Here is a 72089-nt window from a genome sequence, read left to right on the forward strand (position 1 = left end):
CAACATCAATGCTGCTTTTGGGTTTACAAAAACACATCTTAATCTCAGCAGCAGCAGCAGTAGTGTGTGTGGGTCACATGATGCGTTTGGTATAGGGCAGTGTGGCCCGCTTTATATTGATTTAGATCACATAATGCTCTGGGGCAGGGCCGTGTGGGCCCACTCAGTCAGAATAACTTTTTTTTTTTTTTTTTTTTTTTTTTTTTTTTTTAAATTAAGTATGTAAAGAAAAGTCAACATAATATAGAAGGAAGTTGAGGTGGTCAACATTTCCATTGTTGTGCGCAAATAAATGGCAAAACAAACTTCCTGAGGCATGAAGTTTTTTATGCTGTTAATCATTTCGGTGTTTTTCTTTAATTTATTTTTTCAGAAGAGAGAGGGAGTACAAAGTGGTGATTAGATTCGTGGCACATGTAAATTTGCACCATTTAGGCGAATTTCTAGCTGGTAAACGAGCAGATGGTTCACAAGAAGCCCTCCAAATTCTAGACATAGTGTTGAGAGAGCTTTCCACGAAAAGGTAAGAACAGGTTTGTTTTGACTTTTGCTTTTGAAGGTGATCTATTTTTGGGGTAAATGCCAGGAATAGCAATTTATATATATATATATGGAGTATCATTTTTTTTATAAGATTAATTATACTTTGAAAAATCTACCCAATTGTTGCAATGTAATCCGGAGCAATTTTTAAAGTACAATGCCTTAAATTAATCCGACAAAAAGTGTAATTGAAGGAAATGAAAATAAGTTACGTTTACAATGACTGAATAGGTATTGTCCAGTGGGAAGGTCCTTTTTTTCTCCTAATATTCGGAAAGCGCAGCAGCTGGGAGAAGGCCTGGAGTCATGGTGTGGATTCTACCAAAGTATTCGACCTACTCAAATGGGATTGTCACTAAATATTGGTATGACAAAAAAAAAGTGTTGGACTATGACTTAAATTAATGTCCCCAAAAAGGGTGGGATCAATTTCTTGTCCGTAATTATAATTGGAAAATGGAAAGTTTGTTGTAATTTTTTGATTGTATAGATATGGCTTCAGCGGCTTTTATTGAGGCTCTCCCGGTAATAGATTTCGTAGCCCAGCTTCTTGGCAAAGATGTGCTATCGAGACCGCTCTCTGATTCTCACCATGTCAAGGTATTCCTTTTCTCTTTAATCTTGATTGTAGTAAACAAATTATGACTCACTTTTCTTGCATTTAATATACTATATATAAAAAAACAAACGTGTTGTAGATTAAAAAGGCTCTTAGAGGAGTGAAAGTTGAAGTGACTCATAGAGGGAGTGTACGAAGAAAATATCGAGTTTTTGGATTAACGTCGCAGCCCACAAGAGAATTAGTGTAAGAATTTTTTTTTTCTCGTTATGTTCCATATGGATAAAGTGTTGAAATCGATAAATGATGTGTGAATGGAGCACGTGTTGTATCGACAAATACTTTCTTTTTTTGGACTGAATGAACTGTCTGAACGAGACTAGATGGGTCAAGAAGTGATACTAAATATAAAATGACTGAGGGTAAATGACCGTTTTACCTTTTTGTCTAGAAGTGATGCTGGATGTATATCTATTGAAGAAATTTACTTAACTTTTTTTTATTTTTTATTTTTTTATTTTAACAGATTCCCAGTTGATGACAATGCAAACATGAAGTCTGTTGTTGAATACTTTCAAGAAATATATGGATTCACTATTCGGCTAACTCATCTCCCTTGCCTTCAAGTAGGAAACCAAAAGAAGGCCAACTATTTACCAATGGAGGTCAAGATCTGATTAGTTCATGCATGCAAGTTTTGACTATTTCTGTTGGTATACTTTACTTGACTTGACTACAGTATAAATTTACCTTTGAATTCTTTATTGGTCAGGCATGCAAAATTGTTGAAGGGCAACGATATACAAAAAGGTTAAATGAGAAACAAATTACAGCTTTATTGAAAGTTACCTGCCAGAGACCCAAGGATCGTGAAAATGATATATTGCAGGTTTATTTATTTATTTTTTATTTTTTATTCGTTAACTTTTCCAACTATTATTTTTGGCTTTTGGTTTCAAGAAAACTGTCTATGCAAAAGGAAGAAAAAACTTCATCTTGCAAAATAAGGGCCAAGTTTGAATATTTTTTAAGTTTACATGTCTATGATCTATCCGAAGTCGCTATAGTGGTTTAGTTTTTGAACTTTTACAAGAACATTGCTTTTTTTTTTTCTTTTAAGTTTGGGGGATGAGAAATGAGTCATTATATTTCATGATCATATTTGGTTGGCATGTAAGAATGTTTTATAGTATATGTAAATAAAGTGTATAGTCTTAAATCTACAGTCTACTACTCTATAAAATATTTAGTTATGATTAGCCAATTGCTTATTTATAAAATTTAAAATCTAAACATATTGTAACTTCATTAAAATGATATAAGATTGTCATAAAAAAATGGACTTTATGGTTATTTAAAAAAAATAAAATTGTAATTTATTTTTTTTAATTTATGAATTGTCATTAATAATTACATAAATAAAAAATGGTTATATTACAAATTGTCATTACTTTCTATGATTGAATGAAAAAAAAAACAACCTTGTGTAAGGAATGGAAATTAATGAAATGAGAGGAATCAACCATTCCTTCAAGAAAAAGATGTGTGTCATTAATAATACTGTACAGTTTTTCAATTCATTCCTTGTCATCAAACGAAGCAAACAACGTTGTTGGAATAAATTATTCTAGAATACCTAATTTTATTCTTAGCATTTTTCTATTCTTTGGTAGCGTTTTCTGTATATGCATTATATGGTAAACGATTGTAAACAAGATTTAGAAAATGTGATAATATTCTTTTTTATTGAATTCAGACAGTTCACCAAAATTCATACAACCAAGATCCTTATGCTAAGGAATTTGGTATCCGAATCAGCGAAAAGTTAGCATGTGTAGAGGCAAGAGTGCTACCTGCACCTTGGGTATGAATTTTGATTTTTATTTGTTTAATTAATTCATGTTTTTTATTTGGATAAATTGTTTCTTATTCTTCCAGCTTTTGTCCCAACAAATGCTTATATGCAGCTAAAATATCATGATGCTGGGAAAGAAAAGGATTGCTTGCCTCAAGTTGGTCAGTGGAATATGATGAACAAGGTATGTATTAAATTCGTTTTTGTAAATACATTCTATCAGTTGGGCCTGTTTATATATATATATATATATATATATATATATATATATATATATATATATATATATATATATATATATATATATATATATATATATATGTCCTCCATCATTTTCTCATATCCACAACTTTTGCAGAAAGTGATTAACGGGATGACTGTTAGCCGGTGGGCATGCATAAACTTCTCTCCAAGTGTCAAAGAAAGTGTTGCTCGTGGATTCTGTAATGAATTGGCTCAAATGTGTCAAGAATCTGGCATGGTATATTTCAGTCTCTTTACATTTTAAATTATTAAATATCAAAATAAACTAAACATCTATGGATTGTAGCTTATTCCGGGGAAGGAAAAGTACAGATTTTATCAATTTACCCACATAACTTTTCCTATACTTGATTATAAACCATTCTACCTTTTTGACAATTTATAAAATTCATTTTTTACTCAAAATACAAAGACCCACCACGTATTTTTGACAATTTTAGCCATTGAACGCTCAACTATTATCACAATAATCATTAAAATAATAGTTCTGTGGCGAGATAGATATAACGGTGAAAGTAGGTGATGTGTGTTGAGAGATTGAGATGATTTTTTTTTTCAAAACCCGGTAATCAAGAAAACTTGTTTTTTCTTTTTTTTTTTTCGTTTGTCTAAAAAGTATAATGATTTAATCACTAAGTGGCTAAATCGATAAAATGGTGAGGGTACTTTTCTGTATTTTTTCCTTTTATATTTTATGTGGTCAAACTTGTATTATTAACTTTTCTTCACTTACACTCATAAATAAGTAGAGGATTATTTTACCCTAATTGTTCTACAGGAATTCAATCCAGACCCGGTGATACCAATTTATACAGCCAAACCTGAGCATGTTGAGAAAGCACTAAGGCATGTCTATCATGTCTCAATGAACAGGCTAAAAGGAAATGAATTGGAGCTTCTATTAGTCATCTTACCTGATAATAATGGATCCTTATATGGTATGCATTTATTCATTCTACTTATTGGTGAACCAATACTATAATTTATTTTTTTGTATTTAAGGTGATATAAAGCGGATATGTGAAACGGATCTCGGTTTGATATCTCAATGTTGTCTTACGAAATACGTGTTCAAGATTAGCAAGCAATACTTGGCGAATGTATCTTTGAAGATCAATGTTAAGGTACAAATCATATGATCCTATAGCCCTGTTTCTTTTCTTTGAAGATCAGTGTTCTTTAAGTTTTTACCCCTAATATTTACCTGTAATAACAACGTATTTACATATCTTTAGCAATGTGTAACTTGAAACTTGTAAAAGTACTTTATATTTTACTCAAAATAGCTATATTTTTACCCATAACATAATAGCAACATAACCCGAGACCCGTGAGCAATTTACAACTTTCAAATTGCATATTGCTATTATTAGTTAAGAAAACACTCATATACAGCAATGTACTTATATATCTTTACCCATAATAGCAGTTTCAAGTTACATAACTACTTTTTCTATTATGTAAGCAATGGGACATAGCACAATTACCCTAATCTTGTAACTTCAATTCTTCTTCACATCTTAAGTTTTGTGTTTGTGGTTCGAAACCCTAACAAGAAAATGTAAGTACAATGTTATTATGGGTAAAAAAATAAATTACATTCCCTATATTGATATTGATAGCAAGACTAAACTACGTTGCTATGTCATGCAATATACCCCGTGGTATAAAAGTTAAAACAACTCATCTTTCAATCTATCTATCGCGTTTTCTCATGGGATTAGTTTGCATTGGAAAACCAAGTATGATGGTTCAAAGATCCAGTTACTCAATCATTGGATAAGTCTTTTGTTTGATGATCGAAAAATATTTCAAAGAATATGACAGTACACCAAAATAATGAAACGAAATGAAAAAAAATAAATAAATGATGGGCATTAAGTCAAAAGAAACACTCATATTATATATAGATATATATTGCTTACCCGATTAGGTTATATGTCACCATTAAGTAGTACATAAGAAAGATCACCTTAATGTGTATTCAGTAAGGATTATTGCAGACATATCTAACTAGTAGTAAATTGTGATGCAGATGGGTGGTAGAAACACAGTTCTTTTGGATGCTATTAGTTGCAGAATACCATTAGTGAGTGACATACCGACAATTATATTTGGAGCAGATGTCACTCACCCAGAAAATGGAGAAGACTCTAGCCCCTCAATAGCTGCTGTGAGTCTTGACCACCACACACACACACACACACACACATATATATATATATATATATATATATATATATATATATATATATATATATTACCCCTGTGTCTAGAAGTGATGCTGAATAGAAAAAGAGTGTAAACTGTAGGTAGTAGCTTCCCAGGATTGGCCTGAAGTGACAAAATATGCGGGATTGGTTTGTGCTCAAGCTCATAGACAGGAACTTATTCAAGATTTGTACAAAACATGGCAAGATCCTGTTCGTGGAACTGTCAGTGGTGGCATGATCAGGTAAATGTCACTATTCACTATTCACCAACCTAAATTAATATATCTTTACTATCTTATAAAACAAATCCCATTATTTCTAAAAATAGATTGAATAAAATAATAATATTTTTTTAAGATGTCCAAATCATTAAGCTAATTGTACAACTAATCACTAATAAAATAATATTAAAATTTAAACAAACTCCTATAAATCTTCTCTTCCAAGGTTTTGACCAGATCTTTTTTCATCCAAATAAATACTCAACACCCTATAATTTGGTCATTTCATGAATTTTCTTTATTTTTAATATGACATGTTTCCTAAAACAAACTAATGATTGAATTGAAAATAATCATTCTCCATTGAAAAGAAATTAATTGTCGAAACAAACTATTTGTCGTCCGCCGCTTTGCGCGGGTAAACGGCTAGTGTATATATATATATATATATATATATATATATATATATATATATATATATATATATATATATATATATATATGTTATGTTTATATGTTGATTGTTCATGCAGGGATCTTCTAGTTTCTTTCCGCAAGGCAACAGGACAGAAACCGCTACGGATCTTATTTTACAGGTAACCAAAACTTTTCTTCCATCACAAAAAAATTTCTTTGCAATGCTGTTTGGATAAATCATTGATACTTGAGAAAAAAACAATAAATGAGGGAAAATTTTGTATGATATAATGGGTAAAGCCTCTTTTTTCCATTGAGTCATTTTTTTATCAAGTCATAGAATATAGGTCATTTTGTCAAGTATTTTTCATACATTGTTTATGAAAAAAATGAAACAGCAATCACATTCTTTGTGATGTTTTGAAATTTGAACAGGGACGGAGTGAGCGAAGGGCAATTTTATCAAGTGTTACTGTATGAATTGGATGCTATTCGTAAGGTCGGTGTATACATATTTTCTCTTTAAACCAATAATAGCAATGTACTTTACTGCACACATAATATCAATATTGTAACTAACTTAGGGTTAATTTATGACTACAGGCTTGTGCATCTTTAGAACCAAATTACCAACCACCAGTGACTTTTATTGTTGTGCAAAAACGTCACCATACACGATTATTTGCAAACAATCATAGGGACCGTAGCACCACAGACAAGAGTGGAAATATTTTACCCGGTAAATTGCCTGTTTAAGTAAATTTTTTTTTAGAATATTTGAATAATCTTTATTATTTACTCCTTTTCATTCTACTTATTCTTCAGGTACTGTTGTTGATACCAAAATTTGTCATCCAACAGAGTTTGATTTTTATCTCTGCAGCCATGCCGGTATTCAGGTCAACTACTTTCTTCTGTTTCGAGTAATTAACATTTGGATACATTCCTCTACTTTTTGCTCGTTATGAAAAGGGCGAAATATATGTAATTTCACCAACTTATCCTCAAATTTTTTTTTCTCTGGTGATTAAAACACTATACTTATTTTAACCATGAAACAAAGTATTTCTCCCGGTCATCTGATTTTGTTATCTGGGTAAAATACAGAAAAAAAAATTATGTATGCTCATCATTTTATCAGTTTAGCCACGGAACTATTATTATTATAGCATTCATACAAAAACAATAACCTTGGCTAGCTGTCTCATTCCCTTTCTGAAAACTGGTAATCGGGAAAAATAGTCTTTATAAAATGCTGAAAGTAGCAGTTTTTTCTTGATAAATGCCAAGCGACAATTCAAGTCGCTAACTGTGTTTTTTTTTCTTCAATAATGTGTCAGGGGACAAGTCGACCTGCTCATTACCATGTTCTGTGGGATGAGAACAATTTCACTGCAGACGGGATTCAGTCGTTGACAAACAATCTTTGTTATACATATGCAAGATGCACACGCTCTGTATCTATAGGTACGTTTTAGAGTAATGGTTTGCAAATTTCATCCCATTCACATTAATTACCCTTGTTTCCGTTCCAATCCAATCACTATCAGTATAATAAAGCCCTGTGTTAGAAACAGAGACATGGCCTTTAAGATTGAGAGGGCTAATAGCAATATACTTTACTCTCACTTGTCACTGGTCACTAGTCACTACCAATATATTATCAGTAGTGGACCATAATAGCAATGTACCTAGATATAAAATGTAAGTATGTCGCTGTAACAAAATGCTAATAGGTTTCTATTGTTGGGAAAAAAAAACAAAGTTACTAATATGGACAAAGAGATACAAGTACATTGCTATTATGGGTAAAAAAAAAAAAAAGTATATGGCCAACATTTGGGAGGTAAATGATCACAAAGGCAACATATTTGGCTAGATTGGCAAAAAGAGTAAAGTGTGTTTGGTTTGGTCATTGGTGATGCAGTTCCGCCAGCATACTATGCACATTTAGCTGCCTTTCGGGCAAGGTTCTATGTTGAACCAGAAATGCAGGAAAATGGGACAAAGGGAACTGGTGTCAGACCCTTGCCTGCCCTCAAGGACAATGTGAAAAGAGTAATGTTTTATTGTTAGCAAGGATTCTTCATATAGGGCTCTGCTGTGCTGTTTTCTTTGTATGTAGTATAATAGATAGCTTGGTCTAAGAAAAAAGGCATCATCGCTTGCTTGCTTGTATTATATTTTTTTTTATATGGATGGTTGATGCAATTTGAGAACGTCATGTTTAGTCTACCAAGATTCTGGTTAACTGTCACGAGAGTCTCAGTGTTAACTATGTGTATGTCCGTGATGGCGTGATCCTTCTCCTAAAAATTGTAGGAATTGCCAAGGGTTTGAATCTCAGGATCCAATGTGGTTGAGCTTCTTGTGGCGTTCATTTTTATATCACAAAATAACTATCATTGCAGAAAATATATGAAAATGACCAATGTCTTTAAAGAGGATACACGTATTTGCAAATTGAAGTCCAATGCTCCCCACATATATAAACTTAATTTTATTGTTTTTGACCAATTTAGCCAATTATATTATTAGAATAATTGGAATTATATTGTTAGAATAATTGGAACGGATACATTCTAATTTGAGAACGTCATGATCATAAAAAAGATTAAGAACACAAAGATGTAAATAAGATAACGATTTTATTACAGAGTAAAAGAACACTTTGGTACGAGTAGGGAACTATTCACGCAAAAGATACTCTTTCTACTAACTAACTTTCGTATATATAGGCCTGAGGGGAGAGTGAGGGGAGAGTCAGATTGCAATACGTTAAGTCAACAGCTAAGCTGCGAACCTAAACATAAACAAATATGTGAAATACAAAACATCTCATCTCACATACAAAAGTGAAGACTGACAATACAAAGTAAAGTGCGGACACAGTCGCATATAAAACTTGACACAACATAAAATCTAAAATCTAACAATCTCCCCCTTTGTGTCATGTTGCGAATGTTGCCTTCGTTTCTTCTCATCAAACACCATGGGAATCGTCTTCAGTAAAACCGTATAAACCATCACCAACCATCTTATCATATCCGAAACACATTTCACATCACCCCATTATCTGATGTTTTGTAAAACACTCCCCATGGCTCTTTCTGAATAAATCCAACCTTAAGACTTCCCAGTCCTTCAGGTGGTAGGAATGGTTTCAAAATTGGTTTCAACACCTTTGAGATCTCTATATCCATCTTTAAAATTTCCTGAGTGTAGCCTCTTATCACTCTTCACAAAATTTGAAAGATATGCTCATGCTTCACAGGATCTCTAGCAACAATATTGAGAAGTACTATCCAATCATATGGATTCACCATCGGAAGATCAACTAGAGTAAAAATAAAAACCTCACGATTCACGCCTCTGCACCCTTTAAAAGTGATGTTCACAAAACCTTTTGCTTAAAAAGGTTTTCCAACTTTTAGACCTGAAATTCTTTTTAGGCTCCAAATCTCAAACTGTGTTCTTCACCGCTTGGCATAAAATTGAATAATTTTTTATTCACTGTTGCGTTTCCTAAAGGAAAATCTACAACTTTATCTAAGCTCTAAAACACAAAAGGCTTTTGTAGTCATTGGGAAATCCAATTGACAATCAGGATTATTCTTTACCGAGAAGGAAGTGATTGGTTCCAACCAAAAATGTTCACTTTCTTAATAACTTCTTTCTCCATGCGCTCAACAGTCCATCCAAGAAATAAAGCTCTTTTTGATGCTTCAATCTCTACATCAGATTGCTTTTCAGCATCTTGTTGATCAAGAGTTTCCTTGAGAGCTTCTAACTTATCAAGCTCGTTGTCTCTCGCAATTTAATCTTTTCTTTCTTCCTATGTGAGAACAGGATTATCATCTTCTTCCAAAATCACATTTACTTTTCCTTTTCCTGAACTAGAAGCTACATTTACCTTCTGTCGCATACTCGCTTTTTCTCTGAAATACTTCATTTATCTTTCCATTGTTCGCTTTTCAAGAACAATCTTTGGAGCATCAGATTTCTCTATATTTCTAGTCTGATGGGGATTTGTAATGTTGACATTCTGAGTTGGAATTTCGGTGTTGACAGGCTCAGTTCCTTCTTTAGTATTCGCATTTTTAACTCCTTCTCCCCTTGTTATGAAGTAGCACCGTTACTCGTAACATTAGAGAGCTGGTCGAGCTTGGTAAGAATGGGATTGAATTTCACACCCATAAGCCGATTAACCTTGGGAAGAATAGGATTAAGTTTTGCATCCAAGAGCTGCGAAATATAATCAACATACCGACCATCCTTTTCTTCTATAATCTTCACCAAACTCTAATTAATCTCAAAATTTTTGCTTTTATCTATAAGCTTGTTTTCACCTTCCAAATTCATTTAAAACAAGATGATCGAATTTGAAACAGAAGTATGATGATCATCGTTGTCTTTCTGAATCCCAAAGTGAAGTGCTGGAAGAGATTCCTTTTCAACATTAAGAAATTCACGAAACTCCTTGATTTCATTCACCACATCACTAAATCAAAAAAAATCAAAACACACAAAATCACAACATCATCAGTTCTTTTTATTAAGAACCAAAAGGTTTTCATCAAAACTTACATATAAAACCTCACTACAAAATTCACTCTTCTCTCTACAAAGAACCTCACTACAAGACTCTTACCTAATCTACACTCAATTACACAAGATTAGGAAGAAATGATAAACTCTAAGAACAAAACCCTAGAGAGAAAAGAGACGAAGAAGATGAAAGAATAAAACTGATTTGTATGTTGTAAATGTTACACATTCTTCATTTCTCACAAATAAAACAAATATATAACCCGCGTGTTTTACATCTTAACCATATCACAACTTCAATCCAATATTCCTGCACAATATACACAACATACCCTTCCATACAAAAACATAACAATATAACAAAAATAACCAAAATACAAATATTAAAAGGATACATAAAAGGATATAAATGAATTATAAGTTTGTATTGCAATATCTTAATAATTCAACACCTTTCCTCAAACTTATAATTCAACTCAATCAACACTTACCCTGAAAAGGATCAACAAGACCTAAACCTTTGCAATTCCATTCATGTTGTCCAACTCCCAAAGGTTTAGTCAAAATGTTTGCTAGATTCAACTCTGAACTTACTTTATGAACTTCAACAATCCCTTTCGAAACTCTATCTCTTATAAAATGAGTATCAACATCAAAATGTTTCGTTTTCTCATGAAATACCAGATTATGAACCGGTTTTATAGCTGACTCATTATCACAGAAAATAGACACAGGTGTTAAATCTTTCAAACCAACATCAAACAAAACTTTTAAGATCCACATTATTTAACAGGAAATAACACCAAGTGCCCTGTATTCTGACTCTGTAGAGGATCGAGAAACTGTATCCTGTTTCTTACTTTTCCAGGACACAATAGTATTACCAAGAAAAATAACATATCCGGTTACTGATCTTCTAGACATCAAACACTTAGCCCAATCAGCATCAACAAAGCTTTTTTAAAAACAGATTACCTTTTGTAATAGAAAACCCCTTCCAAGATTTAACTTCAAATATCTAAGTAATCTAACAGCAATTTTAAAATGAGATTTTCTTGGAGAATGCATAAATTGACTAAATACTTGAACAACATATGAAATATCTGGTCGAGTAATGGTCAAATAAATGAATTTTCCAACTAATTTTTGATAAAGAACAACATTATGAATAAGTGAATCATTAACACCAATACCTTCTTTCCTAATTACCACATTACAGTCAAGAGGAGTCTTAACTGGTTTACAACCTAACATTCCAAATTCATGTAACAGTTCCATACAATATTTCCTCTAACACAAACAAACACCCTCATTTATATCTATAACTTCAATACCCAAAAAAACTTTAATTTTCCTAAATCTTTGATTAAAAATTTTGATTTCAAAAAATCTTTAACTTTGTTAATTTCATCATCACAATTCCCACTCAAAATTATGTCATCAACATATACAAGTAATATAACAATATTACCACTAGAACTCTTAACAAACAGTGAAAAATCGTTCACACTTTGAATAAATCCAAAATCAAGTAAAAAACCACACAATTTTTCATTCCATTTCCTAGGAGCCTGCTTCAGCCCATATAAAGATTTCAATAGCTTACAAACTTTATTATTATTTTTATCATTATATCCAAGTGGTAAAGTCATATAAACAACTTCATCCAACTTACCATAAAGAAAAGCATTATTAATATCCAATTGAAACAAATTCCAATTAAAATTAACTGCAAGTGAAATAATCAATTTGATAGAAACCATTTTTGCAACAGGTGAAAAAGTTTCATCAAAATCTATACATTCTCTCTGGTTATATCCCTTAGCTACAAGCCTTGCCTTAAATCTTTCTATTTCACCATTAGATTTATACTTTATTTTATACACCCATTTACAACCAATGGGTTTCCTGTCAGGAGGTAAATCACAAATCTTCCAAGTATTATTTCTATATAAAGCTTCAATTTCTTCATTCATAGCATTTACCCAATTAGGATCCATAGATGTTTGATAATAAGTTTGTGGTTCAACCGATTTATTTAAATTTGTTACAAAACATTTATTGTTAAGACTAAGAAAAGAATAATTAACAGACCTTTCAATTCCATATTTATATTTGCCTTCTACAACAAAATCATTAAACTTTTGAGGAAATTTAGACTCACGATTAGATTTTCTAACACCAAGTTGTTGAGAATCATAATGACTAAGTCTTTCCTCAGAACTATTAGTGGAGTCTAATGCAACAACCTCAGGTTGCGAAACAGAAGTATCACTACCATGTGTACCTTCCTGATTAGATATTGTTGCATCTAAATGAGAACTACCATCAATACCAAAATTAGTTGCACCAGATGGTTGATTTACAACTGAGTCACCATCCTGATTATTACACCCAGACTCCCTACTATTTTGATTATCATTAATATTTTCAGAGACCAAAAGTTCATCATAGGAAAATGGATCCCAAGAATCCTTAGCATGTGAAAAGGTTGACTCAAGAGACTCAGAAAATTCATTAGATTTAGAAGCCAACTTAAAGGGAAACACAGATTCATAAAATTTCACATCCCTTGAAAAGAAACAATAACCATTGTCAAGACTAAATAACTTGTAACCTTTTTTAACACTAGAATATCCAATAAGAACACACTTCTCAGATCGTTCAGAAAATTTATCAGTATTGTTTAACTTTGTAGCAAAAGCTAAGCATCCAAAAACACGAATATTATCATATGTTGGAACACGATTATAAACCAATTCAAAAGGTGTTTTACCATTTAAAACAGAGGATGGTGTTCTATTTATCAAAAAAAAAAAACTGCAGTCAAAATAGAATCTCCCCAGAACTTTTTAGGCAAACCAGCTTGAAACAACAAAGACCTAGCAACATTCAATAAATGTCCATGTTTTCGTTCTACCACTCCATTTTGTTGTGGAGTGTGAACACAAGATGTCTGATGTATAACTCCTTTAGTTTCAAGAAAACTTGTCATTTTTATTTTAACAAATTCTATTCCATTATCTGATCTAATAATCTTTAGATTGACATTAAACTGGTTTTCTAATAACATAACAAATTCATGAAAACAACTAAACACTTCATCTTTAGACTTCATCAAATAAACCCATGTTGCTCTAGTATAATCACCTACAATAGTAAGAAAAAATCTAAAACCACCAAGAGATGTAACTCTGTAGGGACCCCAAACATCTAAATGAACAAGTTCCCCAAGACTAAATGACTTGTGTTCACTCAAAGGAAAAGGCTCCCTAGTTTGTTTAGCCTTATGACAAACATCACATGGCATAACTAGATCATTTTCAAAATTCAAAAAAGGTTTTAAACAATTAAGTGCTTTATCAGCTGGATGTCCCATTCTATTATGCCAGGTCAATTTTGAAACAAAACATTTATGATTATTAAACACTGAGTTAGACCTACCTAACAATTGATTTTCCAAATAATAAAGACCTCCAAATTCTTTACCAATCTTCACAGTCTCCATTGACAGGGAATCCTGAATAAAATAATTATTTTCATCAAAAATGACTTTGCACTTATTTTCTTTACAAATCTTATGAACAGACAAAAGACTAACATGAAATTCCGGAATAACAAAAACATCAGATAAACAAATAGAATCAGAAAGATTAATATTTCCAATCTTATCTATTTTAGCAGTTGAACCATTAGGATGATCAACTCTTAGATTAAGTTTGGAAACAACAACCAAATCAGAAAGATGTGATTCAGAAGCAGTCATATGTTGACTAGCTCCTGAATCAATAATCCACTTCTCTTTATTAAAGAAAACGTTATTACAAGACATACCTGCCATATTAGCATTAACAGGTACCACCTTCAGATAATTCTTTCTCACGAAGAAGAGACATTAACTTTGTATATTGATCATTTGTTAGAAAATGATGATCAGAATTATCAGAAGAAACAACAGAAACATTAGCATTATCACTAATATGAGGAGACACAGTAGATACAATAGATGATTTATTAAACTCTGATTTGGGTTTAAAATCCTTAGGATACCCAATAAGCTTGTAACATTTTTCAATAGTATGTCCTTTAATCCCACAATTCTTACAGATTAAATTCTGATTCCTTCCTTTAAATTTTTTATTATCAGAAAATTTACCAGCAAAAGCAGGAGAATGTTGATTTTTATTAGACAAAACAGAAACATTTCTATGCTTCTGATTAGACTCTTCTCTGGAAATAATAGAATATGACTTTTAACCTGGTTATATGAGTCATCAAGACCACTAAGAAACAGAAACATTTCTATACATCAGACAATGGTTCCATTATTAGAATATGACTTTTAACCTGGTTATATGAGTCATCAAGACCACTAAGAAACTGCATAAGTTTCATAAGTTTAGAATGGTTTTTAGTATGAGTAGCTGCTTCACAAGTGCAATCAGGACACTTTGTTAAGCCATCAAATTCTTTCCATAGACCAACCAAATTATTAAAATAATCAGATACTGACAAACTACCTTGTGTGAGACTATTAATTTGTTGGTGAACATTAAAAACAACTGACCATCAGCCTTATAATAGGTTTCACAAAGTTCATTCCAAACATCCAAAGCAAATTCAGAACAGGCATGTCCAATATAAATGGATTCAGAAAGAGAGTTAAGAATCCATGAACATACTGTAACGACCGAAAAATTCCAACCAATTTAAACTTTTCAAAAACACCCTGATTTCATTAAATTATTACAAAAAGGTTTTCGATACAGTTAAATTAAAGTATTCCCAGAATCTCATCACGACATAAACATGAGGAGCGGTACGATCACGCCTTTGCCTTGCCACGGTCTCCTGAAGAACCTGAAAAACATAAAACCACAACTATAAGCCCGAAAGCTTAGTGAGATATCCCCAAAATACCAACCATATATACCATACACGCATAACATGCCATATCATATCCGATCACAGAACAGCCATGCATTTCGGGTCTACTGTGTGACTGGTCCACCGCACCGGCCAACAGTCCACCTGGTCCACCCTCCGAGTCTAGCCATATACATCGAGTCTGCAGTGTGATTGGTCCGCCCGCACCGGGCCTTCAGTCGGCCTAGTCCACTCTCCGAGCCTCGGCACGTCTGGTTCGCCCTCTTGGGGCCTACAGCCTATCCGGACCGCTCGCTGGGCCTTCGGGACAACCGGTCCGCCCTAGGTATCCTGGCCTACAGCACAAAGCAGGACCCGCCTCAACCCAACTCCAGTCCAACTAACCATGTGCACATAAACATACACTCATATAACAATTTACAGTCAACAAATCGGTCAAACAGATCACATAACATATAATCATCCTAACCAGGATACCGACCTAACCGGTCACTAACATAGCATCACCCTACATCTCAGGATACCGACCTCAACCAAGTCTCTAACATATACCATCCTAGCTACCAGGATGCAACATATCAAAGCAATATCATAACAACAAATACCCGGATCTCAATCCGATAAAGGGCCGGCCTTGGTGCCTTAGACCCTGTTGATATAGTGAGGATAACTCACCTCGAAACTGCCGGCTGAAAAGATAAGATCCCGCTGCTCCAAACTCCGACACGAACTCCTCCACTGAACAACACCAAAGCACTAAACTCAATAATTACCAAAATACCCCTGGAAGACAACTGGTCAACCCTTGGTCAAAGTCAAAGTCAACCCTTGACTGACTCTACTCGCCGAGTCAACCCGATGACTCGTCAAGTCCCCATGCTTAGCATTTCCTTCAATCCGCGACCCAACTCGCCGAGTTCAACAACTCTGAGTCCACTCCCACACAACTCACCGAGTCACCCCTTGACTTGCCGATTCACGGCTCAACCAGAAAAGATTGGGACTCTTCGACAAGACTCGCCGAGTCCAAGAACAGACTCGCCGAGTCTAAGGCTATCTTCAACCTACTCGCCGAGTTGTTCTTACAACTCGCCGAGTTCCAGGCCATCTTCATCCTACTCGCCGAGTTGTTCTTCCAACTCGCCGAGTTCCAGCTTATCTTCAAGCAACTCGCCGAGTCCACCCATGTGACTCGCCGAGTACCACCGGGTCTGAATCCATACCGAGGCTTTCCAAGCCATGCAGATGATCCAAACCATAGATCTACCCTTCCTAAGGCCATCCATCACGTAAAGTGGCAAACTTTACGTGAATCCAAGGAGATCTAGGCATTTTCACTCTAGGGTTTGGGTTTGGGACAAGATAGCTCCATCAATCACTCAAAAACAGGGACTTTTATGCATTCTAACCCTTCTCCATTCCAGATCTGAGGTAGCAACCTCAGATCTAACCTCTAAACTCCAATACACCAGAGGATATGATCTCTAACACCTCCAAAAATGATGAATCTAGATAATAGCAGCTCAAACAATGAAATAATACCTCAAAAGGAAGCCCCAAGAGAAGGTTAATCCGAATCCTTGCAAAGCCCTTTGACCCAAGACTCTTTTCCTTCAAGATTTCTTCAACAATCACTTCTCCAAGCTCCAAATGCACTCTAATCCCTCAAAATCGCGCCTCAGGGCTTTCTGGACTTCTACAGGGGGTAAAGAGGCTGGGGGAGAGGGTATAATGTTCTTTATATAGGGCTCATCCTCCGGGTTTAGGGTTTTCTCCACTCAGCGCCTACTCGCCGAGTCCATCCGCTGACTCGCCGAGTCGGCCACTTAACACGCGACCAAAGTCGCGACCCTACTCGACGAGTCCACCCATGGACTCGCCGAGTTCCCCTTCCCAATTTACTCTTTTAGCCCTTCAACTTTACTCTTGATATTCCGGGATGTTACACATACTATAACATTAACCCTGTCCCACTAAAGAGATTTAACAGTATCTGTTTTATCTTTTAACTCAGTTCCTTCAATAAAACCTTGTTTATTTCTGGCTTTAAGAGCCCTAGTCATTGAACTTTTCCAAACACGAAAAATTTCAGTACCAAGTAGTTTGAAGCTTATAATAGTTGTTATAGAATGATCAGAAGGATGCAGATAAAGAGGATCATCAAAATTTATAGCATCTATTTTTGTAGATGATTCAGGTGGTGTATCAGTCATCATTATAAAACCAAATAACCAATCAAGAGATTAGACAAATAAGAACAAGAACCAAGAATCAAGAAAATATAAGAGCGTGCGAAACTTACAAAGATCCTCAATAATGTGCTCAGCAAGCAGCAATGTAGTTCCGATGAATCTCAATCACAGATTCACCGCTGAAAACCAAGTCAGGCATTCAAATGCCAGAACCAATCTAATTTTAGAACCTTGTTTGCACGATCTTAATGTTGACCATCGAGATAGTGTTGACCGTTAGTATTAACCCTAAACGTTTACTACTATCATGAACGTTTACTCTTAAGACGTGACAAGAGAACAACCAGATTGATGATCACCTCATGACCTCAACTGATTGTAAAAGCTCTAGATCTGATAACAGATCACAAGACCCCAGGAGCAGAAGAAGAAAAAAGAAAATCTGGACCAGATCCAGACACAAGACCTGAAACCCTAACTCAAACTAAACCCTAATCGAATCTAGTTAAAACCAGAACAAAAAAACAGTCGCAACTTGGCTATGATACCATAAAAAAAAATCAAAACACACAAAATCACAACATCATCAGTTCTTTTTATTAAGAACCAGAAGGTTTTCATCAAAACTTACGTATAAAACCTCACTACAAAATTCATTATTCTCTCTACAAAGAACCTCACTACAAGACTCTCACTTAATCTACACTCAATTACACAAGATTAGGAAGAAATGATAAACTCTAAGAACAAAACCCTAGAGAGAAAAGAGACGAAGAAGATGAAAGAATAAAACTGATTTGTATGTTGTAAATGTTACACATTCTTCATTTCTCACAAATAAAACAAATATATACCCATGACTAGTCAACCGGGTCACTGATCTAAGATAAGGATCGGATAGAACCCGCGTGTTTTACATCTTAACCATATCACAACTTCAATCCAATATTCCTGCACAATATACACAACATACCCTTCCATACAAAAACATAACAATATAACAAAAATAACCAAAATACATATATTAAAAGGATACATAAAAGGATATAAATGAATTATAAGTTTGTATTGCAATATCTTAATAATTCAACACTAAACTTGGTGTCTAATTTTTCTTGAAAATCTTTCAAAACAGTGTTAACTTTCTCAGAAAGATCTTTCACAACAATAATGACTGAATCAATATTGGTATTAGTTGCCTCAATTGATTCTTTTTGAGCTGCAAAGGTTCTTGCATTCTCCGAAGTCAATGTCTCCATGACTGCTTTAAGAGAAGACACAACATTCTCAAAATTTGTGGTTGATAAGGTATTGATATGCCTAAGCAAATAATTCAACTTCTTATTTAAAATGCGATACTCCCATGAGTCATTAGAGTATTAGGATCAACATCGTCCTCACTTTCGTCATCAAACAAGAAAGAAGCAGCTGGTAGTGGCATAAGATCTTCAAATGAAATAGTAATCTCATTAGTTGAATAATCAAAATCCACAAAAATCAACATCTGAATCAGAAGGAGTTGTTGTATGTCCCTGATAACGTGCCCTAGCCAGCACAGAAGGGCTGCGCCCAGCTCAGAAGGCTGGCGCGCCCAGCAAACCAGACCAAGCGGGCTCAGCTTCCGCCAGTGCCCCTAAGGGCAGGGTACACTAGCGGAAGGGCATGCGCCCGCCAAGGGCACCTTCAGCTGCAAGACAAATGATACGATCAGGCGACAAAGCAAGGGATCAGAGCATTACCGGCATGACCAATGGCAACGCTATAATAGATAGAGGAGCACAACCCTCCAATCAGCGCCCTGGATCCTGTCGGCACAGGCGATCCTGTCTCGTACGGACGAGCATGATCGCTGAGTATAAAAGGGGAACGCTCACGACACTGGAAGGTAAGTCGTCTTCCCTAAGAAACACCCAAATACACTCACTCAACTCTATTAACTTGGCCGTCAGAGCGTCTTTCCGGGAGCCTCCTCCCGGGAAATGGCTGACGACCTTCTTTCTCTATGATCTTGCAGGAGCAACCCAAGAGCTGTTACCAGAATCAAGTAAGAACCAAGGCAAGGTCGCATCATTTGGCGCCATCCGTTTGTGTGACAAAGAACGAAAGTAAAAGCACACAATCCAATGACAAAAATGGCGTCCGACGGCACCGACGGGACACCAGCTAGTCCAATCCGATCAATGACGACATTAAATGAAACACCGCCACCCACAACGGCAAGCGGAGAAGCCCAGAACGATGGTGGTTCAGCAGTAACAGTTGAACCACCAGGTGGACGACAACAGCCAAATCCCGAAGAACAATTTCTACAAACAACCGCCTCAATGACACACCCATCTTAGCCGTCTCTTGTGTCATCGGGGGCCAACGTTTACACCACAACATCGACACTGCCTCAGAAACAGGCGACAATCCAGACGACGATATCACCAGACACAGCGTCCAAATACAGTTATTAAGCCAACTAACATCGGCACAACCTGCAATATCCCAAATGCCACCATTTTTCAGCCCGATGGTGCAGGGACAACCGCCATTCCCTTAGATGATGCCGCCATCAAGTCAAGTCATCGGTGCTCAGGCGTTACTCCAAGCACCAATAGGCATGCAACCAACACTCTCCCTGCCACCGTTGGCTCAAGTCATGGCAAGCCAACCACCTGTTTTCTTCCCTTCGTCGTGTATGACAGGCGCCCCCGTGGCCACCACAAACGCCCACTTCCAACAAACTACTACGAACAATTTTCAAACCCAAAACCAACCCATATCCTCCAGCCATCCGCTTCAACTTCCCTTCCAGCAACAAGCGTTCTACAACCCTCATCCAGGTTATCACACATCCTACAGCAGCCCAGGAGCACCACCGTACAACACGTTTCATCCGTACAACATGCACGAACCACTACCCACTGATGGGTTATGAGCATTCTAACACCCCTAAGTGTACATGCAACCCTAGAAAAAAACCTTGGATCTATGTTTGTCTAAAATACATGCAAAATATGATTTCCAAGGTTCATAAACCTATCTAGCATACATGGGGAAGTTTTAACATAAAAGATGGCTAGAATTACATACCTTGTAGTTGATTTGATTCCTTGAAAACCTTGAGAGCCTAGCACCCCAAGTGTAATGCCTCAAATGTTTCACACAACACCAAATGATCTTGAAATAAACTTTGAGAGAATGTAGAACACTTGCAAAATCGGCTTGCCCTCTCTATCTTGCTTCTAGTGCCGATTTTGGTGAGCTTCATATCCTTTATATAGTGTGTTACAATTAGGGTTACACCATGTAAACCCTAATGTAACATGGCTTTTCATTTCCATGACCCATGGGTTTGTAACTCCCATGGAGCATCCTATGGACCTTAGCCCAACTTGATAATCCATAGAGCATCTAGCCCACTATACAAGTTATGGATGATTTACATAATCAACCCATATATTTATTTAGTCTTCTTTTGATCACTTAATTAATTCCAAATTAATTCTTGATCAATACTAATTAAATAATACTATTAATATATTAGAACTTATAATATATTAATAAACCACAAGTGTTATTTCTCGCATTTTAGTTTATCCAAATGCATGATGCCATGCAACCCAAATGAACCATGTCGGGTCGGGTCAAGTACATACCAACACTTCTAAAGCTTAGAAAAGGTAGAAATGAACCCTAACTAGAGATCTAAAAGATAGATGGTCAAGGGTTCAACTTTATACCTCAAATGAGTTGGAAATGTGCCAAAACCTCTGGATCTTCTTGCTTCCTCTTGATCTCTCAAGCTTCCTTCTTCTTCTCTAACTTCAAGTACACACAAAAGGCACCAAAAAGCTCAAGAACACTCAATAATTGATTAGGGTTTTGAGTTAGGGGTTCTCTGGACTAGGAGGGGCGATGGAGGCTGGGTTGGGACAAGATAAGGAAACAAATAGGGTGTAAACCCTAAATATTAGGGTTTCATCCAGACAGTCCTACTCATCGAGTCGGGCTCTCCGACTCGTCGAGTAGGTTACTTAAAACCCGCGTCCAAGAGTCTAGTCTACTCGATGAGTTGGGCCTCCAACTCGCCGAGTCCCAGTGTAAAAACATACAATTAATTAAATTTAAATACGTACTGGGAACCGAGTGTTACAGTTCACACCTATACATAAGTTACAACCTTCGTGATACTACTTGCAATGAAAAGTAGGTGTTACACTATGATTTCAAAAAATAATACATTGTCCGTCCTTTTGTCTAACACCAAATAGAAATTCACCAATAAACACATGTAAAATGACAATATTACCCTTATTTATATCCTTTTACTATTTTATATTTTTTGTCATTTATGTTTGTTATTTTTAATATATAGTAAGTCTTACCACATCCTTCCAACCTCCCTACCCTATAGTCATCAATGTGTCCACTCCCTTCGTCCATCTATCCTCCAACAAGGATTTGGAGCCATTTATAATTGCAGATCACATACCATATATAGTAAATCTACATGTACTCAAAATTGTACAGGATACCAACGAAATGCAAACATGCCTGCTAAGCCAAATTTTATTTACTTCTTGCTTTAGCCTTCCTCTTCACAACCAAATTAATTTGAGTTTGTTGATTACTTCATTATTACATAAATTCTATACCACATTAAAATCCATACTCCTTTTCAACGCATTTTCATTTAGTCTTTCTACATATCGGAAATGTACTTTCAAGCATCCTGAAAAATTATCATTTGTTTATGCTATTTTCCCCATTTCATGTGAACCTAATTGATACAGAACATTGTAATCGATTTTGACTCTTTAGTCAAAAAGAAAATCTAAGTACCCATTCATCATTTAGTTACAGATGATCAAAAACTAATTCGGAAGAAAAAAATATATAAACTATTATTGAAAACGAATGAGAGATCAGTGAACCACAAATCCAATTGATGGGTTTTATAAACCAAATCAAAATGAATTAAAAATCAATACATTTGTCTATTTGCATATTTTTGAGTAACTTTGAGCCCTAATAAGTTTTGGGGTTTTAGAGATTAAACAAGTTATTATTTGTGAATCGGAGCTTTAGTTTCTTTGGGTGATGGTGGTGGTTAAAGCTATCAGATGAGAAAGGGCTGGGAAGAAGGGTGTAGGTGGAATGGTGGTAGGGGTTCATATTGGGGTGAGAGCTAGGGGATACAATAATGATGTATGTGGATAAAAGGGAGAATATGTTGGAGCTACCGAGAAGAGGTAGATGGTGGTGTAGACAAATATGGTACTAGAGGTAGAAAATGAAAATTACAAGGTGTAAGGACCGAAGAGTGAACGATGAGGGATATTTGGCTTAGAGTTTCTCATTTTATCATGATTGTAGTTTTATTTTTAGACCATGTAATTTATAAAATTAAACAAAAAACTTAGGGTGCGTTTAGTTGTGGAAAAATGAGCCATTTTTCGGAAAAATTTTCCAAGAAAAATGAGAATTTTGAAAACGCGTTTATTTCGTCTATTTTTCTAATTTTTTCACGGAAAATGAAAATTTTCTGTTTTCTAAAATTACAAAGAGGTTGGAAATTTTTGGAAAACTGATAAGCATTGTTTTCCACATTTTTCTAATTCCAATTTTTTTCTAAAATATAAACACACACCCACTCCCACCCCATCCACTTCTACCTACCCCCACCTTAACACCCCCCGCCCCCACACACATACATACCCACCCCCACACACACCCACCCGCACATACACACACACACACACCAACCCACAAACACACACACACACAAACACACACACATACATACCCACTCACAAACACACACACATACATACCCACCCACAAACACACACACATACATACCCACCCACCCATACACACACCCACCCACAAACACACACACATACATACCCACCAATGCACCCCCACACACACAAACACACTCACACACATACCCACCCACGCCCCCACAAACACACATCCACACACACACACAAACCCACACCTACCCCACCCTTACAGACACACACACACACCCACACATACACAAATCCACACCTACCCCCACCCTTACAGACACACACACACACACACCCACACATACACAAACCCACACCTACCCCCACCCCCACCCTCACAGACACACACACCCACACACACACAAACCCACACCTATCCCCACAAACACACACAAACAAACACTCGCACCCCCACCCACCCAACACCACCACCACAATCACCGACCTACCATTACCATCACCACCACCACCAACCCGTCACTAGCACCACCACCACCGCCATCACCACCACTGACACAATTTCCGCCGCCACCACCATCGCCTGTCGTCACCACCACCGCCGCCGACGCGCTACCGTCACCGTCCCCACCCACACCCTACCACCGCTACCGTTTTCTAAAAATGAAAACCGATAGAAAAATACACATCTAAACACGTTTTCTAATTTTCTAAAACTGAAAATGAAAAATGAATAAGTTTAACTAAACGCGTTTTCTAAATTTTTCAATGAAAAATGAAAACGGAAAGCGAAAATTGAAAAGGGAAAACAAAAAACAGAAAATGAAAATTGTTTTTCTATAACTAAACGCAACCTTAACATCTGATTCGAACGCGTTATCATGTACAGACCATTGCTTTAATTTCTCCGGACAAAATGGATTATCCCTGTCAACGTCTTAAACGCTTAGACTAAAGTTACAAATTTGAAAAAACCACAAGGACCATTGCTGTAATTTACTCTATTTATAGTAGTATTTTTTTTTTATCGTGAAACCGACAAAGGGGTCAATAGTTCCACGGATACATCATACAATATAGAATATGGGTATTAATGTATCTTGCTACATGTGTCACTTGGTGAATGGTGTATGCGTGCACAAATAAAATCTCACTGCCCGTTTTCATTGTGCGTAAGCTGGTCCTGGTATCAATATCATCTCCTACGTGCTGACATTGGCATTTGGCAATGACCTCGTATCCACGCCTGCTCGTTCAAGATCCGTCAGATCTGTATGCCAGAATGGCTATTGGATTCAAGGTTTGTCTATTCCCATAGTTTTCAGCTATGAAATCTCGCGTATCTGATTTTCTCAACATTTGCTTGAATTTCATTCTGTTTGTTATTTATACTACCTGTTAGAATTTCTATGTAGTTTGAATATTGTTAATTTTGTTCCATATCTAGTTTGAAGCAAGAAGATTAACCTGTTTTACATCTATGGTCAAAGCGCTGTTCCTTTTAATGGAACTGAGAGAATCCAGAGTTTCTATCAAATGAATGTTGTCATATTACGGTATTACCCCCTCCATTCATAAGTAGATGAGTTGGTATTTTGCTTCAGCTTAAAAGTTGATAAAGTATTGCCCTAAAACATGTCACTATGCTATAACTCAATGGTGCTAAGTGTTTTGGAGAAACAGAGAGAAATCAAAAGGATAATTGTTGTCGAGTTTCTTTGACTTCTGAGAGAAGAAAAAGGGAAACTGGATGGGTACATGAAAATGAGCAAAATAAGGGTTTTATACTTCTTTTTAGTGACCAAACTACACTTAACCTAATCTATTTATATGCATCTATTATTGAAAAAAAGTTGGGTGTAATTGATAAACAAATGTGATTGATTATGACAGTATCTCCATTATTGCCAAAATCGTCTATTGCTTTGCTGCAATTCATTGGTTTATACATAAGTTGGATATGGTAAGTTTTAGAAAAAAGCTTATCTGAAGAGGAGCTATATTAAATGGCAAGTATCTTTTGAGTTTTGTTACAAGACATGTAATAGCATTCATCATATATTTATATGCAGATTATGAAATTGTAAGAGAATTTACATGAACAAGAATGGCATTAGGAAAATACTCTAAAGTTGATGGCAGAAAATCATCAAGCAATTACTGTTCTACAGTGACATTGGTGGCATTTGTGGCCCTGTGCTCAGTAGGGGTATGGATGATGGCTTCTTCATTCATTGTTCCTTTTCAAAATGTAGATACTAGTCATGGAAACAAGAATCATATCTCAATAATAGATGATGAAAGCAAGGTGATCAATGATAAAAGTAATGAAAACAGTGCAACAAGTGAGGACACCACAACTACCAAAAACAGCGATGCTAAACAGTTTGAAGATAATCCTGCTGATCTTCAGGATGAAGCCACAAAAAAGAAAGAAGATGAAGAATCTAAGGCTGATGATATAGATTTGGAAGGTGGGGAGACGCGAAGTGATAGTGAAGGCAGGAAGCCTGGAGAAGAAGAAATAAATTATCAAGAGGGTAAGGGAACTACAAATGGAGATAACTCAGATGTAAAAAAGAAATTTGAGGAGAACGATAATAAGGAGGAAAAAACTGGTTCTTCTTCAAACGAGATACTACCTTCCGAAGCTAAGGTAATGTTTGGTATGATGGAATCAAGAAATGAATGGAATGGTTCATTCCATTCCGTAGGAATATAAACAACCTGTTTGTTTGGACCAATGGAATGGAATGGACCGTTCTTGAAAGAATGTGATTCTTTCCATTTTTGTTAATTTTAATATGAGATTTGGAATGGATGATTTTGAACACAGGGAACAGAAGAAGATAAGTTTGATTGGAAAGTGTGCAATGTGAGTGCTGGGTCTGATTTCATTCCATGTCTTGATAACTTGGAAGCTATTAAGGGTCTTCCAACCACTAAGCATTATGAACATAGGGAAAGGCATTGTCCTCAGGACCCTCCAACTTGCCTTGTTCCTTTGCCTCAAGGATACCAACACCCAATACACTGGCCTGAAAGCAGGGAAAAGGTATACTTACTTGTTTTGTTTCTTCAAAGTATGCTATGCTCACTGATGCTGTTTGTTTTAAAGATTTGGGTATTTAAGTTTCTTGTGTATCTATAATCTATCATGTTTGTATACATGTATACAAAATAAGAAGCTTCCAAGTCAAATTTTGAAACACCTATGTTTCATTTGAAACATCATAAACACTGTTTTGGATAGGATTGATGAGAATTCTAATCTTTTATGTAAGCAAATCAGATAATTTTTTTTTGGCAGATATGGTACCATAACGTCCCTCACACTAAGCTAGCAGAATTTAAGGGACGCCAAAACTGGGTGAAAGTTAGTGGGGAGTATCTTACTTTCCCTGGTGGTGGAACACAATTTAAGCATGGTGCCCTCCATTACATTGATTTTATACAAGAGGTAATGATTCAATTTACAACAAAATCTTCCAACCAAGTATTTCAATTCCTTTAACAAATTCCATTATCAAATAATGGTGCAGATTGTGGGAGATATTGGTTGGGGAAATCACTCACGTGTAGTATTAGATGTTGGATGTGGGGTTGCTAGTTTTGGAGGATTTCTGTTTGACAAAGATGTGTTGACAATGTCTTTAGCTCCAAAAGATGAACATGAAGCTCAAGTTCAGTTTGCACTTGAGAGAGGAATACCTGCTCTTTCAGCTGTCATGGGCACTCAGAGACTTCCTTTTCCTGCAAGAGTCTTTGATGTCGTTCATTGTGCACGCTGCAGAGTGCCATGGCACATTGAAGGTTCTTTGTCTTTATTTTTATTTTTATTAATATATATATATTTCCTTAATAAATTAGCGTATCATTTTTTTTATCTCTATGTATCACATTTAGATGGTAAACTACTGTTGGAGGTGAATCGTCTATTACGACCTGGTGGCTTCTTTATATGGTCAGCTACTCCTATCTACAAGAAAAAGCCTGAAGACTCTCAGATTTGGGAAGGTATGTAAATATCTGTTAAGTGTTGGCATGCATTGGGCTAATAAGAGACTGGGACTCATGTGTTTTCAATCTTTTATCCAACCAAAAATGGTGGGACAGAGACGCACTCTGGATTTTTCATTTGTGAAATATATACTTGAATACCCTCCTCATCGAAAATAGCCTACAAAGGGCATTCACGTAAACAATTTTTGTCCTTTTGACATCAGACCTAGTCCAATGCGGATGGGGCCTAAAGGAAGTCTGCTTGCTGAATGCTGATATTGTTAACTGGCAGCAATGAACAACTTGACTCGGTCAATGTGTTGGGAAGTGAAGTCAATAAGTAAGGATAAGGTAAATAGGATTGGTGTTGCTGTGTATCAGAAGCCTATTTCTAATGAATGCTATGACACAAGATTACAAAATCATCCTCCATTATGCAAAGAATCTGATGATCCAAATGCTGCTTGGTACTTGTCTTTAATCCCTTATCTTCACTTTACATTCAAGAAATACTCATATGTTTATTATCAGTTTCTTCCTGTTTCAATATTATACTTGAAAAACCACCCAATGCCACCACAATTTGGTATAATTATAATGTCCTAATAAAATTACAATGCTATATGATGATATGAATATTGTGGTTACTTTCAAATGCCATTTGCAAGAGTATTATAATACTATCTTTTTAGGGTTACATCAACCAACATACTCTCATGTATTTATTTATTATGGCATCCTACTTCCATTTCTTCCTATTAAAACTTTATACTTTGATGACCCATTATAGCAATGTCATCTAACTACAAAACATTTTTCTCTGTTATAACCGGGTAATTAGTTAGTTAGGTTTTCCCAATGATTGTCGTCATAACCAAAAGAAAAATTTAAAAGTACGATGCTGTAACCGAGTAGATTTCTGAAACTACAATGTCTTAGTAAGAAATTAAAGAAGTGAAAGTAAAGAAATAAAAAAACAAATGAAGGAAAGTATGTTGCAAAATCTATCACATGGTGTTTGTGGGTCTTTTCAGCACAAGTAAATAACTATGGGTTACAAGAGTATGATAAGATGCTATCTTCTTTGTAGTGTTACGTGCAAGAAATAGCAACGTAGTTTGATTAAACTAATATAGCATGTTTTTTTTTTTGTTGAAATGAAATTGAATTGTTGTTAATTTTCAGGAAAGTAGATCTGCAAGCATGCATGCACAAGATACCAACGACGGCATCAGTGCGTGGGTCTGAGTGGCCTGAAGAATGGCCATCAAGAATGGAAAAACCACCTTTCTGGTTGTTGAGTTCAGAGGTTGGTGTTTACGGGAAACCAGCACCCCAGGACTTCACTGTGGACTATCAACACTGGAAACGTGTGGTTACCAAGTCATACATCACCGGCTTAGGAATAAACTGGTCAAGTGTCAGGAATGTCATGGACATGCGAGCTGTTTATGGAGGGTAAGCAAAACCTACATTATGTTTTTTTTTTTTTTTTTCTATTTAAAATCTTTAGTCAGGTTTTTTTAATTTTTTTTAATTTTTTTAAATTGCAGATTTGCAGCTGCTTTGCAGGATATAGGTAGTGTATGGGTGATGAATGTGGTACTGGTTGATTCTCCTGATACACTCCCAATAATATACGAGCGTGGTTTATTTGGAATGTATCATGATTGGTGCGAGTCATTTAGCAGCTACCCACGTACATATGATCTTCTACATGCAGACCATCTTTTTTCCATGATAAAAACAAAGTGAGCATCTACATCTTAATTCCCGTTTGTTCGTCTGCAGCAGCAGGGCAGGTGGAACATTTTTTGTTTCTTCTTGATATGTCCTCTATGCAAAAGACATGAATGTCATCTAAAATCACTCTATCCACACCCGTTGAATTTTATAATATATAATATCAAAAAACTTGTTGAAGCCAAAACCCTATATTTTTCGAATTTTATAATATAGAATATCAAAAAATAAAATTTTATTCAAAAAATGTCTTAAATAGTTAATCAAGGAACTTATATATGAAAAAAAACAAGATTGTATTAAGATATATACTGTTTTCATTTTGGATTTTAAAACATAATAACAGGACCACTTTTTAAAAACAAAAACGCAAACCGTCAGTTTTTCAAAACGAATTGGTTTTAGGCGTCATATATATATAAAACCCATATCATGGTGTTATGGATATGAACATTGATCTGAGAAAAGTTAAGGTACGTACTCATCAGATACTTTATATTTGGTGTTATAGGTGTAACATGACGGCTTTATTTGCGGAGATAGATAGGTTATTGAGACCGGAAGGTATAATTATAATCCGTGACAACATTGAGATCATGAATGAATTGGAAGTGGAGAAAGCTTTCAGGTCTATGCATTGGGAAGTCCGGTTAACATATTCTAAGGATGCACAAGGATTGTTGTGTATGAAAAAGACAACGTGGCGTCCAAAACACCTCCAAACACTTGCATATGCAATTGCTTAACCAATTTGGTGGGAATCGGAATCGCGGGTTACCCGACCCTAAACTGGTCTAAGCCCAACCCGGTTTGTGACAAATATCAAGTGAATCTTATTTATTTATTTTTTAAAACAATTAACTACTCTCTTAAATGCTACAATTTTTACCTTAAGAAAGACAACAGGTAATTTGTTGTTGTTCAAAGCTTTTTTGAGGAATTCTATATTGGAAAATCATTATTTACCTCATGATGCATATTTTATTGTGCTTTGTACTTTGATGTAATTAGTGTATCAACGTTAATTTTAGAGTTTTCTCATGGAATATCATTATAATATACGGTTAATATCATAAATTTTACCCTAACCGTTAGTTGATTTTTTTTTTTTTAACGGCAAATCTAATTTACTCTTAAACTATTTCTTAATTTCACCTATGTTTACAACCTTCGACCTCAAGGAGGGAGGATAACATCTGATACGGGTGGCTAGAAGCCATTTAGTTAGTTGGATTTTAAGTTACTAATATTTTACTTGTATTCAATAATGGAATAGTGGATTAACTGGATTTAAACTAGGTAAACTGGTATCTAATCTCATTTGGTATCTAATATGACAAATTCTGCACATATTGTGTCCATGTGGATATTTTTAAAATCTGAAGGCTTAATAGAAATACCAAAAATATGCAAAAATCCATGTTGAAGTCCACTCCAATAGCTCAATAGAACCACCAGTAGTAGCTAGTTGCTCTAAGCCTCTATTGAATAGAATTAAAAGAGCTAATGTCTTAACGCTTGATAGTTATGGAAAGTCATTTGATGGCATTAACCCTTACAATATATGCATTTGTGTTGTTCATACAGGCATGCAAATTATTCATGTAGAAGAATTTCCTTGTTTGAATTCACTGTTTTGTTTCCGTTTTCAAACACTTTTAATCTTATTTATTTGGTAGTGATATTACGTAAAATAACACTTTGAAACTGTGTTAGCTTATCACAAAAGAGAAAAAAAAATGATATTTGTATTTAAAAAATCAAGGGTGCGTTTAGTTACGGAAAAACGTACAGTTTTTTAGAAATTTTTTTAAGAAAAATGAAAATTTTGAAAATGCGGCAATTTTTCTAACTTTTTCATAGAAAATGAAAATTTTCCGTTTTTCAAAATTGCAAAGAACTTAGAAAATTTTGGAAAACCGATAATAATTATTTTTCATATTTTTCTAATTCCAAGAAATTCAATAATATAAACACACACTTACCCCAACGCCACCAACCTCTACATCCCCAACCCACCCATTCCTAAGCCCGCCCCATCCCCACCCCTACAAATACATACATACCACCGTCACCACCACCACTACCCCCCCCTCCCGCGCGCGGCACAAAACACACACACACATACTCTCTCCCTCTCTCTCTCTCTCTCTCTCTCTCTCTCTCTCTCCCACCCCTACAAACCACACGTACACCCCACCCTACCCCTACACACATCAGCATCACCACTACATTAAATTATGACCTACCATCACATCCACCACTACCCCGTCACCGCCACCACCACCACCACCATCGTCATCATCCACACCACCAATACCCCACCCTACCACTACTATCATTTTCTAAAAATAAAAACTGATGGAAAAATACACATCTAAACACGTTTACTAATTTTCTAAAACCGAAAATGAAAAATGAATAAGTTTTAACTAAACACGTTTTCTAAATATTTCAATGAAAACTGAAAATGAAAAATGAAAACTAAATGCAACCTAAGAGTTTGACTAGAAACGGATGAAATTCAATTGCTATACGATTAGAACCTACAATTGCAACTAACCCGGTGAATTTCCTTAACTTCGTACGATCTCCAATATAACTGTGAGACACCATTAGTGCTCCCGTACACTTAGACACAAGATTCATGATTAAAGTAAATACGACTACCATATTTAATCTGTGTATAAGGTACAAAATAAATCAAATAATACAAAAAAATGTTTTATACTAGCCACAAAACATAAAACTGCTTAGAAAACGAGACGTACTAATTATGTTTTTGAAAGAGATAATGGCATAAAAACCCTCAAATTTGCACAAAATTGACGGATTTTCCTAAAGTTCAAATTTATGTCCGTTTTTGCCTCAAACTTGCATTTAATGGGTCGTTTTTGCCTATTAACCGATTTCCCTTTAATCAACCGGTTACCACTTGCCTAGCTGAAAGGCTCATTAACGTCGTTTGGGAGAAAACTCCAAGTCCGTTACGGACGTTAAACTGTTGCATCCTCATCCTCCCTCCATATCCTGATCACTTTTCACCTTTTCCCATTTCGTCGACTGAAATTCTATACACACAGAGAAAAAAGAGGGTTTTCTTGGAGACGATTAGGGTAAAAGTGTTCTTCGAAAGGTAAGGTTTTTATTGGTCATGATCTTGTTATGTTTAGATTCAAAATTTATTAAAATGGGTTCCTAAACTTAGTGTGTTTATGCAGGATGGTGTAATAGCTTCATCAGATGAAGGGTACGTTGACCCCTTTGTTGGCATACATAAGCCATTTTATGGCTTGAGTGAAATGGATTTTGAGCTCTACGACATTTACATGGACCACGAACCAGATGAAAATTTTGTGTCCTCACTTGATAAATGTAAGGATATCTTCCTAAATGTTCTATTAAGTGAGGAAAACCTACGAAATTATAGTATGGCAGATGAAATCAGAGCACAAGTGTACCATGCTACTAATTGACAGAGTGAAGAAGAAGAAGAACATGAGGTATTGAAAAAAAACTATATAATTCATGACCCAACTATCAAGTGGAACAAGATGGAACCAAAGCTTGGTGACATCTTTGAATCCCCTGCCTAACTGAAGTTTTGTGTCACCAATTATGCAGTGTCACATGGTTATAGAATATACTTTGAAAAATGTGATAGTAAAAGAATTGTAGCTAGATGTGGCAAGAGGAAGGAGGAGAGTAAATGCACTTTTAGAATTATGTTGCATGGATATACAAGGAAAGATCTTTTCAGATCAAAGCTATGAACGGTGACCATAAATGTTCTAGGCAGTTTAAGTTTGGATCCATTGTTTCCCCTGAACGGATTGGAAGACATTATGTAACTGAAATTTCAAATAAGCCAAAGATAAAACTTTAGGAAATTATTGATGACATCGGACAAAGGTATAGGTGTGTAGTATCTATAGGAAAAGTTAGAAGGGCAAGGAAATGGGCCAAAATGTTAATAGAAGGTAAACTCACTGAGCATTATGCAAGGATATGGGATTATGCCCATGAATTGTTAAGGTCAAACCTAGGGTCCACATGTCAAGTTGGTGTAACAACCAATCCAGATGGAAATAATTATTTTAAGAGGTTTTACATTTGTTTCAAAGCATTAAGTGTTAGCTGGAAAATATGGTGTAGGAGAGTAATTGGGCTTGATGGGTGCTTTCTAAAGGGGCAGGTGAAGGGTGACTTGGTAACAACCATTGATAAAGATGCCAACAACCAGGTTTATCCAATTACTTAGGTTGTTGTTGATGTGGAAAATAAGTCCAAATGGACTGGGTTCCTTGAGCTACATAGTGGTGACCTTATTGATGGCAGGGTCTTGGTAGTTATATCAAATCAACATAAAGTAAGTTTCTATATAACATATTAATCCTTTTCAAATTACTTATAAATACTGAAATGTATGGTGGTTTTTGTATAGGGTTTTTTGCAATCTTTTAAATATATATTACCACATGTGGAGCATAGGCAATATGCCCAACACATATATGCGAATTTTAGAAAAGCTTACACTGGGTTGGAGTTCAAGAAGCTATTTTGGGTTGCAGCTATGAGTTGTGTGGAAGGTGATTTCAAGAGACACATCGGCACAATTAAAAAGCTCAATCATGTTGTATATGAGCATCTGATGTCCAAAGAACCCTAAACATGGTGTAGAGCTTACATGAGTAGAGGGTATGCATGTGAGGCAGTGGAGAATGGTATATCAGAGTGCTTCAACTCCATCATTGTGGATGATAGGAAAAAACCATTGATCACATGCTTGAAGAAATAAGGATATACATCATGGATAGGTTTGCTCACAAGATTGAGGAAAACACTAAATGGAATACCCGTATCTGTCCAACAATGTTAAAGAAGATGAAGCTTTTTGGGAAGAACTTGAGGTAACACTCTAACATGTAACTTTTGTTTTAATTTCATTAGGTAGAACTTAAAAATACTACCACTAAACTTGCGGATGTAGGTTTTGGTTAATAATTCATAGTCAACAACATGTGTTTGAAGCAAGGAGAGGATGTGATAGCTACATGGTGGATTTGGATGAAAGGCATTGTACCTGCAAGTTATGGGATCTGGCTGGGATCCCAAGTGTTCATGTCATTGCAACCATCAACTATATCCATCAAACACTTGATGAGTATATTGATGACATGTTTTCCATGGAACAATTCCTTAAGTGTTACTCTGCTAACATTAGTCCATTGAATGGTTCAAATCGATGGCCTCAAACTGAATTCATAAAGCCCTTACCACCAATGTCAAGGAGAATTCCTAGTAGGCCAAGGGTCAATAGAATGAGACATGTAAGTGAAAATAATGGAAGAGTACACACCCCAAGAATTGTAAGGTGTGGTAAGTGCTTTAAGTATGGCCATAACCAGAAGGGATGCAAGAATGCAACCAGTGACCCTGTCCCTATGAAACATCCAAAAATATGGTCCCAAAAATTTCGTTTTATAATAGATAAAAGTAGTGTTTTCAAACATCATTCGCACATCTCATCAAAAAAATGTATCAAATTTATCAAAATCAGAGTAGATATAAAACATGGAATCTCTTTGGTATGTGCGATGCGGTTAGCCCGAGCTCTTCTCCTTGGAACTAGAAGCACCCAAGACATAAACTAAAAACCGTAAGCATAAAGCTTAGTGCGTTTCCCCAAGATACCACATACTATCATATAACATAACGGGCCCCACCCAAAGAGATATGGGCCTCGCCCACACTCATAAAATGGGCCCCATCCAATGAGATACGGGCCTCGCCCACACTCGCAATACGAGCCCTGTCCAAGGAGATATGGGCCCCGCCCACACTCGTAATACGGGCCCCGCCCAATGAGCATACATATACATGCACATAAAAGTATCAAACAGACAACGAGTATATCGACATAATCAACAAGGGTCGGCCTTGGTGCCTTAGACCCGCTAAACCTAGTGAGGAAAACTCACCTCGAATACGAAATGATAGTTAAACAGATCCCGGGTCCAAATATCGACTCTACTCAACCCCTAAACAGAAAAGACTTCCTTAATTACCACTCAAAATGCCCAAAAGCCCCTTATTGGTCAAACTTGGTCAAAGACTAAAGTCAACGGCCCGAGTTGACCCAACTCACCGATTTGTCCTTCAACTCGTTGAGTTTCTCCACCAGTCAGCAAAGTCGGGAAGAAACCGATCCAACTTGTTGAGTTCATCCGTAAACTCGTCGATTTCACCATAAATCCAACCTCTTAATTCATTAAGCCAACCTTATCGAAACTAAGAGCTTCACAACTCAGATCTATAACTGAAATGGCCTCAAGAAGGGTAAAGTTTCCAACTTTACCCCTAAGTACCACCAAAATGGGTTCAAAACCCAAACCTTAAGCTTAAAAGGGTGAGGGATTAATCATTAAGCACTTAATCACCAAAGGCATAGCCCCAAACTGCAGATCTGGCCCTAAAAGCTGAATAACTATGTAAAGTTTCTAACTTTACACACATGCATGACTAGGAGAGGCTCAAATGATCAAAAGAGGCCAAAATAAGGACTTAATGAAAGCATGAAGCCCTTAAGACCATAAAGTTGGTACCTTTATGCCAAAAGATCTCATGAACATCTTAGATCTAAAAGGATAACATTTGGGATGTCCTACACCCCCATCATCCACCCAACATGTCTAAAAGCATACAAACTAACCCAAGAAGAGATTTAAGCAATCATTAAGCAAGGTTAGAACTTTATACCCGAAATATGCTGTAAATGGAGCAGAGAATCAAGATCTGAAAGCTCCTACTTGAACCACCACCTTACACCAAGCTTCTCTTTCTTCAATGAGCTTCAAATACACCAAAACACACCCATAATGAGCTCACAACACTCAAAGAGGCTCTAGGGTTTTGAGATTAGGGTTAGGGGCTATGGAGGCTGGGAATGAGTCCAACACATAGGACTTAAGGTGTTTAAATAAGGTGCAACACCCTAAAATAAGGGTTTCCTTCCCAGCTACCAACTCGCCGAGTTGACTCATTAAACTTCACGGCCAAGACAACTTCGACACACCGAGTTGAGGCTTCCAACTCAACGAGTCCTCTAAGAAAATGCAAATAATTGGAAATAAATTCATACCAGAAACTAGGCAATACAATTATCCCCCACTTGAATCAGACTTTGTCCTTGAAGTCCGCTATCTCGAATAATCCTTGGTAATGCTCCCTCATCTCCTCCTCGTGCTCCCAAGTCCACTCTGACCCCTTGCGATGCATCCACTACACCTTCACTAGCTCCATTATCTTGTCCCTCAAGGTTTTCATCTTTTGATCTAATATTGCCACTAGTTTCTCAACATAATTAAGGCAGTCATCCACCTGAATATCCTCCAAGGGTACACTGCGGAATCATCCACCAAACACTTCCGCAATTGAGAGACATGGAATCATTCATCAAAGAAGAAAAGAAGGCCAATGAAGGAACAATGTGAACCTAGTCAAGCATCACGTGATAGGTCTGAGAGGCAGGAACCAGTTCATATGCCACCAAAGAAGAAAGGAAGGCAAAGGAAAAAGGTCCAATCTGAACCAAATCAACCATCCGGTTCTAAATCTGTTAGAAGCAAAAAGAAGATGTGTATACAAATAGGTGGTGGTATTGTGGGAGATAGAGCTATAGTTGATGATTATGATGGTTTAGATGGTCATATTGAAGGTAGAGCTTTGAGGAACAAATGAAAGATTTGTTTGACAAAGAAGATATTGACGATGACAGTGGGGCTTATATGATGTGCACTTTTGAAGATGATATTAGCTAACCAAAGGATAATTATGAGAAAGGTGATGGATTCCAAGATGCAATGGATGCTATTCTTCATTCTAATGATGACAAAGGTGTTGAGGATGTTGAACCTGACCTGACAAAAACACTTGATGAGGTTGGAGATGCAATGGATGCTATTCTTAAAGGCACTGATGAAAAAAGTCCATATAAAAATAAGGGTAATCCTGAACCTGAATTTACTGAAGGAAATGCAAGTGATGTTCTCCCAGAGATGGTGAAGCTGGATCTAGAAAGTGTTGCAGACCTACTTGGGGCAGGATATAACATGGCTGAAATAGAGAGCATGAGAGGGGTACAAGTTGAATCGGATGATATGTCACCAGTTGAGATGGTTAGTTTGACTTCATCATTTTCTAAATGATAACATTAGTATAAAAATGTTTATATCCTTTATTAATAAGTATTTTTCAAATTTTGATTAACAAGATGTAAATGAAGTTGAGGATATTCCATATGTTGATGGTGTGACGGAAGGAAATGAGGGTGATGGTCTTATAAATGATGGTGGGGAGGAAAATGAGGTTGTTGGTGAGGGTGATGAAGTTGGTGAAGTAGCATGTGAGGGTGATAGTGATGGTGTTGGTGAGGATGATGGAGCGGGTGATGGTGATGTTGAGGATGAAGGTAAGGGTGATGGTGAGGATGATGCAATAGATACGGAGGGAAATGATGCTGATGATGAAGGACATGTGCCACCTAGAAGGACAAGAAATCCATCAGAAAGGATCATCCTGCAAAAGATGAAGAGACCTTGTTTTGACAAAGATGGAAGGGGTTCAACATCTAGCTATCTAATAGATTTGGAGTATTTAGCTAGGTATATGGGGGCAAAAGTGGGGATGGTATCATTAGGCAATTGTATAAGTAGCCCTTTTTCGTTATTTTTTTGATATACACCCACTACTTGCATCATACATCCATTTGTTTAGTGTTACATTATGGCTTGCCTTTTTTGGATATTTTTTAGGCTTTTGGGTACATGTTTTGGTATACAAAAAGGATGGATGCTACATGCTAGTAAAACTTATGTAATGGATGCTTTTTATTAAGGTTTATAATGGATGCCCCATATTATGGTAACCATGATGTTTTTATTTTTATTTTATAGTAGATGTTAAGCATTAACAATGTACTTTCATTAGTGCAATTCCCTTTATGCAAGTTATCCTTACATTCCATTCATGCAAGGTCTACTTTCATGTGAATGTAACCAAGTGTAGTTTAGTGAAATTCCTTTTATGCAATGTACTTTCATTCATGTAAAGTCTACTTACATTCCATTAGTGTAATTCCGTTTATGCAATGTACTTTCATTGTGAATGTAAACAAGTAAATCAAGAAAACAAGTGCAACATATACATGAAATAGCAATTAACTACCATTCTAACCAAGTGTAGTTTAGTGCAATTCCTTTTATGCAATGTACTTTCATTGTACTTCCATTCATGCAAAGTCTACTTACATTCCATTAGTGCAATTCCTTTTATGCAATGCACTTTCATTGTGAATGTAAATAAGTAAATCAAGTAAACAAGTGCAACATATACATGAAATAGCAATTAACTACCATTAATACCATTATCATTAATACATTACAAAGATGTAACATTCAACTGTTAAAAAAAATTATACAGATGTAACAATTCTTGATTACCCTTAATATATTGCTAGTATAAGAAAAACCAACAAACCTATATATTAATAACCACTATTGCTAGCATCAAAATATAAACACTAACAACGATATTATCACTTCTAACAATGGCTTGATCTGCTCTGTATGAGGCATTTCCAGTTCTTGACTTAGTTCTTCATCCAACCATTTGAAAAAACCACAATTGCCTTCTTCCACCTAGAACAAAAAAATTTAGGGATCTATTACATACGTTACTCTTTGGAAAATCAGAGCAGCCCGAAAATTTTAGGGAGAAATTAGTACAAAAATAAAGAGGTTTTTACCTGATAATTAGGGCAACCCCAAAATTTTCATCCTGGCTTATCAGGTGTTTGTGAGACAGATACACCACAAACATCACCACAGTCACATCTTATTACTTTCTTGTTCCTCATTCTTGTACCACCATTAAAGCTTGATCTTGAAGACGAAGTTGTCATTTTTCCGTTGGAGACTGATTCAATTTCATGCAGCTCTGCGACTAACTGTGGGGATTGTAGGGATCAAATGCAGATGTAGCTGTCTGTAAAACAGTTTTTAAAGGATAAATGCCACGTATCTTCCAGCTAAGTGAGTGGTAATCGTTTGATTAAAGGGAAACCGGTTAATAGGCAAAAACGACCCATTAAATGCAAGTTTGAGGCAAAAACAAACATAAATTTGAACTTTGGGAAAATCCATCAATTTTGTGCAAATTTGAGGGTTTTTATGCCATTAGCCTGTCTTTGAAATGAAATGTATCATGTAACATCCCAAAATTTCAGATAAAAATTTTGTTTTTAATTCATTTCAAAACGTCTAGTAAACATGTAGAAACAAGAAAAAGTATATCATAGTGTAATAAAATTAGAGTACAAATCCCAAAATCACGTAAATGTGGAAAACATGGGCAGATGCAGTGCGATCAAGCCGGACCCTTCCATTTCGAGCTGGAAGTACCTGAAACATAAACTGAAAACCATAAGCATAAGGCTTAGTGAGCTTCCTCAAAATACCATAAAACATACACACATACAATCAACACATATTTGTGTCTATTTCACCCCCTTCGGTCTCTTTCAACCGGTATCAGATATATTTCAACCCCTTCGGTCTATGTTAACCGGTACTGGGTATATTTTAACCCCTTTGGTGTCTTTCAAATGGTATCGGGTCTATTTCATCCCTACAACTAGTAGGTCATCATACTTGTAAGAGTTACAAAGACAACAAACATATATAAACAATACATGGAATTTTCATGAAGAAAACTATCATCCTACTGACATAATCCAGTAGGCCTCCATTGGTGCCTTCGATCCATGTGTATAGTGAAGGAAACTCACGTCAGACTGAAGATATAAAATCACACTCAAGCTGCTGAATCGAGAAATCCTCTCACTAAATCACAAATAATAAAATCCTAATTAGAAATTAGGTTAATAACCCAACATGAGAGTCCAAGCCCTAAATCCCGGCTTTCAGGAAAAAGGTTGATTTACGCTTCCCTTATTGGGCCTAACATACCAAGGCCCAAATCCAAACTAGCCTAAAAGAGATTCCAAGTCTAACTAAAAGGACCCTAAGGCCCAACACAGGCCCAAGAGTTCCAAGATAGCCTAAATCCTACAATAACCTGATACCACAAAATGGCCTAAGGCCCAAACTCAATCAAGGCAACCAACTAATCCTAAGGCAAAAACTCCAAAGGACCATAGATTGATGTACGTGTGACGTACCTGGATCATATGCCTAACGTACGTTGCCGATCCAGAATCGGAGTGCTAGCCCAATATGTGCAACGTACTCAAGAGTACGCCTGACGTATTGGTCAGACAACCAATCTCACTCCAAATGTCTTAACCCATTAAGCTTATAACGTCCAAACTTCAAGTCAACACCAGAACAAGGTCTTAAACAATAAAGTCAAAGACTTTAAGCTTTTTCATGGCTTAAAAAGATCCAATCTTGGATTTTAACATACCAACTTCATGAAGAACCCTCAACTCTTGCATGGTTGAGCTTAAACCATCAAGACACCATTTTAGGCACATGGGACATCACAAACACTAAGATCTAACATCATAACCTTTTGGAGTAGCTTATACTCACAAGAAACACCTTAAGGGACCAAAACAACCAAAAAAACCAAAAAAACCCAAATTTCTAGATCTAAGAAATGAATCATCAAGGTAAGAACTTTTTACCTCCATAAGCTTTCAATGAAGAAGATAATCCTAGATCTTGAAGCTCCAACTCTAACAATGCGCCACCACCAAGTTCCTTCTTCTTCAAAATCACAAAATCACACCTAGAAACTCTCAAGATGGCTAGGGTTTCGAGATATGGCTCAAAAGACAATGGAGGTTGATAATGTGAGGGGTTTGAAGGACTTAATGTGCTTAAATAGGGTGAAAACCCTAAAAATTAGGGTTTTCCCTTGACTCATGTACACCCTGGGTACACATGGGTACGCCTAGCGTACGTAGGGCACATCCTGCCTCAGGCAAGCATTGGAGTATGCCCGACATACCATATGTACGCCTAACGGGCTCAAGCCTAAAAGTCCAAACGAAAGGAAATAATTGCTAAGAGTTTTACCTGACAAATCAGGCGCTACATATCACCAATCCTTATCAAAGAATAAAACACAACATGTAAATGAGACACACAAGAAATGTATATTTTCAATATTTTTTGAATCTATTACTCCTTTTTTAAGGGTAAATAGCACAAAAGTCAGTAACGTTTCACTTTTTATTTTTGATTTTGGCACCGCGTTTTTTTTTGTTACAATTAAGTAATAATGTTTTCAATTTGTTGAAATTCTGACTGGTTTGCTTCAGGTCATCCGGTTGCCACTGCTAACGTGACATCATGATGTGTTAAAAGCAAAACAACATGACACAAAAGATACTACGTTTTATTTATTTTTTGCAGTTTTATCAACTATGTTTTCAATCTTTTTCAGTTTTGACACTAAGTGTTATATCTTTGCATATGTTTATTTCATTTATGTTCCAAATTGGAGAACGTTGAAAACTTTGTATTAAAATTGCAAAAGATTGAAAAATTATTGTCAAAATCGCAAAAAAAGAAAAAAAAGAAAACATAGTTATTTTTGTGTCACCTTTTTTTTTTCTTTTGACACGTCGTCATGCAATGTCAGCAGTGACAAACGGATGACTTGAAGCAAACTGGTTAACTGGTCAGAATTATAGCAAATTAAAAACATAGTGACTCAATTGTAACAAAAAAATGCGTTGGCATAATTGAAAAAAATAATGAAAACTTTTGTGCCATTACCTTTTTTTTTTAAAAGTAAAAACAGATTTGACATTAGTAAAGTAAAGTTAGAGCACTATCACATTATCACTCCAAATTGTTTGAAATACATGAATATTTAGACAAAACTCAAAGTAAAATTACAATACCCAATTGCTAAAAATTGTTGTGTGCCCCTAAGTATTTGGGAATCTAAAGGTTTCATTTTAGCTGAACCAATGTAGACAATCCAACAAATTTATTAAGAAATCACATGTTGGAAATAAATAAAGTATAACATCTAAATAAATGATGTCGTACCTTCACAACATAAGATACATTTTTGGAGTCATATATTGTAACATCCCATATTTTTCAAACAAAATTTAATGGTATGGTTTAACCCAAAAACAAGGTTTAAAAAAAGAAAAAAAACATTTAACAAAACAACAGATTTTAAACACAATTTAGAAACAATCTCTTGGGTGTTACTAACATTGTATCAAATAAACCATAGCAAGCAAACCAAGATTTACAAGATCAAAGTCAAATGTAACCTATGCTCTTCTAATTACCCCATGGACTTCATTACTTCTAGATCACTTCACACCTTTAGCTATCACCTGAGATACATTGCATTAAAAAGTGATACGTAAGATAAAATGTCTCGTGAGTTATGTGAGTTTTAGACCTTAAAACATTTCAAGTGTTTTCAAAGAAATTCATCTCTTACATAACATAAATTATCATTTCATATCATAACATTAATTTCCTTTCACATTCCCAAGGCCAAGGTGGAAGAACAAACCAATCAACCAAGGTATCATAATACGACATCTACTTCGCGACAGGGAGGTACCACCCCGGTAGATTCCTCTAATGCCTCTTATGAGGTATCATGGCTCGGACGGTTTTGATTGCATCATTATTTTCTTTCCTTTTCTTTCAACATTAACATATAATCATTGAAACATGTTCAAAATAAACATTTTACTTTTCAAAACATTTTTCCATAATAGTTTAACATTTAGCCATGTACCCCAAAGTGGGAAAAAGTCCACACATACTCACATAGTTCTTCGATTGTAACGTCCCAAAAATAAGACCATAGTTTTTTTTAGATTAATAAAACATCAAACCATATCATTCTCATAAAACCAAAGTTATCAAAATGTATCGATACATCATCAATAACAAAGTAAATCACAAAATGCAGAATCGAGTGGTGTGTGTTCTGCAATCATCCCGAGATCTTCCCTTTGGAACCAGAAGTACCTGAAACATAAACTGAAGACCGTAAGCACAAATATTAGGGAGTTCCTTAAATACCACATACCATACATATATATAAATAAACATATAATGGGCCCCACCCTTCATTGGGCCCTGCTCGACATCGAGCCCCGCTCGGTATACATATCTGTCAGTCATCGGCCCCTGCCAGGAATTAATATAAACATATAAACATATATACATATAAACACATAACACATGCAATAATCACGAAGATACATCGCATACAAAATGGTCATCGGGCCGCACCTGACATTGGGTCCCGCCAGGTAAGCGCACGAGTACATAACACATCTAATAGTCACGTAGACATCTAGCATCCTAACATAACAGAATCATGGGCAGGAATTGGTGCCTTTGACCCGCTAAACATGGTGAGGAAACTCACCTCACACTACTGAATCTCACAAATAAGTCTCTGGCTGTTGGCCCGCTAAAATCGCCGCACTATCAATCATAAATAACATCCAATTAATAATCGGATCCCAACTCACACTAAGAATCTAGGCTAGGGTAAAAGACCTTTTTACCCCTTTACCCAACATCGCCAAAAGGCCCAATCCAATTTTTCCAAAAGCCCAAAATTCCAAAATAATCATTCCAAGCCCAATTATGGCCCAATTTTCTAAATTAGGCCCAAAATTTTTTTATAGGATTTCAGCCAAAAGTCTACTAAAATACCAATAGCCCAACCATAGAATTCTGATGGCCCAACAAAGCCCAAGACAATAATGACCCAATACCAAGAATCTCATAACACTGAAGCCCACTGCCGAGTACGTGAGGCGTACTCAGTCTGTACGCTAAGCGTACTCGCTTTAGGGCTTGTATGCTGCGCGTACCAGCTTATACGCCCAACGTACTCGACTAGTTTGGCCTACTTCCTCATTAAGCTCTTAAATGGTTAAGACTTCACTCCAAAACTTAGATCTGACTTCCTTGAGGTGGTTTATCACGTAAAGTTGCCAACTTTACGTGCATGCATGGCTTAATGAGGCTCTTAGAGCTCAAAAGCGCTTAATGAATGATGTAATGCATGCATGAGACCACCAATGTCACCAAGCTTGCATTTTTATGGACAAGAGGACCCTAAAATGCTCAGATCTACAAGGTTAGGTTTCTGAAACGACCCTAACTCACAAGGACCAACCAAAAGGGACTAAAATAGCCATAAACAAGTCCAAAAGAAGATGCGTAAGAGAACTTATCAAGATAAGATCGTTATACCTCAAATGACATGCAAAAGGAGTGATGATTCTGAATTTCCAAGCTTCACACTAAGCAATAAACCTTCAATCTTCTTATATCCCTTCAAAATGAGTAACAAAACACCAAATTTTCTTATCAAGAGTTGAAAGACACAAAATGAAGGCTAAGGGTGAAATTAAGGGTTTTAGGGAAATAGAGGATGATAAAGAGGCCGGCCCTTGGGGATTAAGGAGCTTATATAGGGTGCAACAGCCTAAAACTAGGGTTTCATTAAGCCCCTCGTATGCGCAGTGTACGAGGCTTGAATCTGTGGCCAACTCCCCATTAGTACGCTAAGCGTACATATGGTATGCCCCACATACTGGATTCTCAGCTAGCATGCTAAGCGTACCCTATGGTACGTCCCATGTACTAACCACAAGGACTAAAATGCAAAAACTTTAATTACAAAAGGGCTAGAAGGAAACATACCCAATTCAAGTGTTACAATTCTCGCCCACTTGAGTCAGACTTCATCCTCGGAGTTTGCTGCCGCAAATAACTCTGAATAGTGCTCCCTCATCTCATCTTCCGGCTCCTAAGTCCGCTCCAAACCCATGTGGTGCTGCTACTGAGCTTTTACCAACTCAACAACCTTCTTCCTCAAGGTTTGCGTCTTCCGATCCAAAATCCCCACCGATCTCTCAATATAATTCAGGCGGTCATCCACCTGAATATCCTCCAATGGTACCACTGCAGAATCATCTACTAAGCACTTCCGCAGCTGAGAGACATGGAATGTGCTATGAATCTGACTGTGCTCATCTAGACGATCCAAGCGATAAGTAACCCGGCCCACCTGAGCCAAAACCCTAAAAGGACCAATATATCTGGGCCCTAGCTTGCCCCTCTTCTTGAATTGGATGACAACTTTCCAAGGTGACACCTTCAGGAGAACCATATCCCCCACCTTGAACTGTAAATCTGATCGACGTCTGTTGGCATAACTTTTCTATCGACTCTGAGATGTACGGAGCTTGCTCCAAACCTACTAAATCAGCTCAGTGGTCCTAAGTACCACGTTATTACTTCCCATAACCCGCTGACTGAACTTACCCCAACAAATTAGGGTCTTGCATTTCCTCGCGTAGAGCATCTCGTACAAATGCTGGCATGATAGCTGTTGTTATATGAAAATTATGCTAAATGAAGATATGTATCCCAACTCCCATCAAAATCCAAAACACACGCCCACAACATGTCCTATAGGGTATGAATAGTCCGCTCGCTCTGACCGTCGGTCTGTGGATGGATTGTTGTGTTGAAATGGAGACGAGTTCCCAACTCGTCATGAAAACTCTTCCAAAACCTGGAAGTAAACCGAACATCTCTGTCATAAACCATCGAAACTGGCACCCCATGATGTCCCACAACCTTCCTGATATAAATCTCAGCCAATTTCTCTGTAGAAATACTCTCCTGAATTGGAATGAAATGCACGCTCTTGGTTAATCGATCCACGATGACCCAGATTGAATCCACTTAACGCGCAGTCCGGGGTAACTTCGTAATGAAATCCATAATAATATCCTCCCATTTCCATACGGGAATCTCCAACGGCTGCATCTTGCCACGAGGTCTCTGATGCTCGGCCTTGACTTTCCTGCAAGTCAAGCATCGCTCCACATACCAAGCAACATCCCGCTTCATGCAGGGCAACCAATAATCAGGATGAAGATCGCTATACATCTTCGTCGCCTCAGGATGAATGGACAGCCTAGATTTGTGCGACTCCTCCATCAGAACCTGACACACACATGCCCCAATAAAAAAACCAAAACCCGCCAATGCAGAGTCAACAACCAACGGCTAACATAATCGAAGGAAGCCACCTGACCCACAATACACTCACTCTTCCGGTGCTTTTCCTTCGTAGCCCCAACCTGAGCCTCACAAATCTGCTTGAACACTAGAGTAATCACGGTCATCCTCTTACATATATCTCTGATCGAATCCATGACCGCCTTGCGGCTGAGAGCACCGACCACCACATTCGCCTTCCCTGGGTGATAAAGGATTTTACAATCATATTCCTTCACCACATCCAACCATCGACACTACCTCATATTCAGATTTGGCTAATCCATAAAATACCTCAAGCTCTTTTGATCTATGTAAACAGTACAACGGATACCATAGAGGTAATGCTGCCAATACTTGAGGGAGAAAACCACAGCCCCCAACTCCAAATCATGCGTCAGATAATTCGCCTCATGAGGCTTCAGTTGCCTCGAAGTATAAGCGATCACGCGGACCCTATGCATCAACACTACCCCTAAACCTATGATAGACACATTAAAATAAACCACAAAATCCTCGACACCCTTCGGCAGGGTCATAATCAGTGCCTCACACAACCGCTGTCTCAAGGTCTCAAAAGCTGCCTGCTGCTCAGGCCCACTACGAAATGTAACCATCTTCTTTGTTAAATGAGTCAAAGGAACAACAATCTTGGAGAAATGCTGGATAAACTTCGATAGTAACCAACAAGACCAAGGAAACTTTGAATCTTAGATGGAGACCTCAGAACCTCCCACTGCATCACGATCTCGACATTGTTCGGATCTACCAGAATACCATTCTGGTTGACAAGGTGCCCCAGAAACTGCATCTCGCGCAACCAAAACTCACACTTAGAGAACTTTGCGAAAAGTCCCCCCTCCTCAACGTCTTCGACACTCCCCTCAACTTCTCCTTGTGCCGCTCCTGAGTCAACCAAGATATGATCGATGAATACAATCACAGAACGATATAGCATCGGTCTGCACATGTGGTTCATGAGATCCATGAACGTGGCCCTAGCTCCTAAAAATAATAACGACCCACTTTAAGCTCTCTCCCCCTGAACCATTAACTCTTCCCCATTAGGGTTCGAATGCGGACTAACTGCTGCTCACAGTCAATCAGCGCTCCGTTAGGGCTCAACCAATCCATGCCCACAACAACCTTGGTCCTACATAAAGGAATGGGAACAAAGTTGACAAGATACTATCCGCTGGATAACTGAAGAGTACAACCCCGATGAACCCTCGCAACCCGAACAGACATATCATTTACAATCTCCTAGAGGACAATCTAGCTCCCCTAGAGCTCCGACAAACCTCTTGCTAAGCGCAAGCAATACAAAGGATTGGGTAGCCCCCAAATCAAAAAATCTCAAAGAAGAAATACCGTTAACGAGGAACGATCCTATAATAAAATACATAAATATAAAAAGACAAAACAATATAAATAAAGAGATAAGGAGAAGATACATATCCGTCACCACATCGGGAGCTGCATGACCGTCTTCGACTATCAGCTGAAAAGACCTGCTCTTCACCGTAGGTGCATCCACCCGGCCCTGGCGGCCGTCAGTGATCCGAAGAGTTGCAGGAGCAGGTGCTGACACTGGTCCCGCTACAGCCAAAATCGGACAATGGGCCTTCTTGTGGCCCCTCTGGTTTCAATGAAAGCATCAAATCAGATATCAGGGTGATGGTGGTAGTAGTAGTGAAATCTCTGCTAATATGACCTGTCCGGTCGCACTTCAAGCAGCCCGAACCCCCCAACCTGCACACTCCCTCGTTTATCTTACCGCACTTGCCACAACGGCGCCGATCTTGCTAGCCTCTCGTCCTAAAATCAGATACCTTGGGCCTCTTGCCCGAACCCTCAACACTCGACATATAATCTGGCTTCCTCTTCTTCTCCATCTCCAGATCAATCTCCATCTCCTTAGCCCTCGCTATCATATCCTCCAACGTCTTGCACCTGGATTGGCTCACAAACTGCCGAATGTCACTCCTCAACATCTCATGATACCTAGCCTTCTTCATCTCCTCATCCGCCACATACTGTAGAACCAAAAGTGCCATCTCCTGAAATATCACGGTGATCTCGGCCACCGTCTTAGTGGCAACTCTCATGCCAACTCTCGTGTACCTCAATCACTGGTGCAAACTTAGCCCTAAACCTGGTCACAAAATCATCCCAAGTCATCAAATCAACAACCTCATCACCAACCGTGCGCCCATCCTCCTCCCACCAATCCTGTGTCCTATCTTTTAAAAGAAAGAAGGCAAGTCTGACATTCGCCCCCTTAGGACAACTGTTGGTGCGGAAGGCATTAGAAACATCCTCTAACCACCTCCTGCTCGTTATCGGGTCCTTCGCCCGGTGATAGTCCGGAGCTCCACATGCCCGGAACTCCCTGAAGGTAAAAAAACGCGCCCCAACCAAGGCCACCATCTTAGACCAAAAGGCGCTCAACTGCTCATCCAGAATCTCTAGAATGCCCTCCTTGACCGTGCCAAAGTTCACAGGAGTCTGCTCAAGAATACAATGGATAATCGCAGACGAGATGAACTCCCTAGTCTGATTATCTAGCTGCCTAGCTCCAAAATTTGAACCCGAGCCCTCTGTAGCACCAGAAATTGCCAACAGGTCTGCCCCGCAATGTCACCATATGTCACACCCCAAACCTGAATGGCGGAAACGTTCGGGGGCAGAGGACGTCATGTATAGTATCATAGCAAATGAATAGTAAAGAAAGTACACACAACCATCATATACATAATTGAAAAGTTTACATGATTTTAGTATTACATGTTTGCAAAAGTCAATTACAATATGATGTCCAAAAGATTAAACTAACGCCTGAGCGTAAGTATTCAAAAGCAGTTGCTAACCTGATTTAGTGATTCCCTAAGAATACAAGTTATTTTAAAGAAAAAGTGTCAACATTTAAGTTGGTGAGTTCATAAGCTGTTATTTGTGTAAATGAATGTCATTTGAATAGTCCACGCTTGTTTTCAGAAAATCCGATATTTTCTTAAGTGTGATGTTGTAAATCGTTATTGTACAAAGTGAATGTATTTGAACTAGGAAAATCCTATATTTTCCTTAAAGGGAGGTGTAGTCTTATATGAACCAAGACCATGAATGTAAGTAAATATGCCATACTTATAATGAATGTGTATAGTTTTATCATTTAATAAACTATAAGAAGCTTGTAATGATACGTAAAAGCAACTGTAATATTAATTTTCCCATAAAGATGAATACCATAATAGTTGTCTATCCTGTGAGTTTTCATAACCATACTGAGATAAATTTGCCTGTAACGACGTTCTTTAGGTGTCGGAATGTTATGATAATTGTCAGCTCTTGGACTGTAGCACAATCAAGGTGCGGGATCATCAGTCCTGTATAAAACAGGGCTTGCTGTATAACTTGATAGGTATGATGAAGACGAATGACTCATATATTCTCAACTAAGTCATGTATTTTGAAACGAACAATGTTATGATGAATTGGTTACCCGTGTTTATGATATGTTATATGAACATATAAATGAAACATAGTTATATATATATATATATATATATATATATATATATATATATATAAACATGTTTTAGTCCACAAGGGCAAAATGGTATCGTGAGATGCTTTGCATGCTAATGTTTTCGTATGATAGTTATAAATCACCTATGATTGATTATATAATGAAAAGTATAGCAAAAGATTGATGTTTTTCACACGATTTTTCCTATTGTTTACTTGTATTCCCCCTAAAAGTATTGAAAAGCAGTTAAAAACATATTTAAAGTGTGTTTGTAGGGGTATGAACTCACTTGGTAGAAGTGGTAGCTTGAAGAAGGCGAGACTAAACTCGAGCAGTACTTCGACTGGAGAAAGTTGATTTCTCAAGAATCTCGGGGGCGTCGAGACCTGCGTCGTGAGCTGGTGGTAAAATCGGGGCTTTGAGGTAGCTTAGAGGGGCTAGAGAGTCGTTTAAGGGTAAAGGACTTGAGTGAGAGGCAACAAAACCTGGAGCCCTAGCCTCCTTTTTATAGTGCTGGGGGCACTCACGAAAGCATGGTCGGGAACGCAGCGTGTTCCCCCTGTGAGGTCAGCACTTACGTATTTTCCTCTGATGGACGATGCAAAGGTTCTGGTCGAAGAACGCAGGGTGTTACTTTAGGGAATGCAAGGCGTTCCTTCTTGGACCAGCCTTAGATTTTGTGCCTGGAACTTGTAAAATCCGTAACTTTCGCGTACGAGCTCCGATTTCGACATTCTTTATGTCCACGCGTAGGTGAGAAAAATGCTCTACAACTCTCGTTTAGAGTCCGTTGGATAATTCTGACTTTATTTTTATTAATATATTTTTAAGAGGCCGGGACTGGAAAAGTCCGTTAAAAATTCATAACTTCTTCATTTGATGCCCGCTTTCGTCAGTCTTTTTGCCGTTGTATTACCATTGAAGAGATCTTCGATTCTCATTTAGGTCGCGTTGGCTAAAAGTCGCTCAATCTCTCTTTCGAGTTTGTAGCTGTTTACCGCTATGTCTGAAACCTCGGAAAATCAATAACTTCCTCATATGAAGTCAGATTTGGGCGTTCTTTTTATGTATGTTTACGCTTTTGGGATATCTACGACTTTCATTTAGATACCTAGGGTTAAAAAGCATTTTATTGGAATTTCGCGTTTTCTGCATAATAGTGTTTTACAGGTATTGTCGCGGATCTTCGATTGGTCATAACTTCTTCGTTGTAACTCGGATTTTAGTGTTATTTATATTTTTGGAAACCTTGTTACAATATCTACCACTTAGTATACTCAAACTGATATTTTAGAAAATTTCATTTTTGACGCTGTTTTTTTATTACTTCACAAAAAGATTACAATATTTAACTTTTAGTCATTATACTGACCTGAAATAACGGGTTGTTACATCATCCCCCCGTTAGAGGGAATTTCGTCCCAAAATTACTTACAAAGTAATTGTGTATGGACTAGGGAAAAGATGCGGGTACTTCTGTTTCATCTGATCTTCTCGCTCCCAAGTGAATTCAGGTCCCCACTTAGCATTCCAGCGAACCTTCAGTATTGGTATGCGACTCTGCTTTGTTCGCTTGATTTCCCTATCCATGATTTCAACGGGTTCTTCCACGAAGTTAAGATTTTCATTCAATTCGATCTCCTCGAGTGGAATCACGAGAGTTTCATCAAATAGACACTTTTTCATATTAGACACGTGAACCACAGGATGTACGTTGTTAAGTTCGAGTAGTAGTTGGAGTTTATAAGCTACTGGACCAAACCTTACAGTAACTTCGAAGGGTCCAATGTACCTTGGGTTTAGTTTTCCACGCTTACCGAAGCGTATCATGCCCTTCCAAGGTGATACCTTCTGTAGAACGCAGTCACCAACTTGAAATTCCAAGGGTTTTCGTCTTTTGTCGGCATAACTCTTTTTTCTATCTCTTGAGGCTTTCAGTCACTCTTGAATTTGAACGATCTTTTCAGTCGTTTCCCTAATGATTTCCAGATACATCTTATCTGAACCTGGGTGCACGAAGTATCGGGTCTTGTGTGCTTCGTTCATAACTATCTCTGTGAACCCACCGAACTTCGGTGTCCAAATTCGGTTCATAAGGTAACGAACTCCGTCACTCTTGATCTCAAAATTATTGTCCATCCCTCTAAGTGTTTCACCTGTCATGTTTTCAGGTTTCAAGGCTTCCAGTTGAGCTTCCTTGATTTGTGTTGACAGGTGTGAATGGATCTTCATGGTTAACGACTTCACTCTTCGACCAGAGTACTCCTTACGACTAAGGGCATCTGCCACCACATTGGCTTTTTCCCTGATGATAACGAATCTCACATTCATAGTCGTTAAGTGGCTCAACCCAACGTCTTTGCCTCATATTGAGCTCCTTCTGATAGAATATGTGTTGAAGGCTCTTGTGGTCTGTGAAGATGGTGCATTTTGTACCGTATAGGCAATGCCTCCAGATTTTTAGGGCGAACACCACTGCTCCAAGTTCTAAGTCGTGAGTGGTGTAGTTGACCTCATGCATTTTTAGTTGTCGTGAGGCGTACGCAATAAACTTTCCTCGCTGCATTAGCACACAACCCAACCCTTGTTTGGATGCATCACAGTATACTACAAAGTCTTCTGTCCCCTCTGGAAGAGACAAAATGGGTGCATTGCACAGGGCTTGCTTCAAGGTTTGGAATGCAGTATATTGCTTTCCCCTAGTTGTAGGTTACACCCTTCTGAGTCAGGGAGGTAAGACGTTTTGCAATGTTGGAGAAGTTCTGTATGAACCTGCAGTAATAGCCAGCAAGGCCTAGAAATTAGCGAATTCGGTTGGCGTTGTTGGCGCAGGCCAATTTTGGACAGCCTTGATCTTGGAAGGGTCCACGTGGATTCCTTCTTCGCTGACCACATGACCTAGGAAGTCCACCTTCCTAATCCAAAACCCGCATTTTGAGAATTTCGCGCAAAGCTTCTCAGTTCTTAGTTTCTCTAAGACTTGTCTCAGGTGCTGACCATGTTCTTCTTTACTTTTTGAATAGATGAGTATGTCATCTATGAATACTATCACAAACTGACGAGGTTGGACAAGAGTACAACCTAACATCTGTAAACTGACAGAAAAAGTGAGAGGACTATTCAAACCTTGGAAGATATGTTGCGAGCCTATGTGATTGACTTTAGGAAGGCATGTGATACTCATTTACCCCTTGTCGAATTTTCCTACAACAATAGTTATCATACGATCATAAAGGGTGATCCATTTGAAGCCCTCTATGGCCGAAAGTGCAGATCCCCTCTATGCTGGGCTGAGGTGGGTGACACTCAATTAGCTAAAGGACAAGTTACTGAGAGCACTCTCACAGGTTCGGAGATCATTCGGGAAACGACAAAGAAGATCGTTAGATTCGTGAACAATTGAAAGCCTCTAGAGACCGACAGAAAAGCTACGCTGACAAGAGAAGGAAACCTTTGGAGTTTCAGGTGGGAGACCACGTTCTTTTGAAAGTCTCACCATGGAAGGGCTAGATACGCTTCGGAAAGCATGGAAAGCTAAATCCAAGATACGTAGGGCCTTTCGAGAATCTCGCTAGAATCGGCCTTGTAGCTTACAAACTCAATCTACCTCATAAACTCAGTAACGTACATTCTACTTTCCACGTCTCGAACTTGAAAAAGTGTATGTCCGACGACACTCTTGTAACCCCACTCGACAAAATCAAGATCAACGAGAGCCTCAACTTCGTGGAAGAAGCTGTAGAGATCATGGATCGAGAGGTAAAGCAAACGAAGCAAAGCCGTATCCTGATAGTGAAGCTTCGCTGGAACGCCAAGCGAGGACCTGAATTCACTTGGGAGCGCGAGGATCAAATGAAATTGAAATATCCTCATCTTTTTACTTAGTTATTTGTAGCATTTATTTCTTAAACTCTAATTTCAGGACAAAATTCTCTCTAATGGGGGGATGATGTGACAACCCAAAATTTCTATCTTGTACAACCATTCACTTCAATTAAAGCCAGACTTGTTTCTGCTAACTTTTAGCACTGTTTAGAGTCTGTTTGAGCATTCTGAGCCTAGGGCATCAAGGGAATCAGTGTTTGGATGTGTCAGTTAATGGTCCAAACTATCTAGCAAACTGTAAACCTCCTCAAGAGGAGTTTACGGTCAGGAAGCTTAGAGCTTACGGTCATGGTGACCGTAAACTCCCTATATATACATAATTCATGATCATTTTGATCATTTCTTTCCTTTCCAAGTCTAGAATCCCGAATTCTCTCTGAAGTATCATAAGATCTTCATCTTGATCTTCCAAAAATGTAAGAATTCTTTCCTTTGATTTGTTGTTACATCTCTTTATCTAGTGATTATGCATGATTTCATCCATGAAATCTCTTCATTTTGATAGATCTTCACGTATTCTTCATTTCACCAAGAACACCAAGAACACACACTAGTGTTCTTGGATCCTAATCACCCTTACAAGCTTCTAATAAGTAAGTACATTACCCTTAGCTTGATGTATGCTTGAATCACTAGTTAAACACCTTGAAAACATCATTTTTAGCCAAGAACAAGGTGTTTATGGTCTAAGTGTATCTCCTTAGACCGTAAACTATAATGAAAGGTGCATTAGAGACCCTAAACCCTTCCTAGGGCTAAGCATGGTCCCTAGAATCCGATGCCTTTGATTGAAGCTCTTGGAAACAGACCGTGAACTCCATGATCGTAAGGTCACTAGACCATGAACACTTGGATCGTAAATACATGGACCATGAACCATCTTGACCGTAAACACTTATGGTCATGCCATTTGGACCGTAAACTCAATAGGGTAGCCATATACCCTAGTTATGCAATCATATGTGATTGTATCCCTTCAATCTAAGAGTTTCCTAGTCTATTAGGGTGTTATAACTTATAATTAGTTGTTTATACACTAATCAAATACACATATATGTCATTATATGTTTATTAGGATCTTTGTGTGCTCAAGGTTTCACCTGACACTCTACATCCTATTTCCAAACATACTTCCGTATCACTCACTACAGGTGAGTTCATAACCCTTAATCTATCTTTTAAATGATTTGAATGCTTTTATGGGGGGGGGGGATATAAGTTGAAATGTAATAGTTATTACATCAATCACATGTGATTAATAACTATCAACCAAATGATTTGCTATACTTTTAGCTGTTTTATCAATCAAACTACTTCAAAATGTTTATCAAACTCTTTTACATGTTAAACTTTTTATTAAAATTGTTCTTACATGACAAACCTTTTCCTTTAACTCTTTTAAACTTATATATTGTCAAAAACATATCTAACGCATGTATAGTTATATAAGTAAGGTTAGAAGGACTTAGGACTGATAACTCACTTTATTTCATGTTCTTTGTTTGGATGTGGACTTAGAGTACCCTGTTGTTTGTCCGAGTATCGTTTGATCCTTACTTATATATTATGTATATATGTATAGACATAAAAGCTTTTATCTCAGTTCAATACACTCAGTTATAGAAACAACTCTACTAGTAAACTATAATACATATAGTTTAGGAAGACACTACTCATTACTACTAGTACAATGAAACATACAGAGAGTCAGTTCATACATGAGTCAATACATACTAATATGAGAAACTAAGAGAACATACTATTATGAGAATTAAGAGAACATACTATTATGAGAAACTAAGAGAACATACTATAATGAGAAACAATACATAATATACATTATACAAGAGAACATACTATGATGAGGAACAAGGAGAACACACTACATACTAGACAGAGAGAACATACATTACACTAGTACATACAATACATATACAAGAATACTATAACATAAATGTGAACCTGTAACGACCGAAAAATACAACCAATTTTAAATTTTCAAAAACAGCTCGATTCCATTTAAATCTTTACAAAAAGGTTTTCGATACAAAACATTTAACATGTTCCCAGAATCACATTACTACAAAATCATGAGGAGCGGTACGATCACGCCTTCGCCTTGCCATGGTCTCCTAAAGAACCTGAAAACATAAAAACCAGAACTGTAAGCCCGAAAGCTTAGTGAGTTATCCCCAAAATACCAAGCACTTATACCATACACGCATAACATGCCACAACATATCTGATCATAGAACAGCCATGCACTTCGGGTCTACTGTGTGACTGGTCCGCCGCACCGGCCTACAGTCCACCTGGTCCACCCTCTGAGTCTAGCCACATACATCGAGTCTGCAGTGTGATTGGTCCGCCCGCACCGGGCCTTCAATCCACCTGGTCCACTCTCTGAGTCTATAGTATGACTGGCTCGCCCACACCGGGCCTTCAGTCTGCCTAGTCCACTCTCCGAGCCTTGGCACGTCTGGTGCACCCTCTTCGGGCCTACAGCCTATCCGGGCCGCTCGCTGGGCCTTCGGGACAACCGGTCCGCCCTGGGTATCTTGGCCTAAAGCACAAAGTAGGACCCGCCTCAACCCAACTCCAGTCCAAACAACCATGTGCACATATACATACAATCATATAGCAATTCACAGTCAACAAGCAGATCAAACAGATCACATAACATATCATCATCCTAATCAGGATACCGACCTAACATGTCACTAGCATAGCATCTCCCTATCTCTCAAGATACCGATCTCAATTAGGTCTCTAACATATACCATCCTAGCTCACAGGATGCAAACATATCAAAGCAGTAACATAACAACAACTACCCCGATCTCAATCCAATAAGGGCCGACCTTGGTGCCTTAGACCCTATTGATATAGTGAGGATAACTAACCTCGAAACTGACGGCTGAAAGGACAAGATCCCGCTGCTCCAAACTCCGACACGAACTCCTCCACTAAACAACACCAAAGCACTGAACTCAATAAATACCCTTAATTACCAAAATACCCCTGAAGACAACTGGTCAACCTTTTGACAAGGTCAAAGTCAACCCCTGACTGACTCTACTCGCCGAGTCAACCCGATGACTCGCCGAGTCCCCATACTCATAACTTCCCTCAATCCGCGACCTAACTCTCCGAGTCACCTCGAGACTCGTCAAGTCCAACAACTCTGAGTCCACTCGCCCACAACTCACCGAGTCATCCCTTGACTCGCCAATTCTTGACTCAACCAGACAATATTGGGACTCTTCGACAAGACTCGCCGAGTCTAAGGCTATCTTCAACCTACTCGCCGAGGTGTTCATACAACTCACCGAGTTCCAGGCCATCTTCATCCAACTCGCCGAGTTGTTCTTCCAACTCGTCGACTTCCAGCTCATCTTCAAGCAACTCGTCGAGTCCACCCATGTGACTCGCTGAGTACCACCGGTCTGAATCCATACAAAAGCACTCCAGGCCATGCAATTGATCCAAAACATAGATCTAGCCTCCTACAACCCATCCATCACGTAAAGTGGCAATCTTTACGTGAATCCAAAGAGATCTAGGCCTTTAACACTTTAGGGCTAGGGTTTGGGACATGATAGCTTCACTACACTCTCAAACACAAGGACTTTCAGGCATTGCAACCCCTCTCCATTCCAGATCTGAGGTAGCAACCTCAGATCTAACCTCTAAACTCCAAAACACCAAAGATAAGCTCCCCACAAACCCTAAAATGATGAATCCATAAGAGTAACAGCCCAAGGACGAGATATTACCTCAAAAGAACGCCCCAACTACAATAAAACTCGAATCCAAGCAAAGCCCCTTTCTCCAAGCCTCTTCTTCTTCAAGATCTCTTCAACTACCACCTCTCCAAGCTCCAATTCACTCAACAATGGGGTTTCTCCACGAAATTAGGGTTTCTGGGACTCAAGGGGTGATAAGGAGGCTGGGGAGGAAACATAATGTTCCTTATATAGGGCTCAACTTCCGTATTTAGGGTTTTCTCCATTCAGCGCCTACTTGCCGAGTCCAATACACTGACTCGCCGAGTCGGCCGCTTAACACGCGACCAAGTCGCGACTCTACTCGCCGAGTCCACCCATGGACTCGCCGAGTCTATCTTTCCCAATTTACTCTTTTAGCCCTTCAACTCTACTCTTGATATTTCGGGATGTTACAATTCTCCCTCACTTAAATTAGGCTTCGTCCTCGAAGCCTACGACAACACAACTCTTAGAAATACTCCTGTCATGCACCACCTGGCATTAATCCAACCAGGTTTCTCAAAACACAACCATAGAACCAGAAACTCGTTTTCTCCTTCCTTACGGTGTTCTGACCACCGTCTCGAGCCGGGCACCGGCTGTACCCTCTGATAATCACACTCAACAACCGAGAATTACCCATGATGCATCACTGCCCCAAATCTCAACAATCACTCAACCAATATGGGCTAGAAAACCATGAACCATCGGATCCCCGATCCGAATCCCACTCTATCCATTCCATGCTGACGGAATGACACATTCTTCAGAGCAACTCCCATGAGTTCTCCTCTTGCAATCACATATACATGCTGAACTAGCTCTAGCACCCTCAGGTTGGGAAAACCCGATACACTAATGATATCCTCAAACATCCCACAGGATGAACCACTAATACATACCCAATACCCAGGTCAGAATCACACTGAAAGCCCAAGACTCTCTCCCTGCATCCCTTCCGAGCCTCTTGGCTCTACACCTGCGGAATTCCCTCCGCAACCTCAACAGACATCCCAAACCGGATGAGCTTCTATCTCACTGCTGCAAACACGCTGCTCGATAACCATACTCGAATTACCCCAACCATAACTCTGCTCTGCCGCTTTCACTTCCGTGAACTTGCACTCCCTCTCGGAGTTACACACCTCTCTCTTTTCCTTACCAAGGAATCCACTTGGCCACCTTATCACTCCGACAAGTGCCACAGTGCTTACTCAACGCTGCACCACCCCTTTATAGCATAACCGCTATCCATCTAACACACATGCTCTAAATCTGCTCGCAAGGACTCTCGAGTCCATGCACCACCTCCACTAATCAAGATCAATACCCGGGGCCAGACCTCCTGATGCTAACACATCGCAACATACTCAATCCATCTCCTCAACCGGACTAGCAATACCTGCAGAGTCTTCAGCATGACTGGACCGCCTCACCAGGCCTTCAGCCAATCTCGACCACTCTCAGAACCTTCAGCCAATCTGGACCGCTCTCAGTGCCTTCAGTTTGGCCAGACCGTAATGTATTTCCCCATTGCATTCACATTGTGATCTTCTCACATAAACTGTACTGTATAAATTATATTTTTGGTTAATGATAGTCATACTTGGGAAAATACACACTCTTACAAGAAACAAACATACAGAACATTTGATGCCTTGGTAGAAGGCTACATTTAGTAGAAAATATAGGATTTTCTAGGCGATACAAACATTTACTACAAACATTTACAAAGTTATACATCAAACACTTACAAACATTTTCATACAAACAATGACGCTAAAATGCTTATGAACTCACCAGCTTTAAATCTGATCAACTCTTTCAAAATAACTTGTATTCTCAGGTCATCAGTAGACAGGTACCGATGCCAGGTTTTGAGAAGATGGAGCTCGTTCAAGACTCATCTCTTATTTTGATTTACATTTTGGGTGTCTTATAAACTTCACAGAACATACTTGTATCAAATTATATTATTAATGCAATGGATGTTGTTGTTGCTTGTTTACTACTATGCTTTGTTGTGATATTGTACATGACGTCCTCTGCCTCCGAACGTTTCCGCCGTTCCGGTTTTAGGGTGTGACAGTTTTGTATCAGAGCATCGTTTATAGTGAATCGAGTATATCAACCCATAAAAGATATACAAACTATAAACACAACGATATTAAAATACTCTGATCAAGAGTTTATACTTTTAAATAATAAATATTTAACCAAGTATACATACCTGCATTCATACTTAAATCAGTGTCACTAGGACAGAACAAAAGTATTACGATTGTTGAGCACCACAATTAGGCTTAGAGACATATAGTCAAATCTGGGAGTGATATAGCCTGATCAACTATATTTTCCGAGGAGTGACTAGCATGTGCCTAAGAGTGGTTGTGAGGTTGCAACAAGTCTAAAAACTTACCAACACTACTACAATGAAAACATTAGAACAGAACATAAACCTAAAATACTATAGGAGTAATTTGTGTTACTGTAATTCTTATCTGAGAACTAAAGGTCTTTATTAGTAGGTCAATAATTTCTAAGTGGATACGCTAAGGTTATATGTGAGTAGGATGTCATAGACTTAGAATCTATGGTCTTTGCTTTACTTCCTATTCCTTGTTTGGTTGTGGATTTAGAGTTAGGATAAGTTATTCGAAGGTCTATCCTGTTTTGATTGCATATAACTGGTATGCACTATGCAAGTATTGAAGTAACTAATAAAGATCATCTTAAAATTATCTAATTAGTACATCTATTAATTAATTCCTTACCCCTTTTCTCACGTAGATAACATGGCTGGATTCCACCCCCACGACGACCCCTACTTCCCAAACGAAGGCAATGCAGGATGGCTTGAAGAGGAGCCAGAAGATGATCATCCAATCCCTTTGAATGATCACCACGCTGAAGGCTTTTCTGATAGTTCTGACTCCGAGCCAGAAGTCAACAACCTACCACAAGAGGCTCCAATCCCAAACCTTAACCCCCGACCAACATTTCAAGGTCCCACACCCTTGTAGGTGACAAATGTGAACCGTTGGAGTGATGAGCAGGGTCAGCCCTTACCCTTCAATGGAGACTAAAGCTTTTACAATTTAAGCGAGGGAGGCTCAGCTGACCGAGTCCTACCGATCATGGTCCGTAGGATTGCTTGGAGTGTCGAACAAGATCGGGTAACCATCGACCAAGTCATGGAAATTGATGCCAACTTTGGCATTAACACGATCCGCATATGCCATCAAGAAGAGGCTCTGAATGAGACTAGGAGAACCAATGAGCTCTGCAGCAACAGCTAGCTGCATCCCAAGCTGAAGTCAGGGAACTTCGAGCTCGGCAGGAAATGTCTGAAAGGCACATGAGAGACATGGAGTGCCGTCTGTCAGAGTCAAGGACTCATTCTAGTGGTTCTCATCGTGGATAGAGCCTACTCAACTCTCTCTTTTGGATATAACTTAGTTATGTAAAAACCCTCGCTAAAATTTTCCCATCTTGGTTTGATGTAAGACCTACTTCTAGGTCATTTTTCCCAAACTTGTTACATCTGTAATACCAGTATTATTGACAGATATCTAATCCAATGGAAATTGTTATCCAATTGCTTTCATCCATCTAATTCTATTTCTACATTCAATCATACTATTCAATTGTGTTGTTGGGCTATGGAGAGTTAGTCCATGAGTCACTCTCATCACTTCTCTCTATTAAATTCTTACTAGTATCGTCATCTTTGTAAACTTTTAGTTAAAAGATGCCTTCGCACCGATCAACGAAACACGATCCTCGGGTAACTCCAATACCATCACCTCCTCCACAAATCGATACAACAACTCTAAATGCTACAGTAGCTTCTTCTGTGGCAACAACCATGGCTTAATATCATTCTGCCAGTGCCAGCGGAGGTGGAACGCCTGTTCATTCTACTCAAGGAGAGGTCCTCGTGCGCTCGAGAGAGTGCTCCTACAAGGACTTCACTAATTGCAAACCAATGTCCTTTAAAGGGACTGGCGGAGTCATTGCTCTCTCGCAATGGTTCGAGAAGATAGAGTCGATCTTCGAGATCCGCTCATGCCCAGAAGGGAGCAAAGTCAAATTTGCTACGTGCACCTTCAAGGAAAAAGTCCTAACATGGTGGAATGGCCATGTCAAGTCACTACCTCTAATAGTGGCAAATTATATGGGATGGGAAGCTCTGAGAGAGCTCATGATTGAAGAATACTGCCTGATTTGCACAAAAGTACCCACTAATTTTAATATTTATAACCTAACAAACTTAACTATCTATGCACTTATAGGCAATGTACCTAGTCAGATTATAGTATAGCTTGGGTAAGTCGGGTATCGATCACAGGGAACAGTGTTCTAATTAATTTACTTACTATTAAATTAACCTAATTTATTTAACAAGTTTAATAAGGGGTTTTATCTGGTTTTACAAGATCAGATGAACTTAAATCAAATTCAATAAATAAAAACACACTCTTGTTTAGTTTGAATCCACTTCTCCCTTATGGCTAGCTAACGATTACGGATTATTAAGTTGGTTTTTAGTTATATTAGTAATTTAGTTCTATCTTACCAATACTTAACTAATTCATGTCAAACCATGTATGTTCACACATAATTAAACACAAAACTAATTACAGATGTAAATATGCTATGTAAGATTTGTTGTGTAAACGTAATTATGATCACAATTCACGTTCTCTAGCACAGCTAAACTTTATTTATTCTAATTATTAACTAAGATTGGTCAATCCTAGCTCTAACAATTCAATGTTCACTAAATTATTAGGTAAACAAGTTCATGCAGTTTAATGGTCACTAAGCTACACACAACATGCAATTAAGCAATTAGATAACAAATTTTAACATGCTAGGTTATAAAAATCAAACACAAGCAAATTTTTACCAACTAAGCTCAATCCATAATCATATAACTATTCATAAGTTTAAAGATTCATCTAGCTAAACAAGAGTAGCTAGATTCAGCTGCTCATCATAGTAATTAAACTAACACAGCTAAAACTAATAAAAGACATGTTCTAAAAATAAACATTTACTTCTTTTGGTGTTGAAAACCCTCTTCCAGAACCTTTCTTTCGTTCTTATTCGTCTCCTGGAACTCTTTTTCTTCTGCCAAAAGTCTCCCTTTTCGTAATAATCAAGAGGACTTATATAATCCTTAAAAACCCGCGCCACGTCGTGGCCAGGTTGCGCCACGTCGTGGGCTTCAAACAATCCGTATCCTTCAAGGAAATCCTCCGTGTCACGATGTTTATCTTCTGGAACACCCGTGCCACGTCGTGGGCGTCATCGCCACGTCGTGAATTTAGCTCTTATCGTGAATTTATTATTTTCTTGTCTTCCAAGCCTCCCATGTTCCCCATTTTGTCACTCTTGGTCCCTCTCTTCGAAAATCCTTTGTATTGACTGAAAATAACAATTTAAACTCATAAGTATCATTATTCTAAACATATTATCAATTTTTAATAAAAATGTACTTAAATACTGCCTAAAAATAAGTATAAATATGGCAATATCAAAATACCCCACACTTAGGCTTTGCTTGCCCTCAAGCAAATTTAAACTTAATTCTTAGTTACTAACACTACACAGAATAATCCGACTCTAGTTCAGCCATTATGCCAAAACCTCAACGCATGCATTTGTGTCTAAAATTCTCCTAAAGTACCCCTCATACTTTAAATACTCACAATCTTCATAAACACTTGCCCACTTTTTCCGAACAATGCTCATTTCATGCAACCCTCCGAATCCATTCGCAGAAAACCTCCTAACCTCAAGGTATTTTTAGTTGAGCCACCTAAGCATACATAAACTAGAATTACAATTTCTCGATACCACTATGGAGCTCTTTTAGAATTCTTCAATTCTTTGACATTTGATCTTTGATCTCTTTGAATTCACCACCTTTGTTGATTTGATTTCTGGTATCTTCAACTTTTGAATTTCTTGAGAAATTTGATCTTTTGATCTTCACTTTAATTGTTCCAAAATTCTTCAAATTTTTTTTTTAAATTCTTTCTCTTTACATGCTTAAGCAGAGGCGCTCAACCTCAACCTTTATTGGCTAACGATAATAATTTTCCTGGATACATTTCAGGTTTAGGCTGCTAAACATATTGCATCCCTCAAACCAAGTGGGGTTGTGTTTTTGTTCCATGATTTCACTAAAATAAGGGAGGCCACAAATGCAGTATAACGTGTATTGGCTCAACTAAACATTTGAACTTTCATCGGATCATCCCGCGTAATACTAGCAATTATAGCTCAAATTATTACTACTAGATTCAATTAATAAAAATTTGAATTTTCAAAATTTTCTAGCAATTTACTTTTTCTACCCATACCCCACACTTATTTCATACAATGCCCTCATTGTATGTATAAAAACAAATCAAAATTAAAGAAAAGGGAGAAAAAGGAACAGACTCCCCTGGGATAGTGGCGTGAGCATCTCCAAAAGCGTGGACAATGTACAATTGGACTTCCAAAAATAGAAACTCGGTGTAGAACTGGTTGAATACGTAAATAAACCATAAACAGGACTCGAAACTTCAATTCGTCAAAGTGGGTATTTGTAAGGAAAAATGTGGCAATGATAAACTGGATCACGTCGTGGCATATATCTGGACACGTCGTGATATGGGTTGAAACTGCAAACACCAAAAAGCTAAACTACTACAAACTGCAAGAGCGCCACGACGTGGCACAAGGAGTCCACGTCGTGGAAACTGAGCCTCAGCAGAAAATGACTTGTTTGCTTTATTTACTTTAGCAGCTTTGACCAATGGCTAACTGGTTTCCGACACTTCTATGCAAATATATTTCCCAACTATAACCTCACTCCTAAAATACCCCACACTTATCTTGAATTGTGGGTTCCGACTCACGACTCTAAGCTTTGTTGACTAGACAAACACGACTCGAAAGTTAACCTTCTATGCTCCTTAGAATTCCAACGCTAATCTGAAAAATTAGATCAACCCAAAAGAACAATAAAGTAACATAATAGTCTTAATAAAGTTTTACATCACACACCAAAGTCAACATAAAAAAAACTACTCAAAAACAAAACAAAAGAAATAAAATCAATCATCATCTTGATCTTGTGCTCCACTTGGCCCTGCTCCATCATCTTGCGGACGCCATAGCTCCTCCCAGGTCGGAAAATAGGGATACTGTGGTGGCATAGAAGGTGGTCGGGTCACACCCAAATGTGAATAAATACCCTCAGTAAGTTGGGTATGGTAAATAGCATGACCTCGTAGATTATGCAAATACGTTCCCACCCGACTCTGAAAAGGGTCATTGGGCACTCCCTGCACATACTGCGAAGCAGCACGCTCTCGTTCGACCTCACCTCTAGCCCGCACATTCCGACGCCTCGGCCTGGCTGGTGGTTGCTGTCCCGGCTGCACCTCCTCCTGCTCGTCATCTATCGGTGGTATAACAAAATGACCCTCGATATTCACCACCGCTCGCATCACACCCAAGACTTGAATGGTCAAGTCTGTGTCCGGGAATCGAGTAAGATTCCTCACAAAGTCATGGGTCAAAATATGATATGAACTAGCCAGGCGAGTAACCAAATGCCCCCCAGTAATCGGGCTCCCAGGCCTAGAATTGGCCGCTTTCTTCCCCATAAACCTTGCCAACATATAAGGCAAATCACAGCAAACCCCCGGGGTAATAAGTGTCCATAAATAAAATAGATTCTGGATGGGGACCTTATCACCATGATGCTTGTGATTGATTGAAAACGTGATAAGGCGGTGCAAAAATCGGAAAACAGGATTCCGAATTTGTGACTCACTCGAGTCACGAGTGTTGTACTCATGGTTAGAAATGCCCCGCCAAAACTGCACATCCAAAGTACCCGAAGCAAAATCCCGCACACATCCAAGCAAGAAAGGGATAAAAAACGGAGATTGCGTCTCCACTTCCGTATAGAGCCCCATACGCTAAGCAAACTCCCGAAGACTACACTCACGATATACACCACCCAAACGAAACACAAGTGCCCTATTGTAGGTGACATCAAGGGTGCGCTCTTCGAAACATACGGTAGAGAAAAATTCTACCGACAGTTCCCGGTACACGGGTTCTTGAATGGCAAATAAATTCCTCCACCCGTGACAAGTGAACGAAAATTGATCTCCAACATAAGTCTTCGACCAATAACGTTCCAGCTCCACTACCATTCCCACTCTACCAAGCCATCCCCAATCAATAATTGGGGCTATTGCAAACTCCCTATTGTATAACCATCCAAGCCGATTCTCGTAGGTTGTTAGCAACGGTCGGGGAATGTTTTGAGGAAACTGGTATAGAGGATGTATGCTTGCTACATCTATCGGGTCCTCTTCCTGCTGAACAGCTCGTCGTGGTCCCATTTCTGCAAACAAAAGCAAACCAAAGCAGCAAACAAATAACACATTAAAACATATAAAATTGGTCTGCCAGAAGTCACGATGTGGCCAGGCTGCGCCACGTCGTGGGTCGCGTCGAACCCAAAATCTGAATCGGTCTTTTTTACAAGCGATTTCCACAAAAATAGTGCTTGGGGTTTGTTCCTATGGACGTTTAAATGACATGCAATCTAAAATCAGCCACTAGATTCAACCAATTTCGTGAATCATTCAAACCCTAATCACGAAAACTTGAAATTGGAAGAAATAACTGCAAAATAATGAGTAAAACACATACCAAATGGAGTAATTAGGAAGATCTTGCAAGGAAATTGGAAGTATAATAAGAAATTGGCTGTGGGGTTGTGATGTTCCCATGAGTGTGGCAGTCTCCAAGTGGGGATGAGGTTTCTCGGTCAAAGGGTTTTAAGCAATTGGTCCCCCCCTGATTTTTAAAGGCCACGACGTGGCGGGATATGCCCACGTCGTGGGTCTTAAATTTTTCTTAAGATCGCGCATTCTATTTTAACCCACGACGTGGCTGGGCTATGCCCACGTCGTGGAAACTGCCAGATGCAAAATTTTAATAATATTTATCATATTAACTAATTTCTTTGCATATCATTCATTATTTAAAGTTCCCTACAGCTAATTCTCTACTTATTACCGGTTTTTTAGATGATGAATTGATGTCTTTCCTAATTAAAAATAAAGAAAAGAAAAGAAAAATAAAAAAAAAGAAAATGCAAACCAAACTCGGGTTGCCTCCCAAGAAGCGCTTCTTTTTTTCTTGGAGTCTTGAGCTGGACTCCGTGCTTTCTACGTTGAATCTTCGGAAGAGTCTACCACCAGGATCTTTTGTTCCTTGAACCGTCGTTTATAAGCTTGAACTCTTCTTTTATACGCCTTCTTTGAATTTTCCTTTTTAGCTTTTCCATCTTCTTCATGCTTGCGTTTTGTGCCCTTTGTTTATTCCTTGCACTCCATAGCATTCTCCTCTTCTTTCACCACCGGCCTTGTTACTTTTGAAGTGACTTCGTCTTCATCACTTGTCATTTCCTTGTCCTCTTTGCTCACCCAAGAAGGCGGGCTCTTGTAAGCTATGACTTCAATCAAATACGGAACAGATGCCCTTGGTTTTGTCCTCTTGTCTTGATGAACTGCCTTTATCTCTTCTTCCATAAGCTTTTCCAACTCTTCTAGTTCATTCTCCTCATTAATCGTGAACACCTCTTCTTTATCTTCTTGAAAGTCATCTCTTATCCCGAAGACTTCTTGTTCATCCCCAACCCTCAAAGTGAGCTTGGACTCGCGGATATCAACAAGGGCACCAGCAGTGTTAAGCAATGGCCGACCAAGGATTATCGGAACATCCAGATCTTCTTTCATGTCCAAGACTACAAAGTCTATTGGAAAAACAAATTTTCCAATTTTCACCAAAATATCCTCCACTATGCCTCGGGGTTGTGTCACCGAACGGTTCGCCATGTGAATCTTCATTTTTGTAGCCTTCATCTTCTGAATCTCCAATTTTTGATAAAATGAAAAAGGCATTAGATTAATGCTAGCCCCGGAATCGGCTAAAGCATTATCCTTCATTTTATTCCCAAACTCGCATGGAAGAGTGAGGCGTCCAGGATCCCCCATCTTTTCTGGTGTTTCTCCCAACACAACTTTTGAAGTTTGCTCACTTAGAATCACTGTAGACTGCTTCTTTAATTGCCTTCGCGTATCTATCAAGTCTTGCAATAATTTCTGGTTCTCGGGAGCTTTGGATAAGGTCTCAACAAAGGGAGTATTAATTGGAATCCCTTTCACATGCTTCACAAACTCTAAATGTTCCTTCTCCAGTTGACTAAGTACTGCACGGGTGGGAAATGGCATAGGTGGATGATAATCTGGAATAGGCTCAAAAGATTTTTGCTCAGACTTGTGCCACGTCGTGGCCAGAGGCGTGCCACGTCGTGGCGAGCCTGGTTCAACATTTTCTCCATTTTCGATCCTTGATTTCTTGGGCTGCTGCGGTTCTTCTTCCAACGCCTCTAGGAATTCAGATATTGTATCTTCTTCAGTATCGATGGCCATTACGTGAGATTGGGCTTTTACTTCGGGATTCTTCGGGGACAATTTTTCATGAACTAAAGTGGCTAGTTGACCAAATTGTACTTCAAGGTTATGGATGGAGGCTTGCTGGTTCTTTATCAATGTTTGTTGTTCCATGATAGCGGAATCCATGGCAACATGTCTCTTTTCCGAAGCCTCCATAAACTTCATCAAAATGGTCTCTAGGTCGGGTTTCTTCTCAAAAGGTGGCTGCTCCTTTTGGTAAAAGCCTCGACCTGTCTGCCTATACTTCTCTTCTTTTTGCTTCTTATACTCTTCATATGGCAGCCACTCCTTCTTCGGTTTCCTCCAGTCGTCATCAAACTTATCCCCACTAGAGTAGCACACTTGAGCTTTTCTGTTCCCAAACTCATCCATATTGCAGTCCTTGGTCAAGTGTGGACCACTGCATCGCTCGCACCCCACTCTTATGGCATGTATCGACTGGTCCATTTGTGTTATCCGGCGATCCATGTTATTTAGCATGGCCATGACAGCTGCAATTTCTTCAGTTTGGGCCCCTCCACCGCCTTTGCTTCCGTCTTGCCTCGGGTTATGGTATTCACGGGAGTCTTTCGCGAATTCTTCAATTAGCTCCTTGACCTCCCTTGGATTTTTCTTTGTCAATGGTCCTTGAGAATCAAGGAGTTGTCTTGTCATCACATTGACCCCATCATAAAAGATTGACATCTCTTGCTGCACATTTAGGTCATGTTGAGGGCAATTTCTGACTAAGCCCTTGTACCGCTCCCATGCTTCGTATAGTGACTCCCCCGGTTGTTGCTCAAAGTTGGCTATCGCCTTCTTGAGTTTGGCTATCTTGGATGGCGGGCAGAACTGGTCCAGGGATTGCTCACGCATTTGAGCCCAAGTGGTGATTGTACCCGGTGGGAGTGCTTTTAACCACTCCTTAGCAGCTCCTTTGAAAGTGATGGGAAGCATCCTATGCAAGACTGTATTTTTGGTGATATTTGGGACATTGAAGTAATCCGCAATGTCGTTGACTTCGTCTAGATGCTTAAAAGCATCCTCATGATCCTTCCCAAAAAATGGGATGTCCTTCAGTGCTGTCAATATGTGTCCCTTCAGCTTGAATGTGGCAGTGGCAGGAATTGCGGGTTGGACTAAACCAGGACCCATATCTTTTCGGATCCGCTTCTTGTATGCTCCCGTGGACATTTCTTCAATTGCTGCCATCTCGTTCCTTGGCTCGTTCTCGGGTTCACTTGTGTGTTCTTCAAATTTTGGCTCGGTATCGTATTCGGACTCGGTTTGCACGGGTGTATGATCCAAATGCTCAAGATTGCTCTTGTGCTTCGCTGATGAACTTGACTCTCCTGTCTTCTTTCCCGACTTCCTAGAAAAGGCTGACTTTAATTCTTGCAAGGGCGTCTTTTTCTTGTGAAGTGCAGACTCGGGGTCTTCCAGTGGTGGCACCAAGTGTGTGTTTGAGCTTCTGGTCATGAACTCCTGCAACTTGCTAGACTAAAACGTAAAACTGAACTAAAATAAGAAAAACTAACTACAAACTAAAATTTTAAAAAATTTTGTCTGTCCACGTCGTGGCAAGTATGTGGCCACGTCGTGGACTCTGTGATTAACAGAAAATTTTTATTTTGCTGAAAAATTAACTTTTCGTGGCTTTGACTCCACAAGAAGGATCGATTAATTTAATGCAAATAAATAAGCTAAAAACTAAGCCGTTCCCCGACAATGGCGCCAAAAACTTGATGTGCACAAAAGTACCCACTAATTTTAATATTTATAACCTAACAAACTTAACTATCTATGCACTTATAGATAGTGTACCTAGTCAGATTATAGTATAGCTTGGGTAAGTCGGGTGTCGATCACAGGGAACGGTGTTCTAATTAATTTACTTACTATTAAATTAACCTAATTTATTTAACAAGTTTAATAAGGGGTTTTATCTGGTTTTACAAGATCAGATGAACTTAAATCAAATTCAATAAATAAAAACACACTCTTGTTTAGTTTGAATCCACTTCTCCCTTATGGCTAGCTAACGATTACAGATTATTAAGTTGGTTTTTAGTTATATTAGTAATTTAGTTCTATCTTACCAATACTTAACTAATTCATGTAAAAACATGTATGTTCACACATAATTAAACACATAACTAATTATAGATGTAAATATGCTATGTAAGATTTGTTGTGTAAACGTAATTATGATCACAATTCACGTTCTCTAGCACAGCTAAACTTTATTTATTCTAATTATTAACTAAGATTGGTCAATCCTAGCTCAACAATTCAATGTTCACTAAATTATTAGGTAAACAAGTTCATGCAGTTTAATGGTCACTAAGCTACACAGAACATGCAATTAAGCAATTAGATAACAAATTTTAACATGCTAGGTTATACAAATCAAACACAAGCAAATTTTTACCAACTAAGCTCAATCCATAATCATATAACTATTCATAAGTTTAAAGCTTCATCTAGCTAAACAAGAGTAGCTAGATTCAGCTGCTCATCATAGTAATTAAACTAACACAGCTAAAACTAATAAAAGACATGTTCTAAAAATAAACCTTTACTTCTTTTGGTGTTGAAAACCCTCTTCCAGAACCTTTATTTCGTTCTTATTCGTCTCTTGGAACTCTTTTTCTTCTGCCAAAAGTCTCCCTTTTCGTAATAATCAGGAGGACTTATATAATCCTTAAAAACCCGCGCCACGTCGTGGGCTTCAAACAATCCGTATCCTTCAAGGAAATCCTCCGTGTCGCGATGTTTATCTTCTGGAACACCCGTGCCACGTCGTGGGCGTCATCGCCACGTCGTGAATTTAGCTCTTATCGTGAATTTATTATTTTCTTGTCTTCCAAGCCTCCCATGTTCCCCATTTTGTCACTCTTGGTCCCTCTCTTCGAAAATCCTTTGTATTGACTGAAAATAACAATTTAAACTCATAAGTATCATTATTCTAAACATATTATCAATTTATTAATAAAAATGTACTTAAATACTACCTAAAAATAAGTATAAATATGGCAATATCACTGCTCGAGGGGCGAAATCCAGAAATTAGAACAAGAACTATGGAGCCTAACCATGAAGGGCTCCGACATAGTTTCCTATACCGCCAGATTTAGTGAGCTGGTGGCCCTATGTCCCAACATGGTTCACACGGAGGGAAAGAAAATAGAGAGGTATATCTGGGGGCAGGTGCCTCCATTTCAGGGGAATGTTTTAGTTTCAAACCCCGATACCTTCGATAGTGCCAAGTGATTGGCACAATTGTTCATTGACCATTGGGTCCATACCCCGTCGTCAACAACAACAACCCTAGCCATATCAAAACCCTCCAAAGCCGCTGCTAACAAGCGAAAATTCTAGGATGACAAGAAGAAGCAGAAAGCTGCCAAAAAGCAGCAGGTCGTGGCAATTCATGCTGCGATAGCACCTGCTGCTGTTGCTCCGGTAAAGCAGTACACTGGAAGTTTGCCTAAGTGCAACAAATGCAACTTTGATCACACAGGAGCCTGCCGAGAAATGCAGTGTGCTAACTACAACAGGAAGGGGCACACTGCCTGTTTCTACAATGCTCCGGCGAGGCCAGTCAACGAAGTCCCTGACGTTGTTGTGGGCCAGGCTTACTATGATTGTGGCGAGGTGGGCCACTACAAGCGGAACTACCCGAAGGCAGATAATGCCGGTGGAGTGGGAAGAGTTTTGGCTATAGGCCACAAGGAAGCAGTTGCCGACCCCACAATGGTCACTGATACATTTCTCCTCGATAACTCTTATACATGCATTCTGTTTGATAGTGGAGCGGAGATGAGTTTCGTGAACCAAAAGTTTGCTCACTTACTTAAGCAAAAATCACGAGCACTTAAAGAACCGTTCACTGTAGAAATGGCTAACGGAAAGACTGAGAGCACTAGTAGTATATACATATGATGTACTATAACTCTAGATAGCCATTCATTTACAATCGACCTCATGCTGGTCTCAATTAAAAGTTTCGACGTCATTATCGGCATGGATTGGTTGAGTCTTCATCATGCCGAAATCATGTGTTACGAAAAGGTTTTTCACCTTAATCTG

The 72089-nt window shown here is 38.1% G+C and overlaps 2 protein-coding genes and 1 non-coding gene across 7 annotated transcripts in view; all 3 read left to right on the forward strand.

Moving 5' to 3' along the window:
* Positions 1 to 8291, forward strand: part of LOC111905171 (protein argonaute 10) — a 10179-nt gene extending 1888 nt beyond the window's left edge. For all 3 annotated transcript variants that reach the window (XM_023900842.3, XM_023900841.3, XM_042897895.2), the window contains exons 4-22: positions 374 to 523; positions 775 to 908; positions 1034 to 1143; positions 1242 to 1348; positions 1629 to 1767; positions 1875 to 1991; positions 2859 to 2966; positions 3070 to 3141; positions 3316 to 3438; positions 4000 to 4159; positions 4224 to 4345; positions 5257 to 5394; positions 5534 to 5676; positions 6189 to 6251; positions 6508 to 6571; positions 6676 to 6811; positions 6898 to 6971; positions 7413 to 7539; positions 8000 to 8291. In XM_023900842.3, coding sequence (XP_023756610.1) covers positions 374 to 523; positions 775 to 908; positions 1034 to 1143; positions 1242 to 1348; positions 1629 to 1767; positions 1875 to 1991; positions 2859 to 2966; positions 3070 to 3141; positions 3316 to 3438; positions 4000 to 4159; positions 4224 to 4345; positions 5257 to 5394; positions 5534 to 5676; positions 6189 to 6251; positions 6508 to 6571; positions 6676 to 6811; positions 6898 to 6971; positions 7413 to 7539; positions 8000 to 8148 — 2236 coding nt within the window. In that variant the 3' untranslated portion in view covers positions 8149 to 8291. The remainder of the gene's footprint in view (positions 1 to 373; positions 524 to 774; positions 909 to 1033; positions 1144 to 1241; positions 1349 to 1628; positions 1768 to 1874; positions 1992 to 2858; positions 2967 to 3069; positions 3142 to 3315; positions 3439 to 3999; positions 4160 to 4223; positions 4346 to 5256; positions 5395 to 5533; positions 5677 to 6188; positions 6252 to 6507; positions 6572 to 6675; positions 6812 to 6897; positions 6972 to 7412; positions 7540 to 7999) is intronic.
* A 16260-nt stretch (positions 8292 to 24551) lies between these two features.
* On the forward strand, positions 24552 to 30158 carry LOC111905172 (probable methyltransferase PMT26). Of its 3 annotated transcripts, XM_023900844.3 has the most exons (11): positions 24552 to 24743; positions 24891 to 24999; positions 25516 to 26099; positions 26280 to 26498; positions 26754 to 26903; positions 26986 to 27256; positions 27350 to 27460; positions 27738 to 27912; positions 28631 to 28903; positions 28999 to 29196; positions 29700 to 30158. In XM_023900844.3, the coding sequence occupies exons 3-11, from the start codon at positions 25551 to 25553 to the stop codon at positions 29932 to 29934; spliced, it is 2181 nt and encodes a 726-aa protein (XP_023756612.1). In that variant the 5' UTR covers positions 24552 to 24743; positions 24891 to 24999; positions 25516 to 25550; the 3' UTR covers positions 29935 to 30158. The 3 variants fall into 3 exon arrangements, with proteins under 3 accessions (XP_023756612.1, XP_042753977.1, XP_023756613.1); XM_042898043.2 differs by lacking the exon at positions 24891 to 24999 and having other exon boundaries at positions 28999 to 29247; positions 29700 to 29838; XM_023900845.2 differs by lacking the exon at positions 24891 to 24999 and having other exon boundaries at positions 24553 to 24743.
* Positions 30159 to 68718: 38560 nt separating this feature from the next.
* On the forward strand, positions 68719 to 68825 carry LOC111905176 (small nucleolar RNA R71). Its single transcript, XR_002854756.2, has one exon. It is a non-coding gene; the product is annotated as a small nucleolar RNA R71 (small nucleolar RNA).
* Positions 68826 to 72089: the final 3264 nt, after the last annotated feature.

This window comes from Lactuca sativa, chromosome 9 (genome assembly GCF_002870075.4).
Source record: "Lactuca sativa cultivar Salinas chromosome 9, Lsat_Salinas_v11, whole genome shotgun sequence".
Lineage (NCBI taxonomy): Eukaryota > Viridiplantae > Streptophyta > Magnoliopsida > Asterales > Asteraceae > Lactuca > Lactuca sativa.

Excerpts from the sequence above, each read along its gene's own strand:
- LOC111905172 (XM_023900844.3), top strand. The coding sequence starts at position 25,551 with ATGGCATTAGGAAAATACTCTAAAGTTGATGGCAGAAAATCATCAAGC. Across the intron at positions 26,499-26,753 it reads GGCCTGAAAGCAGGGAAAAG|ATATGGTACCATAACGTCCC; the intron begins GTATACTTACTT and ends TTTTTTTGGCAG. Across the intron at positions 27,461-27,737 it reads AGACTCTCAGATTTGGGAAG|CAATGAACAACTTGACTCGG; the intron begins GTATGTAAATAT and ends GTTAACTGGCAG.